Raw genomic sequence first — 72089 nt, forward strand, 5'->3', positions numbered from 1 at the left:
TTGGTGGGGATAGGGGACGAGTGAGCAGCTTGGTAAAGCATGAAGCTGGATCATAGTCCATATGCAGGATGGATAGAATGCTGCCCAAACGGACAGTGCTGCTCACCTGACAGACAAGGAGGATCGGGAGTGGGTCCCGTGATTCGGATCTTGGCTGTTCCCAAGGGTTTCTGTGTTGGTTTGGTCCCAAGGATGACACTGTTGAGAAGCAGTGAAACTTTTTCAGAGTAGGAAATCTTCAGGTCACTGGGAATACACTGTTGAAGAATCCTGTGGGATTCTAATCCTTCCCTCGTTACCTTTTGCTTCTGGTAATCAGCTGAGTGACTTTGAGCTGCCATGTGTCCCTGCCGTAGTGTCCCAGTGCCTTGTTACAGTCCCAAGTGACGGAACCAGCTCAAAATGGTGAGGCAGAACAGTAGATTTTCACCCTTTGCTCCTGTACGTGTGCTCTGCGCATGCGTTGAGGGTGTGCCTGTGTGGAAGCCAGAGGTCCACGTTGAGGATCTTTTTTTGAGACTGAACATAGTGCTTGTTTATTGGCTAGCCTGGCTCAGGGTCCTCTTGTTTCTGCCCCCTAATGTTGGGATTAAACGTGTTGGGGCACAACCAACGTTGATTGTCCCTTTCCAAAAGTTGATTATCTCAAGTATTTGGGTATACTGACGGTAAGCAGTGGAGAATGCAGTGGAGAACAAACCAATCTAGGGACTCAGAAGGAAGGAGGGTGGGAGGGGCTGTGACTCAGGCCCGCCCCTCAGCACAGTGGTTCTTAACCGGTTACTTGAGTCAAATGGCTCAGAACTGAGCAGGACCGGAGGCTGAGCTCAGCAGGTTCAACTAACCTTTAAGGTACTTGAAGATCCCTCTGTCGCTCTCCCTCTGCTTCCTCATCACTACCATAAAACAATCTCAACAGCTTTGAGTCTTCCTGCAAAAGCCTTCAATAATGCTTTCTCTGCATTCTCTCCCATTTTCCCACATCCTCCTAAGATGCAAAGCCCCAGGCTAAACGCAAACCATGCATCTTTCTCAAGTCATACTTGTAATTATATATTTTTTATGCACGCTGCACACACTAAAGATTACTTTAATTCCCATTTGACACTTTATAGTTATTAAATGCTCTCTTTTCCTGAGAAATACAGTAAGATTTAAGACACATGGATGTTTATTTGCCCACTCGGTGGTTCCTTTCAACAGTGTATTTACCGGCCCTGATGTCAGCTCTCAGGAATCTTCCTCAGTTGCTTATCTCAAGGATTTTGTTATACTGTCAGGAAGCTGACTAACTGGTGAGTAACCAACCAATCTGGGGACTCAGAAGAAGGAGGGTGGGTGGGAGTAGAGGTGACTCTTTAGTCCCACCTCTCAGCATAGTGGCTTTTAGCCAATATTTGACTCAATGGCTCAGAATTGGAAAGAACTGCCCAGAGAGATAGTCCAGGGTGGAGAAAACCCAGTCTCCTTAGTTCACAGCTGTCATTGAGGGCTCTTGCCCCAAATATTCTCATTATGTTGGGAATCTATTTTGATCTGCCAAGTACTTAGGTTTTCAGAAACTTTAGCTGGACATTTGTCAGCAATGAGCTCCCCGATACAATGTGTGTGGGTGGCTTCTTTTAATAACGGAAGGGTAGAGGAAGGCGATACTGGAGAGAAAGTCAGAATTGGCCATTTGCTCTGCCATCATCACATGGGAGTCGTCTTAAGCTACTTGAAACTCTAGGAAACGAGCCGAGGAAGGGTGGGTAGGTCTATTGCTTCAAGTAATAACACCGGTAAAGCAAACGCTGCTTGTGGAAACAGGTGACCCTCATATCTCAGTGACTGGATACAACCAACATTTTGTTTTCTTTTCACAGTGCAGGCTGGTGAGGATGGGTGGGATGGAGACAGGGAATTGGGGAAAGTCATGCGTCTCTGTTCCATGTTGTCATTCAGAGACACATGGTTCCCTTGTGTTGGGTTTGTTCCCTCCAAGTCCACAGAATCCTTCCCATTTAACTGGTAGATAAAGAGAAAATGAGGGTCTAGAGTGGGATATTTTTGGATCAGATCTGGAAGAGACTCATAACACCTGGAACACGTTCCATGGGTTAGAAAGACTCCGGGTGATTGTGAGGGAGGATGGCGAATGTGGTCCAGATGGGTGCTTTGGAAGAAGCGGACAGGGATACAGGGATGGGTACTGGTGGTGAGCAGGGTTTGGATGTTTGGGTACCAAAATGCAGTACTAATTACTCATGAGACATAGCAGGCAACCTCATGAAGTAATGAGCTGCTTGTCACTGGAATGTTGGTTGGAGAACAAATTCTTGCCATTTCTGCTCTGCAGTTCTATAATTACAATTTCCCAAAAGTATAGCAGTTATGTTTGCACTTTCCCTGTGGTACAGAACACTTAGTTCATGTTACTGTTACCCCTTCCACAAACGGTCTTTTTCTTCCCTCCTCTGTCCCCCTCTCTATTTCTGTTTCTCTGTTCTCTGTCTCCTTTGTCTCTGTCTCTTTCTGTCCACCTCTCCCTTCTCTCTCAGTGATAGCCAACTGGGGTAGAGATGCTGGTGTCCTTGGTGGTCTTCAGGCAGAGTCTGAGGAAGGACCTCTCTGGAGGGAGTTTTGGCCCATTACTGGTAGATATGACTTTGAGGACAAGAAGCTTTCATGAAGTCATCTGTACTAGTTCAGTAGCAGTAAGAATAACACCATTACTGTCACAGTAATAGTTGAGGATCCTAATCTTGTGACATTTCAGGAGCCGTCAGAGTCCATGGAGGAGACCTTTTATACTCTGCATATGAAGAGAAGCAGGCAAGCCATGCAAAGGCTTTGTCCTTAACACAACCCAGTCTGTACTGGCATCTTATCAGGCAAACCTGGGCCTCCTAGATCCTTGCTCTAGGCTACCCTACCAGACACAAAAGCCAGAATTCCTGTCTTGTTTTGGCTATTCTAATGGCCTCATCCAAATCTATGGATGACACGCACTGTTGGAATCTTTCAGATATGGGGCAGTGTGAGGCAGGAGAGAGAGGATCGCTTTCTGCCCTTGACTTTGTGTGATTTGGGGTCTGTGCATGGGCCTTAGGTTTCTCACATAGAAGCTGAGAAATTTGTATTAGACAAACAGTTTTCTTGGTGTTGAGAGGGAGGCCCAGCACCTTCTGGAGGTCCTCTGGGAACCGTACTGGAGACTAGGAATGTTGCTCAACTTAGCTATGTTATACATGGATTCTTGGAGTATGAGTGAGTGTGTGTGTGTGTGAATGTGTGTGTGTATGAGTATGTATGTGAGTGTGTGTATGTGTGTGTGTGTGTGTGTGTGAATATGTGTGTGTATGAGTATGTATGTGAGTGTGTGTATGTGTGTGTGTGTGTGTGTGTGTGTGTGTATGCATGAGTGTGGGTGTGCACATGTAGAGACAAAGGCTGAAACTGGGTGTCTTTCCTAATTGTTTCTCACCTTATTTTCCCATTGTTTTACTCCTTGACAGTTCCACAGTATATACCTATAATGTATAAAACCAATCTAACTACCTTTGACTCCCAGCACCCTTTCCCACTCTTTCTGCTCTTGCTAAACTCTTCTTCCCAACCATTTCCCTTGCTACCTCTTTTTAATTTTAATTTTGAGACAGGTTCTCTCAGTGAACCTAGAGACTGCTTAGTTGGTAAGACTGGCTGACGAGTCATGGAATCCTCCCTACCCTGACTCCCCAATATTAGAATTTGTTCTACCAATATAGGTCCAGGGGATTGAACTCAAGACATCTTCTTGGTACAGCAAGTACTTTTCAGACTGAGCCATCTCTCCAGCTCCTTTGTTGACTTTTTCTGGAAGGTTCTTTGTCTTAAGATGGCTTTAAACCCACCAAGGGAGATCATCTCCAATCTCTGAGTTTCTTTCTGTGTTTGTGCCCTGTCAACATGTGCTTTATGAACTTCATACTTTGCTTCATCTTGTGCAATGAAGGAAGACATAAAGCTGTGAAAAAAGAAATCACAATCCAAGCCAAGGGTTGCCGTCACCTGGCAGTGGAGTCAAGTGCTGCTAACATTAAGTAGCAATGTAAAAGGAGGGCTGTTTGGTAGGGACTGTGTGAGTCAAGGCTTTGGTTGCTGTAACTAACAACCGAGAGAGCAACTTCAAAGGAGAGAGCTCTGTTTTGGCTCACGGTTTCAGTTTCTGGTGACTCAGAGCATCATGAGGGAAGGGTGTGGCAGAGCACAGTTGCTCGCCTCAGGAGAACCAGGAAACAGAGAAGGTTAGGTTGTGGTAGCAGACATTCTCCTCTGGAACTTCCTCCTTCAGTCAGCTGTCTCTGGAAAAACTCACAAACACAATCAGAGTGGCCTTTACTCACTTCCTCCACGTCTCTCCGTCCCATCAAGTTGACAAGTGAGAGGAAAACCACAGCATGTCAGAGTGTGTCAGTTGGCGACGAAGTCTTTAAGGAGGTAACTAGGTGAACAGAGGCTCGTAGAACGGACCCTGATCCAACGTAACGGATATCCTTACGAGAAGAAGGACGAATGCAGAAGCATATGATGTGTAGACCACAGGAAGATACAGTGAGAGGGTGGCCGTCTACAAGCAAAGGAGAGAGACCCTCAGACGGAACCCACTCCACCCATATCTCCAGAATAACAAGCTAATGAGTCTCCGTTGTTCACACCACCCAGCCTGTTGTATTGTTATCTCCATCTCAGGGAATGCATTGGGCAGGGTGTGTGTGTGTCTCCGTTGTTCACACCACCCAGCCTGTTGTATTGTTATCTCCATCTCAGGGAATGCATTGAGCAGGGTGTGTGTGTCTCCGTTGTTCACACCACCCAGCCTGTTGTATTGTTATCTCCATCTCAGGGAATGCATTGGGCAGGGTGTGTGTGTGTGTGTGTCTGCAGAATCCCCAGGGTTGGTGGAGAAGGAGGCACAGCAGAGTCAGCCCAGCTTGGCTAAGAAGGGGAGACACTCTCCAGTCAGCTGGTTGTTTCTGCATGAGACTGCTGCCTCCGGGTTGCCAGATGTTCTGAATTTTAAAGTGAGGCCAGGTCATTTTGCTTTTATAATGGGAAATCTCTGTCTTTATGATTCAATGTGGACGACTAAATCGGAGGGTGGAGTTTTACTTGCAGACCACAAGTCTGTGACCCCAAGATGAAGGAAACGGTTTAGAAGTAACCTCATAATGCAGGCTAAAACTAGACAGGAAACTTCGAGACAGAAACAAAAGTCAGGAGCCAGTACGCTAGCCAGATTTTTTTTTTTTTGGGGGGGTGGGGGTGGGGGTGGGGCATCCTGTTGCTCGAGTTTGAGCCAAATCTCAATTCCCACCAAGCCAGGGGCTGATTGATGTTTTCCAACGTAGAAGACTAGAGATTTCAAGTTGGAGTACCATCTCCTCTGACACTAGAGGTTATAGCTACTTTCTACCTGGCTATTTCTTGCCACTGGTAACTGTGTGATCTTTTGAAAGTTATAATAAGGAAATGAAATGTAGCTAATTAAGTATAAGGAAGTGGATAGAATATCCCTGTGTCTTAGAAAAGCTGTTCAAACCAAAGAAAAGAAACAGGAGACATATTAAAATTGATATCATCTCTCTTAGTTAGGGTTTTAGTGCTGTGAACAGACACCATGACCAAGGCAACTCTTATAAGGGCACCATTTAATTGGGGCTGGCTTAGAGGTTCCGAGGTTTAGTTCATTATCATCAAGGTGAGAACATGGCAGCATCCAGGCTGAAATGGTGCAGGAGAATTTAAGGGTTCTTCATCTTGTTCTGAAGGCCAACAAGAGAATGGCTCTCACATGGTTAGGAGGGTCCCATTGCCCACCCCCACGGTGGCATACTTCTTCAACCATTACACCACAACTTCTAATAGTGCCACTCCCTGGGCCAAGCATATTTAAACCACCACATTATCCAAAATATTGGCAAGAAAGGGTAGAAACTATCTTTTTTTTTAAATTAGCTGCTCTTCCTATGTGAAAATGTACTGCTTTGCTCTTGTGTATTTTTGGTGCTGTTGGGTTTCTGGGCTCCTTTGTCAGAATGTTCAGGACATTCTGTGGAACGCCATGGTAGACATGGACTATTGCTAATAATTACGGAGTTCTTACCACATACCATGTGCTTTACAACCACAGCCATTTCTGCTGCAACAGAGAATAGCATGCTCCAGAAAATTTCACAGTCTGCAAGACTCAGTGTAAAAAAAACATATAACAGGACTTAACTGGGGAAAAATAGAACCAAGGTAGACTATTCAAAGCCATGCACTTCTGATTAACCGAAACAATCATGGCTACCTGTGGGATTGCTTGGATAAGCTTGGCAGCAGCCAAGTTGCTAAGAATCTGCCATGAGGTTATTAAAATACACAAAGCAACAGAGATGAAAAGCTGGTAATGCCTTGGTCAGGTCTGGCAGGGCCTTGATGGGCAATGGGAGTTGAGCTGTAAGTGCAAGACTGTTGTTAAGGGGGAACAGGGGAAGCTGGCTAGCTCCCCACAGCTGTGAAGCCACAAGGCCAGGAGTGAGCCTATCTGAAGAAGTTGCATTGGCTGTGGGTGTTCAGTTACAATTTCTTGCAGCATGACTATGAACTTCTTGCTGTTGTTTTAGGAAGAAACCCTGAGCCCTTTCCCTGCCATGGAAGTTTGATTCTATTCCCAGGATGTCAGAAAACTTCTCTGAAGATGAGTCAGTAGAGTGTAAACTCCCCTGCCCCAGGTAGGAAAGCCAGGGTGGTTGTGTGTGCATGTCATCCCAGACAAACAGATCCTAAGCTTTTCTTCCTGTTGTTCATTTGTTTTGTTTTCTAAAAGAATTGGCAGTGTCCACTGTCTGATGTTGACCTTTGGTCTAGACACACACACACACACACACAAACACACACAGTAGTAACCAAATTGAGCTATTCAAATTGATCCCATTCATGGTGGCACATTTCTTGCTACCCACTCCAATGTTCTGGGTTCCCAAATGAAACACACACACATAGCCTTTATAGTTGGAGATGCCTTAAAGAGCTTAATGATTGAGCCACTTCCTAACCTCCATAGGGCTGATGTTTCCTTCTCTGACATTCCCAAGTTATCACTTACTAAATCTATATTCTATCTTTGCTGCCTTGGCCCCAAACTGCAACCCCCCCCCCCCAAGCTGTATTCCCTGACACCTACATAATGACTATCTCTTTGTCTTTTGTACCTCTCAGGCCTGGTGGCTGTCTTCTTTCTTTGGCATGGTGGCTACCTCAGTCCCTTGTCAAGGAATCCTAAAATTCTCACCTCTGTCTCTCTCCCCAGCCATTGGCCACTGGCAACTTTATTTAACCAACTGGGGGCAGGGTTCCCTCAGTTTCTTGTGTGGATATGTTCAATTTTTGGGACCAGATTTACATAATACAAACAGCATTAACACACACACACACACACAGAGGGAGAGACAGAGAGATAGAGACAAAGAGACAGAGAGAGAGAGGGAAGGAAAGAGAGGGAATGAGAACCCACCTGCAATGGCCAACAATGAAATGTTATATCTATAGATTGACATCATGCATTGTTTCATTTAACTTTCTCAGGTCTAGGAGGCATAGCAACTTTAGCTTTCATTAAACCATGCATCGAAATTCCCAAGATCTGTTAAAACAGATCCTGAGTTTTTGCCTCAGTAGATTTTGGGTGGAACAGAAGAGATGTACACATTTAAGAAGTTCTCCTATTATTCTCATGTTACAGAGAGGGACACCCTTTGAGGACTTTTGCACAGGAAAGTAAGGACCAGCAGGATTTTGTAGCTTGCTCAGGATTGCTGCAGGAGTGGACTCTAAGCGTCATCCTGTGTTTGATGAGACCTGTGTGTGAGAAACTGGTCTTTGATGATGTATCACAGCCAAGAATGTGCCAGGATTCGTTTTGGTAGTTATTTGTATATAGTTAGCTGATAGGTATGGCAGTTCAGACAGTTAGGGGCTGAGTTAGTAGCAGCTGTACCTTCTCTGGAGGCTGAGAGTCCTGGGAGTATGTATATTTAGTCCATATATTAGTCTATATATTTAGGCAGGCTCTGTGATCTTCTGTATTTGCTGTTTAGGAACTTAAGCTTGTTGTATGTTAGAGTTCTATACCTAACTTAGGATTTGCTCACTACCATGGCTGGCAGACACACCACCTCAACTTTCTAGTACTCTACTTTGACTCTAGCACCCATGGCTTCCTGCACTGTGGTCTGAATGTCTGTGTCCTCTAAAATTCATAAAATTCAGACATTCTAAGCCTAGTCCTGTTAGGTGGGTGGTGGTGGTATACAACTTTAGTCCCAGCACTCAGAGGCAGGTGGATCTCTGAATTCGAGGCCAGCCCGGTCCATAGAGTGAATGGCAGGATAGCCATGGTTACACAGAGGAAAACTTGTCTAGAAATAAACAAAGAAACAAAGAAAAAAAAAAAACCCAACAGCAACAAAAAGAAAAAAAAAGGAAAGAGAGAGAAGAAAAAGAAAAGTGAAAAGGAAACAACAGCTTAGCCTAGTCCCTAAGGTGATGATAAGCACATGATGATTTTGGAGATGTGATTAGGTCATGAGGATAGAGTGTCTCTAAACAGGATTATTACCCTCATAGAATAGGACCAAGGAAGCCTGTTTGCCCTTTACATTATCTGAGGACATAAGCAGGGTCCTTTTCTGAGCTAGGAAGTAGCCCTTAACAGATGCCAAATCTACTGGGACCTGGTCTTGCACTTCATAGCCTGCAGAACATTTGCTGTTTTTAAACCACCCAGTTTAAAAACTGGGTATTTTGCTATGGCAGCTTGAATGGACTCAGATGCCTCTGTAAGTAGCCACATCACCCCCAAAGACAGTGTGAAAAGCATCATGATAGGAGTCCATCTGTGACTTGTTTGTGCCCTGGCTTTATGTGGCTTGCTTCACGAGGACATGGGATGAAGGTATTATAGTTGTAGCTGAAAGAGTGGCAGTCGGAGTCCTGCTCTTGTGTGGATATCAGATACCCCAGTAATCACTTTAGTGTGGAACACTGGAGGTAGGGCACAATAGAAACAAGAACATTGCCCATTTTCATCGTGAAAAAACTACTTGCTAAAGGGCTATTATTGTGGGTCTGTAAACAGAATTAATCATAGAAGTAGCTTAACAATTTTAGCATTTCTAAATAATTCTAATATTTCCCCATCCTGATGGTGAGCTTTGGAACTAGGCTTGGGTGGTGTCCAAGATCTATCACAGACAGTGTGACTCTGGAAAGTTCTTACCGTCTGAACCTCCATTTTGTTTTCCGTAAAGTGTGTTATCCTACTTCCCTGGGCTCTAGGGAGAGTGTGAACATTAGTAATGCAGAAGTGTTTCAGATACTCATGTGTCCCACCATGTAGACTAGCTGTGTGGCGTGTCGCCATGGTCTTGAGAAACTCCTACAGAAAGTGTTGCTCTCAATTTTGCCTTTGCTTCAAAAGATCCAGAAACCAGACAGGAGTCTCCTCTTAGGAAGACAGGAAGGGCAGCCTGCCAGATACGGACTTTCTGGAGCCTAGGTCACTGTAGTGGGAAGCTTGTCATTTCCCTGACTTCTTACTCACATATGCAGATGACATTAGAGAGTAGGAGATAGGACAACTCTGACAAATGACTCCCAAATTCCAGACGTATGAAGGCACTGGCAGCAGTTCTAGGACAGACGGCGACAACTAAGAATGAGCAGAGGAGCTTTTGGCTTACATCATGCCTTTACTTTACCCTCCCCCCTTTTGAGAAAGGGTCTCACTGTGTATGTATGTATGTACATATGTATGTACGTATGCTCTTAAACTTCTTATGTAAACCACGGTGGCCTTGAACTCACAGGATCTAACTGCCTCTGCTCTCGGCTTCCAAGTACTGGGAATCCCCGATTCTGAAAGCCTGTGCCTATGTCAAACAGAACTTCTGAATGTGGTGAGGGAAGAAAGCTGCCTTTCTGTTTCTCTTCTACCATTTGTGCTTCTGCCTAAGTCTCCACTCTGTCTGCTATCTTGTTATTTAAGCCAAGACTCCATCTCTCAGAAAAATGTCCAGAAAGTCATGGGATGTGTCTTAGTCAGGGTTTCTCTTCCTGCACAAAGCATCATGGCCAAGAAGCAAGTTGGGGAGGAAAGGGTTTATTCAGTTTACACTTCCACGTTGCTGTTCATCACCAAAGGAAGTCAGGACTGGAACTCAAGCTAGTCAGGAAGCAGGAGCTGGTGCAGAGGCCATGGAGGGATGTTGCTTACTGGCTTGCTTCCCCTGGCTTGCTCAGCTTGCTTTCTTATAGAACCCAGCCAGAACCCAGGTCTACCAGCCCAGGGATGGCACCACCCACAATGGACTGGGCCCTCCCCCCTTAATCACTAGTTGAGAAAATGCCTTACAGCTGGATCTCATGGAGGCATTTCTTCAACTGAGGCTCCTTTCTCTGTGATAACCCCAGCTTGTGTCAAGGATGCTAGTAATGGTGCCCAACCTGTGGGCATCTTTGAGTTGTTCTCTCGAGGTAGACCATTGAATATGGTGATAGTGACAGCAACTTTATGGTTATATTACCTTACCTAAGACACTATTGCAGGGACTACCATGGGGGATTCTCTGCTGGTCTTGAAGCATACTGTGTTTTGAGTGGCTTTGTCTAAAGAACCCAGGAGTCCCTTGGTTTTGAGGGGGCCTCTTGATAAGAAAGCAAGGATCTCAGTTCTCCAGCTTCAAGGGGCAGAATACGGCCAATACTTGCATGGGAGCCCTGCTGATGTTAACCTGTGGTGTACTGAGCAGAGAGATAAGCTCAGCTGTCCATAGACTTCTGAGCAACTATGAAGAAACAGAAGTGTGTTGCCGGGAGTGGTTACATTGCAGATAATTTTCAAGTCAGTTTAACAAAACAAATATAGTGAGTTTGAGTCTCTGGGATGTGAGGGCTGTGATGGGGATTGAAAGAGAGCCCTGGCAGTTAAACACACTGGGATTTGGTTCTTTGAAAATGGAAACCGAATGGTGGAGTTCAGAGAAAGGCACAGCTCTAAGAAGACAGGTGTGAACTCTATAGGAAGAGAACGGTCTAAGAGCTGGAGATGTGGGAACCCTGAGGTGACTGTAAATCTGCTGAGCGTCAACATCTACATGTGATCAAATGGCATGAAGAAAGAGGGCTACAGCAGGCCAGTGTTTCCCAGGAAATATCTCACCACAAACAACTAACCTATGTCATAACACAGACGGAAAGGAGGCCATCTTGCAGAAAATGCTGAGCAGCTCTGGTCTGTAGTGTGCAAATAATGTAATTCCTTTAGCAGTGTGAGCGTAGGTTTGTCTCGACTTTGACTGCATCTGAGCAGTTAAGAAGAACGGTGTAAGAAAAGCCAGACGATTTTTGAAAAAGAACAGCAATAAAGGGAATTTTGCCTTATCAGCAAATATAACACACTGTCCAAACATAGTACTGAATTCTGATAGTATTACACTGGGAATGGGTGGGCAGACAAGTGAATGCCACAGCAGAAGTCCAGAACACAGCCAAAACTCCAGATATGTGTATCCTTGTGCATTTATTTTGGAATATGAAAAGGATTTTAGTCCGGCTACTGAGAAAAAAAAACAAATAGATTAGTCTATAAGCTTATACTAGACAAAATGATGAACCCACTAGCCTGTCAGGCATACAGTATTTTAACCAATTTAGTATTTAATTTTAAAAGATGAAATATGCGGGTTATACATTTGTGAAGGAGTAATTTTGCTGCCTGTGGGTAAGATTTAACATTTCTTTCTCTCTTTTTTTCCTTGACCAAGCATTTCCTATGTAGACAAGGCTAGCCTCAAACTTACAGAGTCCTGCCTGTCTGTGCTGGGATTAAAGACCTGTGCCATCATGCCCAGCCCTCTAGGGAAAGTATCTCTAATGCAGTAGCCAGCTTCCCATTGGTATGACAAAATGCCTAAAAATCGGCCTTCAGAAGGAAGGACTTATTTTGACTCAGTTTTAGAGACATTAGTTTATGATATCATGGCAGGGAGAGAACATTGAGCTTCCCACTTCATGGTGGCCTCATTTCCCCCAAGTAGGCTCCGTCTCCTAAAGATTGTACTACCTTCTGACAGCAACATAGGTTGATGACCAACCCTACAGCACACTGTCTTTGGGAATCTTTCTGATTCACACTGTTGAAGCAAGTAAGAGACCAAAGCAAGGATCCTTCATGAAGGATGTGGGATTGTTAGCCGGTGACACAAACGATGTGAACTTTGGTGGGTGCAGTAAACAATTACTCAAGCAGTTTGAAAAATGAACTGAGAAAAAGACATGTAATGTGAAACATTAGGCGTTGTTAGTCTGGGGATTTTGCAAATCAATTAGAAAACATGCAATAAACTAAAAAAAAAATGAAGTAATTCAAGAGAAAGGCAGCCACAAAATACACCACCCATGTTTAGTTTCACCCCATGTACTCTTTGTACTTTCTGATTCCAGAAACTGTGATTTCTTGGGCTTCCAGAAACAGTGATGCTGGGGTATTGGATGTTGGGGTGCTGGCCAGCATCAAGTTCTTTTCAGGAGATGTATCTATCACACCAAACATCTTTCTGTCAGCTTTCATTTTCATCCACACCACCCAGGAGTTTCCAGTAAAATGATAAGATCTTTATATTAAACAATATTACTAAATGGCAATTTTATACCTCTCTACACATTTACTCTACAGAATTTGTGGATTGCAGATTATACATGCAGATGGCTGTGGCTTTATCTTTCCTTTGTTCTTTCTCTCTCTCTTTGTCTTTCATTTTCCTTCCTTCCTCCCTCCTTCCCTTTATCCCTCCCTCCCTCTTTCTTTCTTTCTTTCTTTCTTTCTTTCTTTCTTTCTTTCTTTCTTTCTTTCTTTCTTTCTTTCTTCTTTTGGGTCAGGGTGTCTCTGTGTATCCCTGGTTGTCATGGAACTCACTCTGTAGACCAGGATGGCCTGGAACTCAGACATCTGCCTGCCTCTGATGGAATTAAAGGCATGTGCCACTATTGTCAGGTAGTTTTTAATCTTTTTAGGGAGGTAACTGGTATTTCTTATAAAAACATTCACAGTGTTTGGAAAGATATAAAAACTAAATGAAAAAAAAAATCTTCATCTGGCCCTTCAGAGATAACTTCCACTTTTTGTGTGTGAGAAGGGCACACGTTAACCCATGTACACTCGAGTGAGCTCACACATTAACTTATGTTGTTACAAAAGTGAGTTCATACACTTACCCTAATGTAACGATTTCTTGTGGATGTCTTTCCACATTAATAAATGCAGGTCTACGTCATCATTTAAATGGTTACGTATTTTCTCAAAGTGAATAAATGTTATTCATTTAACCAGTCTCCTACGGATCAAAACTTAGAATTTTTATTTTACCATTATAAAGAACTCCGTAATTGAATCCTCATGCTTAGCTTTGGCTATGCATCTGGTTATTTCCTAAGAGTAAGTTCCTAGAACCGAGGTGATTAGTCAGTTGTCCTAAGGGAAGAGAGCCAGACAAGAGGTGACGCAATGGCAACTGTAGTATTTGGAGAAGAGATACCAAGTTATCACGATCACTGTCACCAGGTTTGTCTCCAGCCCAGACCGATGGGTGCATGCAGGAAAGAGAAGGTTTAAGTAGCAGCCATAAGTTTGCAGAGGAGAGATTGCTATTCCTTCACACTCTGAGCCAAACCACGTAGGATGGTGACAATCCAGAACAGTTGTAGCCCTAGTACGTGTAGACTTGTTTGAATATACCTTCAGGAGTCCCATGAGGGAGTCCCAGAAGCAAGGGACAGGGGATTTTCAGGTGGCTGGTGGAGACATGCCAGGGACGCTTGAGTCACTGCTCTTCTGTGATCCTATCTCTAACCAGTGGCAGGTGAGGCTTGGAGAAACTCAGGTGATAATTGCATATGGGGATAAACAGCTCTGTAAGCCCAATGCCTAAAAGGATCGTAATTATACCATGTGCTCTTAAGCAGATACAGCAATCTTGCCCTTCTATGGTTTTTATACTCAAAGGACTATATTGTGGGGCTCCTCTACAGCCTGGGGATGGTGCTTCCTTTCTCTTCTGCTGTACACAGATAAGCCAAGGCAATGCTCTTGAGTTCTCTGCTGCACACGATGCAGATTTAACATCCTTCCACCTCTTATTTACAGTCAGCTATGGAGTTAGCTTTTTCAAATGCTGCGTTGAAGCGACTGATGATATATAGAGGAGTGTGTCTGTTTTATTTATCCCTCTCTCTCACATAGTACATTTCCACAGCTAAAATAAACCAGGGAGTGGACAGGGAAGGAAGATAGAAATCCACGCACAGGACGTGTGCTGTACCCGACTCTACCGCAGTCCCTCTGCTTTGCCAACACAATCTACTAAAAGTTAGGCAGGGGCTTATTGTTCCGTTCCCGGGGCAGAAAGTCAGGTCTACGCCTAGGCAGAGCCAGCCACGAGAATTTTCATAAGCTTACATTCTGTGGGTTGGAAGCTGGCGACCCCGTTCTGGAGAGCAAGATCAACAGGCAGTCTCTTGAGATGAACTTAGATTTCCAAGTAGAAATGACAACTTCTTCTGAGAAATCACATTTCTTCTGTCTTTCTTCCACCCTGAACTGGGGAGAAGGGATCTGAGGACCCAGAAACCATACGTCAATACTAAAATGACCACCTAGCAAAATGAGGCCTTGGGGCAAAGGGTTTAGCTCCACCATCACTGCTAAATAAAGAGGAAGAAAAAGAAAGAATTTGTAGGGTTTTCTTTTAAAGCAATACTCAGTCGATTTTGTTTTTGTTTTGTTTGTTCTTCTGTCACTTCTGACCAGAAGCATCCCCACATGATCGAGCAAGGAGAATCCGAGGAGCCGGGAGCACAGACCCTGGAGACATTTTGCTTGTACTTGTATCTAAACTTTCCCACTCAGTGTTCCTGTAACTCAGAGTCTGCTTCTCCTGCCCCTGTTTCTCTGTCTGTGAAGCGGTAGGTAGTAGGATCCAGTTCCTAGGCTTCTCAAAGCGACATCACAGTCTCCCCGCAGGCTTCGTGTCCGGGGTGACGGAGCTGGGTACTTTTTAATGAGCATATCCAAGAAAGTCTTGAATAAACCACAATTTCCCATTCATATAAAGCAGAAGAGATTTCATCCTTCTCCTCTTGCCTGTATTTCTCTTGGTACTCTCATCTTCCCATCATCAAACAAAATGGCTCATTGTGTTTGTTTGCACCGCTCAAAGGCTTTTTTTAGCCCAAACTTCTAAACTGGGTACCAACACAGACTCTTCTTCCTCAAGTTCCTTTGCTCAGATATTTTGAAGCAGCAAAAAGACAAGAAACAAATGCATCTCTTCTCCCACCCTGGAAGAATTTCATAGGTGATGAAATTTACATTTCTGCCTTTTCCTCTCTCTTCTTGGCGAAGAAAACTGATGGACAATTAATTGGCTAATTCTTCTGAGTGTCAGGAGAAACACATTCCAGTCTTAGCTCTCCTGTTGTTTGTAGTCTTCACATCAGGGCGTGAGGTCACCCAGTGCTTTCTACCTTACCGGGTGGTTTAAGGTATAGGAGGCAACAGATAATTGAGCTGTAATTGAGTCGTAATTGAGCTGGAAACTCAGAGGACTTCTGACATTGCTGCCGGGCAGGTAGTTGGTACTAGAGACAAGGAGGTAAAGGTCCATTTGCTTGTGATTTGTTGGGACCTATGCAATCTGACTTCAAAGATGATGGATGGGTTTATTGTCAAGTAGTGGCTCTCTGGCAGTGGGGGTGTTAAAGAAAGAGGCACACTCAGAATTCTACCGAGGATGGCCTCCCTCTTGACTTAGAGGATCTGGGAGGCAAGAATATGGGATTATGCAGAGGCCAGCTCCTCTAGGCTGCTGAGCACAGCATGGATGTTGTTGGCCTTAGGGAGCTACCAGGATTTATTAAACCCCTCACAGGAAGCATGACACTGGATTAAGTTTAGGCTCCAACTGTGGAATTCAACATTATACTTTCGCTGGAGGTTACAAAACATCCACAGTAGCATCATTCTATTTAAATCCACATCCCCTTTCTGTTTTCTAAGTCCCTGATTACTAGGGAAGAATGATTTTGGCGAGCTAATATTAGACATTTCTATCGTCCAGCGAGATGAATCATAAAAGAATAATTCGAATATAGTGACATACATCAGTTTGAAGTTCAGAAACCCGAAACTAGACAGACATAAGCATGATGTGAGAATCAAGCAAATTCAGTGGTAACTTCAAGGTCAGAAGCCACTTTCCAACTTGAGCATGGGATGGTATCACTAGACGAGCTTGCTTGCCAAAACCTAGACCCCTTTACTTAGAGCGATGATGATTCAGTCTGGGCCTCACCCAGGAGCTAACAACCATTAGATTGAGACCAAGAATTTGCACTGCTAACATGTTCCTAGGTGATGCTGTTGATATTGATACAGGTACCACATCCTGAGATCCACTAACTTAAAGGACTCCAGTCCTTTTATAGGTAAGGAAAATAGGATGCAGAAATGGGCTCATTGTCTAAGGCAACAGTGAAAAATCATAGCGAAAACTGTGATTGAATTTAAACCCAGTATTCTTTGCATTCTAACTATGATTCTGTTATTACTCCTAAAAATTGAATGTGCTCACGTCAATTCATTTACTTGAGAACAAAGAGACACCAACCCCTCCACCTCCCAATCTTTGGCTTCTTACTCAGAAGCTATTAACATTGAGGAATCATGTAACTTCTCTTGTTTCAGCTTCTATAAAATGATGATGATGATGATGATGATGATGATGGTTCTAGAACTCAGTTGAATCCAGTGCTTCCTTAATATTTTCAAACCTTTCTTTATCTTGATGCTGTGGACTGAAGCTATGGACCTGTGCATGCTGGGTAAGTGCTCTTTTGATGAACTCTGTCCAGTCCTTCCAAACATTATCATTCTAATGATCTCTTAGTTTATGTCACTCCCTATCACTAGGGATTTAGTTGAACTATATAGGCTACAGTTCATCCAGACTTTGATATCTTTTTCTGTTTCTTCTGATACCCTTTGATATTCTCATTTCTGCATGGGATAACATAAAAGGACTTAGTTCTCACCAAGTTTCACAGGTACTCAGAGTATATGAATGGACACACACCCTCCCCGCCAGTCTAAAACTTCTTCCCCAAACTATTTCTTGTCGTGAGATGAGTCAAAGCCATTGGAAGCAAATTATGGTTCACTTTGTAAATCGGGCCTCATTTAAAGAATCTAAATTCCAATTTGGACAGCAAAAGGTTAATGGTGCATAGAAAAAAAAATCCCAGCAGCCTACAAATCTAAGCATAATTATGTATGAACATGAGGCTTTTATTGCTGTCAAAATTAATCACTTTTCAACTTCCAGCTGTTAAAACCCTTCTGGCGGCACTCCAAGCATTTCCCCTACAGTCACTTTTCCTTCAATTAAACTCTATACAGTTCACAGGCTCCTGTCACATAAGCAGCAATTTAAATATGGACTTATTGGGTCTTCCATTCTTCTTCCCTCCATCCCTCCCTCCCTCTTTCCCTCTTTCCTTCCCTCCATTCCTCCCTCCCTCTTTCCCTCTTTTCTTCCCTCCATCTTTCCCTCCTTCCCTCCTTCCCTTCTTCCTTCTCTGTCTCTCCTGTCTTTGCTTAACACTATACAATGACAAAACATGAAGTTTTCTCTTTAGCCCTTTAGCCCAGCGCCAAATCGTCTAGTCTAAAACACAGGCTGTGTGAGGTTATCGTATCTGCGTTCCTTCCAAAGCACTGTAGGTGTGCTGTGACTAGCGATCAGTTTTGTTAGCCGTTTCCTTAGGCTGTCCTCTGAGGTGTGTAAATGTTCCATGGCTACTCTCTTTCTCACCCTGTTACTCTTCTCCCCCTCACCCCATAAACTTTACAGGAGATGCAGTTTACAAACCTTCCCTAATGGGCTAGGTCTGGAGTTTCTACATCATTTTGCTCTGGAATGACAGTCACCCCCTTCCCTTTTTAGGACTGGGTCTTATTATGTTGCTAAGGCTGCCCCTGACCTTGTGGACTCAAGGAGATTCTTTCCCCTCAGCTTCACTTCTTTGGCGAGACACACAGTTCGCCACGGTGAAGGTGATATCAGCCATCTAAGGTGTCTGAGGCCTTCCACTTGCTCTGGAAGATCTCGTGGTTTCTTTTTTCCATTTTAAAGAAAAAGAAAAAAATGCTCAAAAATGAGTTGAGACCTGAAGCACAGAGGCCCGCGGGGTGGGGGCGGGGGGCGCGTTGTTCCGAGTATGAATCCTCAATGTTATTTATTTGGGCCTATGAATGGAGATCAGCCCACATCTTTGCTCCTGCCTGGCACAGACTGGGTGCTGGCGTGTGGACCGCATGCTGGGTGTGCTTGTCTTTTTTTTTTTTTTTTTTTTTTTTTGTAGGACCCTGAAAGAACAGTCTTTATATTCTTCCTCAGTGCTCTGTGGAGATGGATGAGGATAACAGCCTTGCTTCACAAGGATGGGAAATTTTTATTATTTATTTAATTAGTTAGTTAATTTTTTTGTTATTTTGAGACAGATTTTTCTCTAGGTAGTTCTGAATGGCTGTCTTGGAACTTGCTTTGTAGACCAGGCTGGCCTCAAACTTGAAGATACCCCTGCTTCTGCCTGTGCTGGGAGTGAAAGAATGGGCCACTGTGCCAGCTTGGGGGATGGGGAATTTTAATCCTTCTCTTCCTCTTCTATGACATCAGGGCACAGGTGCCACCACCCCAAAGCCAGTGGGGGTCAGTTCATCTCCCCGATTTGTCACTCATTCTGAAGGGGGCCTGCCCTCCTGTGTCGGAATGTGAGGCATCTTTCCTGGCCTCTCTGGCAATCTTTGCAGCCTCAGCCTCATCAGCTCTGCTTTATGCTGTTCCCAAAGTGTGGTGCAAGGGCTGTAGGGAACAGATGCTTGTTGTTTGAAGTGGCTGCCATATTTGCCGTCTTCCTCCATGTTCCTGCAAAATTAATGTTCTTCCAGATGCACATTCCTGCCTGAGCCTCTTTACCTGTCGGTGGCATATGACAGAAGATCCCAACCTGGGCGGGGGGGGGGGGTGTAAAAACATCTTTGAGGAAAGGAGAAGGAATATTTTTCTATCTGAAAAAAAAAACTGTAAAGAATTCAACAAACACCTGTGTCCTGTGTTGTTCTAAATATGCGGTTTTGTGCCTCTGTGTTTATTCGGTGGGGAGGAGAGACAGCATCTGGAGGGGAATCTGGAGGGGAATCTACATTCCATTATCACCATCTAGACTCTAACAAGCATATCCCAGAAGCCCCAAGTCAGTGCTAACTCGGGATACTGAATGGGATTCCTTGTGCAATCAGAGGTCTATCTGGCCCAGAGGGCAGGGTGTAAGTTGTATGAGCTGAGTATAGTATGGCCCCTGTGGCTGCTTTCCAGGCTACCTTGCCACCAACAGCCTGCTGACCTGACCACACTCGAGTTCACATTCAGCCTGAAGGAGGGTCCAAGGCCTTCTTCACACAGAGGAGGGGTAGATTCCCAAGTCACCATCGGATTTGGTCTCACTTAGCTCTTGCTCTTCAGTGTAAAGAAGTGTTCCAGCCTCCCTCCCCTCCTTCCTAAACTGGCTGCTTGGTTTCTCGTGACTGAATTGATTTTTCTCGATCAGGGTAATTTGGACAAATCTTCCTGAAGCCTGTAATAGACAGAGTCAAGATGAAAAATGGTTCTAACTTTGACAACCGAAGGCCAAGAACCTTCCACTGGGAAACTGTCTGAGGAACAGGCCCAAGGTCATGTTTGGGTCAAAGACAGGAAGGACTGAGGGTAAAGTATTTTGCCTTTCTATCTGGTACTTAATAAGCCTCCTAATTGCAGGACATTCCTTAGACATCGCCACACATGTAATTTCTGCTAATTGGCTTATGTAACATGTGCGTGAATATTACTTTTCAATGTAAGTAGCTCTGCGTATTTCCTGTGCTTGCTTCCCCAGTTCCACACTCTGTGGGTGGTTTGGCCCCAGTTTGGTGTTCCCTAGACCTTTCGATTCTGATTTTTAACTCTAAACATTGCGCCAAATTCCACGCGGTGTAAATGGAAAACAAATAGATACGCAATCAACAGGTTGGAGAGAATAAGTTTTGTTTGGAGCTAGAATCACTTTGCAGTTAGCAAAATACAGTCATACTGATCCGTATTGCTCACGTTCCATCTGCTTTCTGGTTTAAAATGTCCTGGATTGCCTCAGACTCTGTATATGTAATATTTTCCATTTACAAAAATGTCCTGCGTCCCCACTCCCCTCCCCCCCCCATTTTTAGAGAGAGAGAGCTTTTGAAAACTGACACAGTCTAGTCTGGTGGTTCCAAAGCCCAGCTGCATGTGATATGGTTCTTGGTCTTATTGGTAGAGCCTAACAAGAGCGTCCAGGGAGACACTGAGGACTGAGGGGTCTGTGTTGTGCACTCAGTGCAAATTCTACCCACATACGGGAAACTTAAAAGCAGCTGAGCTTTGCAGCAACGCTCACGGGTTATCCAGAAAATTCCTTCTGAGCCTATGTCTTTCTACCACCGCCCCCTGGTTATGCTTTAATGCAAGCTGCCTACATGCCTTCATGGAACTGCTAATTGCTTTAGAGCCATAGAACCATGGATGTTTATAAACTTTTTTTCCCCCCTCTTCCGTACTCGGTTACAAAAGGAGGGCGTAGGAATGGGCGAAAATTGATGATTACAGGAAAATGTCACGCAAGCTACTGAAGTCCCTCTGGGATTCCTGGAGGTGAGGGGCGGATGTGGAGGGTGGCGGGGTGGAGGTGAGAAGGTGGGGGCTCTCTTGGAGGACTTGGCAGTTCCACTTGTTTTCTTGCCAGCAGCCGGACAGTTTGCTTTTGTTGACAGTATTGGGGAAAGGAAGAGAAGGATGCCACAGAGAGAAAGGGGTGGGGGATCAGCAAGTCCAGCTTCACTGTCTGGCTCTTCACCGGGAAAACAGGACTGTTCGGAAGGCCAATTTGCAGGCCCTTTTCATGGTAATAATTATTGTTTAGAAGACAGCTGAAAGTCCCTCGTCCTAGGACATGAGTAAGAACTTCTGTCTTGCCTCTTAGAGCATAGCACTATTATTTAGTTTACATTGTATCCTGCAAAACTATCTTCTAATGAATGTGATGATGCCTTACATTTGCATTTGCATGCTACTTTCAGCCAAGTTTCATGGGCTCATGAGGTGAGGTTATTTCTCTGCAAACCCCGGTGAGTGAGATCCTGTTGGAGATACTGTCATACTACTGATGCAGGTGTGGAAATTAAGAGAAAAGCAATTTATATGGGAATCATGTCAAGACAGTGAAGGAAGAAGACCTAGAGCCAGAGTATGCTGAGTCTGGGTACAGTATTTAATGACCCTTAATACCTACTGATTAGGTCCTTTGCAAAAAAGAAAGAGAAAGAGAGAGAGAGAGAGAGAGAGAGAGAGAGAGAGAGAGAGAGAGAGATCGAAAGAAAGGAAGAAAGAAAGAAAGAAAGAAAGAAAGAAAGAAAGAAAGAAAGAAAGAAAGAAAGAAAGAGTCATCTATGGTCCAGGTAGAAGACTTGTGGCTATAGATAGCACCTGTCAGTTTAAGATACTTCCAACTGGCCTGGTAGATTTTCTGGACAAACCTCCTAGAAAGGAGCCTGTGTGTGTCTTGTTAGAGAAGTCTCATCTATTGGAAGCAACACTTGCCCCAGAAGCGCTCTGTTGCTTCAAAGCTGAGTGAAGCCATGCCTAAGATGTCTGCAAAGTGCCACGCACACACCCTGGCTGGGCTCTACAGAAAGACCACACAGTCAATACTAGTGCCTCCTTGACAGCTTAGCTATGGAAGGGTTCAAAGATGGACATCACTTCCAAATAGCAGCTTGGCTCTATTTTGGGGGATTTTCAGTATTTCTGTATTACTGGCTGACATTCTGAAAGATTCAGAGCCAGACAGGTTTGATCAGTGGGGTGGGGTGGGGCATAAAGAGCCTCAGGTTTGGTGTCTGTGTAGTGATAGTACTTTCTCTCTGTTGGACTACAGTGTGAGCTCGATGTCCTCTTGTGACTATGACAACCTTATAGGAAGGCACTTCTTCTTTAATGTGTGGAGTCAAAGCTAATTTTACTTGAGGCTGACAGACTCATGACTTTGTTTTCCTCTCCTGGTCAATTGGCAGAGTTTGATAGAATGCCCTGGAACATAAGCTTGGTTCTTTTCAATTGAGATGGTTGGTACTGATTTCCTACGTGTCAAGCTCTCGAATCACTTAGGAGACAAACCTCTGGGAATGTCTCTGAGGGATTTTTTGAGACTGCATCAATTGAGGTGGAAACACCCACTTCAAATGTGGGCAGCACCAACCCTGGGGAAGTGAGTAGAACACTAACATTCACCTCTCTGTTTCCTGACTTCGGATGTGATGTGACTCATGTCTCCAACAGGGTGGAGTAGGCTGGTGCGATATTCTGTGATGCTACTCAAAATGTTACGTATCTTAAAACTTGAGAACTACTTATTTATAGAACCTTTAATTTAAACATCTGAGAGGAGAGTTAGTCACAGGCAATGTAACCCGTTGAAACCAAAATCTCAGACAAGAAGGGGAACTACTCTGGAGTGTCAGGTCCTGAGGACTCTACCCTCATGAATGGAATTAATGTCTATTTGGATCACTGAGATTCCTGTCTTCTGGGATGAAATGCACATTGCTTTGGGGGAAGTTTTAGATTCCTAAGTCTGTCACCCAGAGTCTTTTCAATAGATAGATGAGGGCCAGGCAAGGACCCTTAATGTCATAGTGCATCGTCAACTCAGTGTCTCTAAAAACTTAGCTCTTAACCTCTCCTCTTCCTTTACTAGATGCTGGTCCTGTGATCCTCCAAGGGCAGTAAAGCCACACAGGGCAGCAAGGACGGCCTTTTTTTGTTGTTGCTGGGAATATTCTGTAGACATTGATGAAGCTCACCCTGAATTACTTATACTGAGCTCCAAACACAGTCGAAGCGGCCAGGGCTCCTGCCAACCAGAGGCAGTGTGCAGAAAGACACACAAAAGCTGGAAGCCCCCTACTTCTGTAACACTTCCAGCTGGAAGATGATTCGGAACCACACATCCCAGCTATGCTTGGGTAGCACGAAAACATGCAAGCTGTAATCATCTAGGTATGCTCTCTACAGCTGAAGGCATGCTGTGGATGATGCCACATGCCTCATATGGGCTCCGAGGGAGCATTTTTTCCAAGGACCACTTACTGGAAAATTCAGCTTCTCCTCTTCTCGCTCCCCAACCATTCAGGGAAAAGTTGTTCCATGCCAGGAAGCCTGACAGTTACTGTAAGTCATTTGGGCATTCAAACACAGGTGTTGGAAGAGGTCAGCTCTTGAGCCGTGATTAAATACTTGAGGATTTATGAATATTATCTTTCACGATAGTGCCTAAGTGTCAGAAGGGTCTCTAGAGCAGGGTGAACGTGTTCTCAGTTTGGACCAAAAGTTACATAAGCACTTTGCTTTAAAGGTTATCCAGTTGGTCTTTCTCTTTAGTTCAGGCTTAAGGAACAAGAATAGCTTCCTGTTTTTGTCTCCTTCTGGATGAGTTCACTATTACCAGCTATTAGAAGCTCACTACTTTTCAAGGAATTGCTCAGGACTTCATGGACCTGCATCAGAGTCTTCCTACCCCCAGCTCATTTTTTCCTTCTAGTCCAGTCCACTGTTTCCCTGTCTTTTTTGGCTTATCTATGATCTCCCCCCCCCACCAAGAACACATATATGTTATTTTAACTCTGCAGTTCATAACCTTTAGGTCATGACTCTTTTGGGCAGGGGTCACACATCAGATATCTTGTATATCAGATGTTTACATTATAATTAAAATTGTAGCAATATTAGTTAGGAAGGAGCAATGAAATAATTTTATGGTTGTGGGTTACTAAAACACGAGTAACTGTATTAACGGATCGTGGGCGTTAGGAGGGTTGTGAACAACTGCTTTGATCTTTTCTTTTTTAACATTTGAAACTTCCAGAAGCTTGGTCTGATTTGGGACTGAAGCACCTTAAAGACAAAAGAAAAGACCTTTTCTGAGCTCTCTCACAGACCTCCTAGAGCAGAGCTGGGCTCATGTGTTTGGGAGACTGTGGACAGAAGGTGTTATTACAAGGCCAGCATCCTGTGAGGGGCGTGTCTTCGGATCGTGACTTCATCATTGTAGGTGAATGACACAAAAAACATCTTTACAGGCAGGAGACGAGCATCTCATGAAGAAAAGAGCCTCCCCCACTGGACCATTCTAAGCTTCTGGCAGGAGCCATAGGTCATGAGGACCAGATGTAACGGTGAACAGCATTGGCCTCTTGTGTCAAGGTGCTCTTTAGTATTTTGGCTTTCTGCTGTCGTCTCATAGAGGGACCTCATTTTTAACTTCTGTTGAAGATATAAAATCACCTCATAGCATTTTCTTATTACCTGGGGTTGTAAATCACCACAAAGCTGTCTCTCTCCTTGATCTTCCGCACATGGAAGCATTTCTCTTGAGCACTGTGACCTGTCCCTAGGACATCCCTATGGTTTGTTGTGTCCCAGTCCTTAGATTAGGTCCCCTCTGGATTCTAGGGCCTAAGGCAGTGTGGATTCCAAGTGACTGGTGTTTTGCTCTGCCACCTTAGAAAGACCTTCTACAGTACAGCTTCTTTCTTGTCTCTTATCTGAGCAGACAACGGGGAAGGAACAGGGCCACCGTGTTCTTTGCTGGATGTGACCCTCCTTGCTCTGCTTCTGGGCTCCATGCTGAAGCTGCCTCTAGTCATCTTGGAGTGGAGACTCCTTTTTACATTTTGGCGATTTCAATATTGTTTTTTCATGGATTTTGAGTTTGGGCCATAAATCTGTGTGTGTGACCGAGGGAGCCTCTGCACAAAAGCCTGCTAATTGGCTAGCTCTTCATAATGCTATTGGTGAGATCAACAGTTCACCCTCGACACTGAACTTTGCCTGCATGTGTGTTAGTGCCACCACCAGCATCAGCATCACTGCGCACCAGCATCAGCATCACTGCAGACCAGCATCATCATCACTGCAGACCAGCATCATCATCACTGCACACCAGCATCAGCATCACTGCAGACCAGCATCATCATCACTGCACACCAGCATCAGCATCACTGTGCACCAGCATCAGCATCACTGCACACCAGCATCAGCATCACTGCACACCAGCATCAGCATCACTGCACACCAACATCAGCATCACTGTACATCAGTATCAGCATCACTGCACACCAGCATCAGCATCACTGCACACCAGCATCAGCATCACTGCACACCAACATCAGCATCACTGCACACCAACATCAGCATCACTGCACACCAGCATCAGCATCACTGCACACCAACATCAGCATCACTGTACATCAGTATCAGCATCACTGCACACCAGCATCAGCATCACTGCACACCAACATCAGCATCACTGTACATCAGTATCAGCATCACTGCACACCAGCATCAGCATCACTGCACACCAACATCAGCATCACTGTACATCAGTATCAGCATCACTGCACACCAGCATCAGCATCATTGCACACCAGCATCAGCATCACTGCACACCAGCATCAGCATCACTGCACACCAGCATCAGCATCTCTGCACACCAACATCAGCATCACTGTACATCAGAATCACTGCACATCAGCATCACTGTGCACCAGCATCAGCCTCTCTGCACACCAGCATCAGCATCACTGCACACCAGCATCAGCATCACTGCACACCAGCATCAGCATCACTGCACACCAGCATCAGCATCACTGCACACCAGCATCAGCATCACTGCACACCAACATCAGCATCACTGTACATCAGAATCACTGCACATCAGCATCACTGTGCACCAGCATCAGCATCTCTGCACACCAGCATCAGCATCACTGCACACCAGCATCAGTATCACTGCACACCAGCATCAGCATCACTGCACATCAGCATCAGCATCACTGCACACCAATATCAGCATCACTGCACACCAACATCAGCATCACTGTGCACCAGCATCAGCATCTCTGCACACCAGCATCAGCATCACTGCACACCAACATCAGCATCACTGCACACCAACATCAGCCTCTCTGCACACCAACATCAGCATCACTGCACACCAACATCAGCATCACTGCACACCAACATCAGCATCACTGTGCACCAGCATCAGCATCTCTGCACACTAGCATCAGCATCACTGTGCACCAGCATCAGAATCGCTGTTCACAGCTCAACCTCCATTATCAATCACCAAATCAGTCCAAAATTGTCTTGTGTGTGGGTATTTTTCCCACTCTCCCACTCCACTCTGGCTTTAATCTTCTCTCCTGCTACTGTGTACTGTGAGGTTACTGGCTTTGGGAACTCCTAAACTTTCCCTCTGCTTTTTATGTTTCTGTTGGCCTAACAGTTTTTTTTTTTAAATACTAGTTTATTTTATGTAAATGAGTGTTTTGTCTGTATACCTGGTGCCCGTGAAGGCCAGAAAAGGGTATTGGATCTCCTGGAAGTGGAGTTACAGAGTTGTTTAGCCTCTATGTGGATTCTGGGAATCGAACCCAGGTCTTTTAGAGGCCAGTGATTTTAATGACCAATCTATCTTTCCGGATCCTTAAGGGCTTGAGAGAGGTCCTAGAACCCCTAAATTCCTCAGTGACTCCTCTTTGCTATTCTGAGATGTTTCAGCTTCAGATTGTCATTATGGGAAGCCTGGGACACTATAATTCACCTACCTTCTAGCTATACATAGCTTTACCTCTGAAGCCCATGTTTACAGCACTGCACGATTCTCTACTTCCAAATGGGATCTGTATTTTCTGCCCCCACACCTCTTTACTTAATCATTCATTGTGTTCCTTACTCTGTGCTAAGATATCTCTCTCCATCTCTGTCTCTTGTCTCCTTTCTTTTTGCCTTTCTCTTCTCTCTCCTTTTTTCTGTCAGTTTTACTTACCTTTGAGAACTTTACTGAATGCAACCTATTTATGAGACTTAGAAGCAGTATGTCCTTCCTTTAAGCCTTGAAAGCCTAGTCATCAATTTGGTACATTGTGGCAAATGACAGGATTTCTTCATGTAGACCAGGCTGTCCTGGACTCTCTCTGTAAACCAGGCTGGCCTCGAGCTCATGGACATTCACCTGCCTCTGCCTCCCAGGTGTTAGGCTTGAAAGCATGTGCCACCACCATCCAGCACTTAATTTCTTGATGTAACCAAACAAGTCTCTGCATAAGGTTCACCTAGTCCATTTGCCGTAGGCCTCAATGGATGGCGTACAGATAGCATGGAGTTTGCCTCATGCTCGGGGTTAGACATTTATTGGTGGAATAAATAAGCCAATATGAGGAATATCGTGAGCTCAAGACCTCTTCTTATGCTGAACTTCACTAGGTGTGCAGTTCTCAGTGTAATTGTTGGATTCTAGATAGTCTCTGAGTGTTGCCAGAAAGTTTATGGGTAAAGAGGGAACTGTCAACTGTAATGGCCGTGAGTGGAAACCACAGGCACCGAGCAGCTTTAGTGTGAGAAGGCACTTTTTTTGTAGAATCCTCAACAGAGCATTGATCACAGGATGATGGTAGCTTTGGGAGGAAGCGAACAGATGCTTGCGAAGGAGCCAGAGTGGGAAAGAGAAAGTCTCTTAGAATTTGTTTTCCAAAGCCAGAGCCTGAGTTACAGTCAACACATCTAGCAACAGCAAAGCTGTTCAAGATATTGCTTTGCTTTACTTATTGCAAGACTTATGGAATTGGAGTGTGTACGTGTGTGTGTGTGTGTGTGTGTGTGTGTGTGTGTGTGTAAGGGTATGGGGAGGGGTCAGTATTATGGACTTACCTTCTTTGGACTGGTACAACAATTATATGGTGACCTTGGTGACGGTGCCTGCTATTGCTTTCCACATATAATTCTGTTCTCCCTTTGGGTGTTGTTCGACTGCTTGTGGTTCCCTGATTGTGTCCCTTCTCAGATAACATTTTCTGCTGCAAAATATCCTGCCTGGGTCATGTCTAAATATACCAAAGTGTAATGTGGTCCTTGTGATAGTTCTGACATCCAATACTAGCATCTTAACTTCTGCCTCGGTTTCTGCAGTATCTGGGATCTGAAATGATTCAGCACGACAAATGCTTACTGAAGGCAATGTAGAGCCACCGCTTTGCCATACGAGGTGACAGTCTTTACTTGTCCTTAGGAGAGGAAGCAGGCAGAAATGGACAGAATGCTGGGCAGGTCTCAGGATTCAGTCCCGGTGCCACAGATTAGGAAAGCCCACAGGCTTGAAGCCAGCATATATAGTCATTGCGGGCTTAGCCCCTGTGTCGGAAGAATCGTAGTATCCTTCAGGCTTCAGACTTTTCAATTGTAAAATGTCTTCTGGCTGGAGGGAAATATGTCATAATCATCAGATTTCTGTATCGGCTAGCTTGATTTTGAACTATGAAGCCCTGTTGTGGCTGGGTGTCTAGAACAGTTACTGAGCTTTCCCTCTCTATGCCTCAGTTTCTACCTATAAGATGAACTTGCTTCTAACTGTCCTGCATCAGTTTGGATGAGCTGTGTGGATTTTGAATCACCCACTGAGCAGACATACTGAGAGATTCAGGCTCTTTCTGACAACCCCATCATCTGGAATTCCATCTTCACAACTGCTGTTCATCTTACAAGATAGCAGTGGTCTTGGATGGCTGGCCTCTACCTACTGATACCCAGAAGCATGAGGGGAAGGGGGAGGGGACTTCAGGGTTGGAGGAGGAGGGGCTTCTGTTCCAGGGCAACTTCCTCATTTCCTCTGAAAATAAAAATGCTTTTCCAAGAAATCTCTGATGGCAACCCCTTATACCATTGGCCAGAGTGAGGTCACAGACCTCCTCATCTATGAGGAAGTTAAAATTTTTAAGTGTATGAGGTAAGGTATAAGAAAAGAAGGGGCCAAGGGTGATTTGGGGGTCACTCAGGATGTAACCCCAAGGAAGAGTGGTTGATGAACTAACCACTGAGTCAGAGCCGGACTTAGAGATAGCACTAGATAATTTTTGGCTATTGTCCAATTGGAAGCGATTCTTACACCCGAATCGGCTCCACCAGGTAGCTTTTACCTTTGTGTGTGTATTCAGAGCCTTTAATGACTGGCATCCGAGGGGAGGCTGTCTTTACAGGCTATCAGTAGCACATTGCTGTCCCGTGTGAGTCTTGCTCATTCTAGCTGAAGTGTAGAGTTTAGGAGTGCTTAGACCTTAAACTGTAAGAGAAAACTGGTAATGGGGTATATTATTGGTTGCTTATTTTGCTGCTACATCAAAATATCCAGCAAAGGAGATTTAAAGAAGAAAGGAAAGAAGGAAGGAAGGGAAAATTTCAGTTTATTGTCCCAGGAACACTGTCCATCACATATCCTGGTGAGGAGAGTATTAGGGTAAGAGCAGGAAGTGGCGGGAAGCAGAGAGCAATGGACAGTGATGCATGCCCAACCTTTTTCTCTTTCTCCATCTATGACATCAGCTCATGGAATGGTGCTGATGGCAATTAACCCAATACAGACAACCCACTTCAGTTAACCCAGTCTGGATCACCCAACAGACTCATGGCCAGAGTCTGTTCCCCTAGGTGTTTACAGGTTCTGTCACACTGACGATCAATAGTTACTGTCACATTGAGTAAGAAAAATAGAGATTATCCTGGGCAAGGTGGTCTCCTTCTGATCAAAACTACAGAAGGTTCCTGTTACGTGGGTTCCCCTGCCTTTGAAGTTTCTCCATCTTTCTTTGCACTTTGTACCAGAGTGGTGGTGTAGGTCTCCACAGAGGCTACCATGGGACTTCTGATCTATCAAAGAACAGATCTTAGTGTCACTGTTGGGGTGGCAGATTCTGAAGCTATCCAGAAGCTCAAAGGACTAGAGAGAGGGGGCAAGGAATCAGATACCATGAAGTAAACAGGTAAGTTTATGGGGGAGACAGTAGAACCCGAACATTGGTGGAATTAGTATCCTGGAGCTGCTGCACTTGGGTGGTGGTTATTTTTCTCCTGTGTCTTGAGCATCCTCCACAACCCCCTGGTGGGCCAGCATCTTCCTTCCTCCTCCCAAACCCCATTCTGGGAGGGCATGGAAAACAAATGCTTCTCTCTGGTCCTTGTAACTGTGGGGACCGACTTTATGCATTGCAGTGAGCTCTTCTGTTCCTAATTAGAGAGAGAGGCCAGCAAAGAACAATCCTTGCATCTCTCGCCCACCCTAGCTGCCACCCTCATGGTCAGCTGAAGAAACCTCTCCTTTAGAACAAGATGGAATTCTGTCCTGTGCATAGTGCCCTGGTACTTGGTGCCAGGATTCCCTGCTGGCCGGAAAGCCTTGGGCTTTTCTACCATCAGAGAGTGGCTTCTTTTCCATACTATTCCCTAGGCACTTGTGAGCATAATTGAGTGATTTGGTTGTTTTATCTAAGACACAGGAACAGTGGGTTAGGCTGTACCCTCTGGCCAGTGCTGCTTTGTCCTTTGGGCTTTAAGGATTGTGAAGGTTTGTGTCTTCAGCTACTCTCTCAGCTGTCCCCCAGGTACCCTATTTACCACATGCATTGGTCACTGCCATGTTGGTAGATTGTGATCAGGGGAGGTTGCCCTTCCATGGTCCCCCATGCTGTATTCCTTACACACTTGGTTTGTATGCTTTCCTGTCCCAGCTCTAAGTGGCTGTATTCGTTTGATTGGAACGATCTCTTGGTGTCTGGCAGCTTGAGCAGGAGTCAACACAGTCGAAAATGCCAGTTTCCCTAGCTTCTTGGCACGGCACACTTCCCGGTATGGAACTGTTAAGCCACTTTTCAACGTCATTTCCAGACATGTGTCTTCTTTATTTATTAGCTCGAGGGTTCTGCCATTTCTTATGCCGCCCCCATTCCTCTGTTACTTACTGTTGACAGTTTTTGCCCTTTTCTTTTAGCTTCAAATGAGAACTCCTTCACTTGGGAAGACTCAACTTTTTTTACGCATGACTGACTCCATGGTCCTTGCCACACTGGAGAGGGACTGTGGGCCCTCTGTGGGGATCCCAGAGGGACACTCGGCTGTCTTTGTCTCTCTACTCCCTCTGGCCATAAAAACATTGCAGTTTGTGGGTGGGTGGGACATGGGTTGTGAGGATGGGCGTATGCCCAACATCTGGAGCTAAAACCTAAATACATTTTCTGTAGAAACAATATTATTTGTGAGGGCTGAAAGAGCCTGCATAGAGCAAACACTGCTGTTGAGCTATAGGAGAGACTTTGGACTCTAGCTGTACATGTACCTCGCCGAGTATGCTTTTCAAGCCCTAGTAGGTTCCTTTCTCAAGAAATGTTGGTGACACTAGTCTAAACGGGCACCCAAGCAAATACTTAAAAGCATTTCTCTGGATTATCCTTTGGATACAACAGGACAGCTGTACTTATGTGGTTGTGGTAGCACTCACAGGCCCCGGGTAAGCTCAAGCCAGACTGAAATCCAGCATGGAGAAGAGAGGTAGACATGAGATCCCACCTGTCTTAGGGTTTGACACTGCTGTGAACAGACACCATGACCAAGACAAGTCTTAAAAAGGACAATATTTAATTGGGGCTGACTTACAGGTTCAGAGGTTTAGTCCATTATCATCAAGATGGGAGCATGGCAGCATCCAGGGAGGCATGGCCCAGGAGGAAATGAGAGTTCTACATCTTCATCTGAAGGCAGCTAGTAGAAGACTGACTTCCAAGCAGCTATCGTGAGGGTCTTAAGTCCATTCCCACAGTGACACACCCACTCCAAGAAGGCCAAACCTCTTAATAGGGCCACTCCCTGGGCCCAGCATATACAAACCATCACACCACCCATAGCTGAGGATCTGTTGGCAACTGAAAGCTGCTGGGAGAAGGAGAGCTCCTTTTCTTTAAGAAGATGCTCCTGATAGGTCAGCCATGCTCTAGCAAAAGGTCACACATCCATGAATATGTGGACAGAGCAAATTAAATTTGATGAGTGAAAAAAAGAATAGGACATGAAGTTGGGTGGAAAGGGAGAGAGAGGATAAATCTGGGAAGACATGGGGAAGCGTAAATATGGCCCAAACTCGATGTATGGAATTCTCAAAGGAGTAGTTAAAAAAAGATGAAAGAAAAGGAATGTTGGTGGGGAGCACTGTGAACCTGAGGTTGGCTTGGGACCAGGGAAAGAACCCCAATGTCCAGGAATAAGACTAAGGGTGACATACTCTTTGTTGGCCTGTTTGGGGGCCACAGTGGAACACAGTTGAGGTTCAGGGTGAGTGGGGATGAGCTCTTAGACCAGAATGTGTGGAGGCTGGTTTCTGGGACTTGCAGGGCCCATGTGCACTTTGAGGAACAGGGCTGGCAGGACCCATCTGTGCACATGTTGGGGATTTCCTCCTTTTGTTATCCCATCCCTCTTCTGAGCGCCCAACTTTAAGCTAAGCTTTTTTAATTCTTTCTCTCCTCATCTTCATCTCCTCTGAAGACTCTAGTTTCCTTCCTTTTCATTTTCTCTTACCTCTGGCTGAGGCTTTCAGTCCCTCTCCCCCCATTTCCCTCCCTCCCACCCTATTTCCCTCCCTCCCTCCCTCCCTCTCTCTCTCTCTCTCTCCCTCTCTCTCCTTCCCTCCCTCCCTTCCTTCCTTCCTCAGTTCCTCATTCCCTCCCTCTTCCCCCTCCCTCTCTCTTTCTCCCTCTCCTTCCCTCTCCCTTCCTCCCTCCCTCTCTCCCTTCCTCTCTTACTCAGTCTCCCTCCCTCCCTCTCTCTTTCTCTCTCACTCCCTTTCTCCCTCACGGTGCATGCTCTGCTCACTGCTTTTCTCTGCCCAGTCCTTTTTATCCCTTTCTACCTTTTACCCCCTCCCCGGGATTTGACTCTGTCTCCCCCTCCCCTTGTCCTTCCCTCCAGCACCACCACCCTGTCCTAGTCAGCCTAGAATTTCAGCTAAGGCCAGGTCTCCTTGGCTTTTTCCATTCACTGCAGCACTGAACTGTTGCTCTGCCCCACTAGACACCAGATGGTTTTTCTAGGCAAGGACGGCTGCGGGAGGGAGTCCAGGGCTAAGCTGCAGACTGGGAAGGGCAGCTTTCTATCACCACTCTTCCTCCACCCTCATTGCTGCTTTGGGGACTAAAGATAGATTTGTAAAAGTTTACAGGTCTGGGGTGGTGGTGGCTTTGGGAGGTGAGACCCCCATCTTGTCACCCCATCTTCACCAGGGACGTTTCCTAAGCATTTCCTAACTGATTCTAGTCCCTTGCTTTTCTTTTAATACTAAGTAGTTCAGCCTTACCCTTCAGTCCCCTCCTCAATACTGTTGCTGGAAATGTTTCATCCCCTCTCTCTTTACACACACACACACACACACACACACACATACACACACACACCCTCCCCCTTCACACAACCCTCCCCCTTCACACAACCCTCCCCCTTCACACCCACCCTCCCCCTTCACACACACCCTCCCCCTTCACACACACCCTCCCCCTTCACACACACCCTCTCCCTTTACACACACTCTCCCCCTTCACACAACCCTCCCCTTTCACACACACCCTCCCCCTTCACACACACTCTCCCCCTTCACACACACCCTCCCCTTTCACACACACCCTCCCCTTTCACACACAGTCTCCCCGTTCACACAACCCCTCTCCCTTCAAACAGCCCTCCCCCTTCACACACACCCTCCCCTTTCACACACAGCTTCCCACTTCACACAACCCCTCTCCTTTCACACACACCCTCCCCCTTCACACACACCCTCTCCCTTCACTCACACTCTCCTCCTACACACACACCCTCCCCTTTCACACACACCCTCCCCCTTCACTCACACTCTCCTCCTACACACACACCCTCCCCTTTTACAAAACTCTCCCTTCACACACACCATCCCCCTTCACACACACACTCCCCCTTCACACACACACCTTTCCCCTTCACACTCACTAATGGACCTTCAGAACTGGGCCAGCTTCAAAGATCGGAGTAAGCTGAAAAAAACAAAACAACAAACAAACACCTCACGAATAAGTGGAGCCCCAAAACATCAAGTTTGAACTATTGAAAACGTTTCTTTTGACAAGGATTTGTCCAGACAGGTGAGAAATGCAGCATATTGGGGCATCCGTCTCTGGGGTGTCGTGGCAGAGCCTCCTAGGAAAGGAAAGGGGTAACTATTCCCAGATCTGCTCTCAGATCCACAGCTAGCTGCTGTCATCTACGAGACTCGGCCTGTCCTTACGGCTGTCTTCCTACCTGGATGCCAGGAATATGGGCTCTAGTGGAGAGAATAGGATGGGGTAGAATGTAGTTGTGTTTTCTACTTGATGCATAAAAACATCAGAGGTCAGGTGACTCCCACAGAGAAGAGGTTTATTCTGCTTATGGTTCTGGCCTGTGAGCATGGCAATTGTGTGTGCTCAGCTCATGGTGCTGCGCAATGTCACCGTGAGTACCTGAAGAAGACATCGTAGAGAGAGGAAGAGAGATCGATGAGCAAAGGAAAAAGAGAGATAGAAAGAATCAGACTAGAAAAATCAATCTAACTACCTCAATGTTCCCACCACCTCCCAACCCTTACATATTGGGACCATGCATCCTATGTGAACCTTTGAAGGACAAACCAGACTCAAGGCCACGGTACAAGGCCTGATGTAGGTCATTTTTGAGGGAACACAGCTTGTGTGTGTGTGTGTGTGTGTGTGTGTGTGTGTGTGTGTAAGACTGGCTTCAAGTCCCACATCTTAGAGCTTCCTGAAGTGTTAGATTGGCATCACAGGCATCTGGATGGAGGGTGAAATTACCCAGTAATTACCCACAGCAGCAAGGACTGAGGAAGTAGAGACAGATGGCACTCCCTGAGCCAGGCTCCTCAGGTAGGATGAAGAGGGAAAAATGGAGTGACCCGCTGGGCTTACAGGGAAGTGAGTAATAAGGAGTGGACATATTTGGGCTGAAGGTTGCAGAGTCCCTGTGAATAAAGGCCATGTTAACAACAAAAACAAACAATATCAACAGCAGCATATCTTGTTGTGTGGTACAGACCTTCACCCCATTTTCATATACTCTAGCTTATTCCAGCCTGAGGATAAAGACTGAAAGGTACTCAGCCTCATAGGACAGAAATTCAGTGGCTAATTACCTTGTCTGGAGTTTATGCTTTTGGCAAATTGCAGAGCTCAGCTCTTGGAGCACCGTGCTGAACTCCAGCCATAGTTCCAGGCCTGCTGTAGATGTTGACTTGGCTGCTGGGTGGTGAGATCCACACAGGGTCCTTTAACTGCTCATGCAGATGGTGAAATTAACAGCTCCATGCTGACTCAGAAGGGATAAGAGAGCCTAGACCACTGTTCAGGGCTGGGGTATCACTGGAGGTGACAGCCATGAGGCCTGAATCCTTTTGGGAGCAGCCATTGGTGCAGAGTGTTTATTCCAGTGGGATCTAGAATTCAGTCCTGGGCTCAAATGAACAATGGAGGATCCCTGCAGGGCAAGGGTAGGTATGACAAGACCCTTTCTGTGGTATTTGTCAGGTGTGGATTAGCCCATGGTGTGTCTTTGTGATCGATATGGCAATTGTTAGGAGTACCATCCAGGGGTGATTACCCACCATGGGCTAGGGGAGGAGATCTGGAGTTTCAAATATATCTGGAGTAAGGAACTGGGGGAGGGGCGAAATGGAAATCAAGACCCTCTCAAAAGACAGAGTCAGCTCGGCCCTTGCCAGGCAGATCCGATGATCATGGAGCCATAGGGGTGATTCTGTATCATTTACTGGTGGTCCCTCCTCTTCTGGAGACACCACCCACTGTATTTCTCAAAGGTGGCTGCAGTGTTCTCCCCACCAGCAGGGGCTTTCCCCCTACTCTGTCTCTGCAATAGTCAGTCCTGGAAATATGGTTGACATGCACCTCTGTATCCTGGCAGCTTATAACTACCAAAACCCAATATGATGTAACTCCCAAGACTGGACCAGGTGCTGCAATTCTGGCCTGTCCCCTGGAACATTAGTGCTGAGCTCCTGGTCATCACACAAGCCTGCCCCGAAAGCACCAACAGAAGAAAGCCCATCGTAGCCCATGGAATTACCACAGAGAGGCCACAGTATGCCTAAAGGGATGCATGTCTCCAGCTCAGTGAGTTTCCTCACCTAATGGCTCTAACTGTACTAAAGGCCATGTTGTTGTTTGTACTGGACTATATTCCACAGGCCCAGTGGGTTAAAAAGCCTGGCCCTGGTTCGGAGGTACCGGAAGATGGAAATTTTCATAAGTGGGGCCTTACAACTTTAGGGGTATTTCCTCAAAGGGGATTGTGGGGTCCCAGTCTTTTTCTCTATCTTTTTCATGTCTTGTTTGTGAAGAGAATGTCTTTACTCTGCCCTCATCTCAACCATGAGAGTCTGCCCAGGGCCAAAGCAAAGGGTCCGATTGGTCATGGGCTGGAACATCTGAAATCAGGAGCCAAAATAAACCCTTTCACTTGATAAGTTGCTTATCTTGGGTATTTGGTTACAGTGATATAAAGCTAATGTAATCTGTAAGCCAGAAGCACTGTGTTGAGTCCTCCCCAAATTCCTGGTATAGACAAAGCATGAAAAATGATTAGATGGTTGTTGTGGCTTAAAGGCTCTACCAGCCATCCTGGCTTGCTATGGAAACAGAACGGGAGCCATAGGGGACCTGTTTCTCTTGGATCAGAATGTACTTAGATCACAGGGAGCAACTGTGAGCAGCTGTGCTGAATCTGGACAAATGACCAGGCCTCAGATCCTGGGCTTATGCTTAGAGAAAGCCCCATCCAGTTTGCACACTGTGGTATCTTACAGATGAGTCAAGACACGTAATTCTCAAGGCATAGTTAGCTGACATTCAGAAAGTTCCACTTTGGAGAGTAGGTAAGCCAAGCAAAATTAGACTATATTCAAATAGAATATATAAATGCAAACTCAGTCTGTCCATGGAGGAGGCTGGTACACAGGAACAGACCCTGAGAGTCATAGAGGTTCTTAGGAGACATGGGCAGCATTGCAGGAGGAGTGCCTGACTCCTTGGCATAGTTCCTGGTGTATGGGACCTGCCCATCAGATATCAGGTAGCCATTGACAAAGTGTTATAGACTTCTTCCTTAAGAGGTTATTGGCATTATTATTATTTGGCCATACAGTGATGGTTCTGGAAGACTTGAGATCAAAACATAATCAAAGGCTCTGTTGCTCAGCATCTGGCCTTTGGACAGCAACAGCTCAAAGCTGAGCATTTCAACAGATGCTCCTTGGCCAATTAAAGCAGACGAGTAGGTATTCTTAATATTCCCAGCTTTCAAATGAAACTCAGTGTGCTAGTCAGGGCTCCCCAGAGGAGTAGAACCACTCAAATAAACATATACATGTATTTGGTTTACATATGAAGAATGGTTGTCTAACATTGACCATCTCAAGAGCTGTTTAAACTCATGAAGCTGGATGTTTTAGACTGGTTCTGAAGGCCTAGATGATTCCCCTGGAGTCCCTGGTCCATGTTGGAAGGCTGAAGAAATTGAGTTCTAACATCAGCAGAGACAACAGGAGATATGTGCATTTACTAGCAAGGAGCAAAGGTAAGCAGGCAAGACCTGTGTCCTCTGAGAAGTCTTTACATCTGAGGCAGGACAGGAGCAAGGGCCACCCACTCTGGGGGAGGGGCTCCTAGTCTCAGCTGGCCATTCCCGAAAAGGCACTGAGAGTCCCATGTAGGGGTGTGTCTATTAGCTTCCTTCAGATCCAATAAAATTGACAATTAAGACTGATCCTCACACAACTAAAAGGGTCCAGTTCTAATAGCCCACACTAGTCCTGTTTTCTTTATGAACTCATCTCCTCTAAGATGATAGGCAGGAGAACTTCAGCACCTCCCCTTGCACCCTTGCCAGGGCGAGAGCAAAATTGAATCTGAGAATGATGTCAGGCCAGGTGTCCGGGAAGTGCTGAGCAGGGAGTGTCACAGAGACCAGGGAACTGGTAGGTGACACTCCCTACAGAACTACATTCCTCTGTGGTGGGACCGGTCACCACTGCTAAGCTAGAAGCAGTGCTGGCTAGGATTCCCTCCCAGGGGTCTCAGGACACCACCTTACTCTTGGATATGAAGTAAATGATCATGCTCATAACATCAGAACAGTTTTTGAGCATGAATGTGGGGACAAGCATGTTTTCTCAGAGACCCCCTTCTCTCCATGGTAGGGTTTTGGTTGTGTGGTAGAGCCTGGTTTGAAAGCAGCCCATATATGAAGCACACTATTTCTCTTTCCCTGATAACAGCACTAAACTATGAGCAGTAAAACATGGTTGCTGAACTGAAATCCCTTGTCCTGCTAGGACTAAGTGTCTACACTACAGACATGGCAGAGCTGGGTGTCTCTGGATATCAATTGAAGTCCTAAAGATGAAAGCGGTGGACAGCAAATGTTTTTATGTGCTAACGCGTGGATTCCCATCTGGGGGAGGCTAAGCAGACCCGCTGTCTTTTCCATCCCATGAAGATTCCTTGAAAGAGGAAGTCACAGAATGAGGAGCCAGGGGCTGTAGGAAGCAGCACTGTGGCAATTGCCCTACCCTTCCCACGGCATTCAGTTGATTCAGGAGAAGGATGGTTGAGAATATATATGCTCATCAGAACTGACCTCAAGTAGTGCCCCTGCTGTGGAAATTACCTCTGCAGAATTTCTTTAGCATGCTCTTCTCCACAGAGCAAGGAACCTATAGATAGAATTAGGGCTCTGTTGTGGATTAGGTCTAATGCTATTTATGTTAGTTAGGTCTCCCAAATTACATGGAAATCTGCATGCAAGACACTGAGGGTCCCTGCTCCCAGTTGATTTTGGCTGGTAAATAAAGTTGCTGGTGACCAGTGGCTGGGTAGGAAGGCAGAGGCAGGACTTGAGATTTTCCAGGTGAGGGAGCTGAGGGAGAAAGAAGGAGTTAGACCTGCCATACTGGGAAAGGAGTAAGGACCAGACCCGAGAGGTAGAGAAGAGAGAGCATAGCAGCATGTAAGATCCAGGGAAGAGTGGCCCCAGGGGTCCCCCACTGGGTCTAGGGCAACAAAGATAGAATATAGATATCATTAAGTAATAACTCAGGAGTATCAGGAAGGGGGTGTTAGCCATGTGTAGGTTTGGGAGAAGCCCAGCTGTTGAGTTGTTTAAGGCATATATAAGGTTTCATGTGTGTGTGTGTGTGTGTGTGTGTGTGTGTGTGTGTGTGTGTGTTTCATTCAGGAACCCAGAACATTGGGGTAGGTAGTGAGGAACGTGCTGCCACTGGGCTGATTTGAGTTGAGGTTAATTGGCAACAGCAGCACATGTCTTCCTGGGCCTTTGCTTCTTTCCCCCTATATTGTTACAAGTGTTCAGGCATCTCAGAATGCCCAGGTTTCCCCCAGAGCCTGCTCAGACCTGTTCTGAAGTCCATATACAAAGAGTAAACTGTATTTAGCTCAGCACTTGAGTGTGGTCACCAGGGCAGCTGTCTGGAGCAGATGAAACATGTAGATCTCGGATGTGCCCCCACACCGAACCATCTTGCTAGCCCTTGAATAATACTTTTCAATACCAGGAATCCAGCTGACTTCCAAAATGAAATGTACACTTACCATAGCATCCTGGAGAGCCATGAAGTGAAGAGAGGCTACCAGGGATATTCTCCCACAGCTTGTGGCAAGAACACAAACTGATTCCCTTTGTTTCCTTCTTCTTTCTGGCCACTCCTGCCTCTTTGGCTGTATCTCCAGTGAAACTTTTTGTTAACATTTGTCTATTAGAAAGGGTTTAGGCTTCTGGCTCAGCCTGTTCCTTCCATTCTTATGTCCAGATATGATGACCTCACCATGTTTGGTCAATTAGCATGCTGTTTCCAAATCAGTATATATGGATGATTCATTAGTTGGTGAGACTGTCAAGTACTATGTTCAAATATAAGCCAGGTCCAAATTAACTATCCAATTCCTTAGCTTTAAATCAGCCCAGAACACCCCTTGCAAAGAAACATTGAGTTGATTTGATGACTGGTCCTTGGGTATGAGTTGCAATGTTCTTTGTAAGAGGAGTTGGGATGGTTGTAGACAAGGAAGAAGCAAATTCAAAGGTGCTCATCAAACATCTTCCTCCCTTTCTTTCTCAGGCAGTGAATCCATTAAAAATGATCCCAGAGGAGACACGTGGAAACTATTTTGCACCTGAGTAAAGCCTTTGTGCTATGGTCCCATTGCTGGTGGTTTTTATACTGTGCTTACAGCTCTCCTTGCTAATGGTGAGTCCTGCCTCTGGTCATATCTCCGGTGAAACGTTCTGCTCACCTTTGTCTATTGGAAAGAGCCAAGGTTTCTGGCTTAGTCTGTTCCTCTTTATGTCCAGGGATGATGACCTCACCATGTTTGGTCAATTAGCACACTGTTTCTAAATCAGCATATATGGATGATAGATGTATTGTTTGTTCTAGCATGATGATTGTGTGGCCAAAGATCACCTCTGGCACCAACTTTTCTTTTGTTCTGAACACATTATTTCTCATAGCAAGTTTGAGAACAATTGGCTAATTGATCAATGTAAGAATCAAGGGTGGACTTTGTCAGACTAAGGCTGGCTGAAAGCTGTTGGATCTCCTTTCTGGAGTTGCATCTTTGGGCCTGAGCATGGTGATGAGGGAATGTGCCTCTAAGTTCTTTGCTATTTGTTGCTCTGCTTTGAAAATACTGTTCTTAGCTCCGATGAAGAAACATCACTTGGCAAATCAACCAGTTCGAGCACACCAGGTTGGATTACCCATGGCTTCTTTGGTTATTTGTTGCATGGAGTTTCTGCTACCCTGCTTTAAACTCTGGGTGGACCATGCTACCATCCCCTGTCCAGATTTTCTTAGATCCACGGATAAGCAACAATAACAACACCAACACACACACACACACACACACACACACACACACACACCCCAGTTAATCTTAAAATGTCTTGGATAACTTAATGACTGGGCACTCCTAAACCTCCCCTGCCGTCCTAGACATAATCAGATAAAGTGGTCATTGGCCACTTCACCAGAAAACTCACATGGCTGGTTGGCTTTATTTCCTGCTGATACTGCCTCCTCGTTCTCCCTCCTTCTCTCCTCTTGACGTCATCCCTCAAAACTCTAAGTGTCTTGCCCCAGTCATTGATTGCTGGTATCTTTATTGATCAATCAAGAACCAATTGGAGAATAGGACCTTAGCATCAGGACCACCCCCTACAATTCTTTCTCCCTGTGTAGACTACCCAACCCTAATTCCTAGGTAAGTCAGCATCCCACTTAGGTGAGAAACCAAAATGAGGGGGCATTCAGGGAAGTCACCTTCATAAGGAAGCAAGTGACACAGGAAGACTATCACATTGGTATGATCTGAGACCCCAAATGAAAGACTGAGGTGTGAGGACAGTTGAAATATGGCTACTTTATTTGAGGTCTTTTGAGGACCCAATAATACAACCCTTCTCTGACTTCTTGTTTAAACATAGAGCCTCCACTTGCAGCTCAGGTAGACCTCAAACTCACAGCTTTTCTGCCTCAGCCTTCCAAACACTGTGATTATATAAGTGTCCTGCCATACCACTCACATATGGCCAAATAGTTGAGTCTTACTTATTATGTGTGTATATATGTGCACATGTGTGCACTTGTGCCTATAGAAATGCATAGCCAGACTTTCATGTTAAAGATCTTCTTCTATTACCTTATTTATTTATTTATTTATTTATTTATTAATTTATTGGAAACAGGGCTTCTCACTGAACTTGACAATTCAGCTTAATTGGCTGACCAACAAGTCCCTGGGATCCTCCTAGCTCTGCATCTGTCCAGCTAGTTTTCTTAAAACACAGGTCCCTGGGATTGAACTTGGGTCCTCAGGCTTGTGCAGCAAGCCCTTTACTGGCTGAGCCATCCCCTTACCCCAGTTGGTTCAGTATTTCCTTGAATTTGTTCTGTGATATGAGAGCCACCATCAATGTTTGATGTACCTCCTCAGCAGGCCCTACCTAAGGGAAATGATACATCAAGTACTCATTTTGGTGACAAGAGGACAGTAAAATGTTGGTACGTGACATGCATGCGTGTGTGTGTGTGTGTGTGTGTGTGTGTATGTGATTGGATGCAGGAAATCTACTTTGTATTTAATCTGCTCTCTTTCTCTAAGTATATGTTGACTTTGGCTCATCTCCGAGTTCTCTGGGAACCCAAAGACACAGTTCTCTGGGAACCCTGACTGATGGCATTGTTGGACCTGGGTGCCTCTGAGGAAGATCTGTCTGAGAGTCAAGAAGAGATAAAGCTGAGATCTTGAATGTTTCCAACAAAAGCTATTAGGGCAGAATTTCCTGACTCAGCACTTCCTGGCATTGTTGAGGTTTTTTTTTTTTTTTTTTTTTTTTTTTTGTGATTGTGGTTTTCTTCCTTTAGTTTTTTCCCCCCTAAGCTCATGGGGCTTCATTGATGAGATGATTGTGCAGTTCTGAGGCCCAGGCATTGCCAGGAAAAGCTGGTAAGTTGATGGTGGTTACTTAGCTTCAGTGCCAGGGGAGACCTAAGCATGGCTCCTGACTCTTAGTGGCAGGCAATGCTGCTGTCACTTGTTGATTCCTGAGCTGGACTCCAGGCAGCTACAGCTCTTGGGTTCTGTCCCTTGCTGCCACTGTGGAGCTCTAGTTTGTTGACTTATAAGTCAGATGGTCCTTGGCTTGTGTGGTGGGTGGAGCTGTATCTTCCCACAGTGGTATGCTGAAGTCCCCATAGCCAGTAGAGCAGGATGCTGACCAGATTATTGTGAGACATTGTTCCTGTTCTGCCTTTCCTGGGAGTTAATAATCTAATCGGAGGCAGAAAGCCTTCATAGGAAACAGTTCCCAAGGCTAGGCATTACAGAATTTCAGGACTATGCCCTGGTGCAGCCAAGCATTCCTTACTTTAGCATCTCCTGAGACCTTACTAGGTTCCCAGAAAGCCACTGTCTGGGCTTTCTCCCTAGACTAATTCTAACAGAATTTCCGACACCTTGAGTTAGCTGGCAAGTTCCTCTGTACCTGGGCTTTCTTCTTTGCAGAGTCAGGTTTACTTGCATGGATGCCACGCTTGGTAAGAGAATGAGCAAGCAGAGGAAGGTAAACTGTAGCATCATGAGGACAGGGTGTCTCCCCGTTGTTACTCAGGGAAGGTGTGGATGGCTTATGGAAGAAGAATCCCATGGGCAGACAAATACTTGAAGCTTACCAACAGGACTCGACACCCCCCAGAGAGGGGTTAGAAAGGACTGCATGTGGCCTCTGACATAAGAAGGCTTATTTGTCTAGAGGACCTCATCTGCCAAAGCGGGCTGGGAGAGGCCACCTGAGACCAGGTGTTAAAGAAGCACTAGCTCCTGATCCTTGGGGCTCCCCTGCTTCTGGCACTCCCCTGCTTTCAGCACCCACCCCTTGTTTCCAGCACCCCCTGCTTCTGAGAGTTCCTTTTCTCTCCTTTCATTTTTCGTAAGGTCAAAGACAAAGACCTGGCTTCAGGGTCCCACCACAGACAAGCTTTGAAACCGTTCGTGAGATTTCAAGCATGCTTGTACTCACCTTTTCTGCATAAACTAGAAAGATAAAACCTGCTTTTAAATGCTTCTGGCCTTCCGTTCTGGTCTAAGTGGAAGCCATGTCTGTCATACCAGAGAGTGGTCAGCCAACGCCAGCCATGTTCATGTAGGTGATTGGACTCTGGTTTGGGCAACTCAGGCCAGTGGTGGCTCTTGGTAGCTGGTCTTGAAATTCACTTCAGGATAGGTACTCTCCACTTTGTTGAGGAATTGGGTAGCACTGAGCTCTGAGAAGGTGGACCTGAAGAAGAGTCTAGCCAAGGGACTTAGCAGGCCCTGAACACTCATGCTGTGGTAAGGTGCACCAGTGGGTGGGGCCCACTTTACTTTCTGTCTTCCGCCACTGGCCAGAGCCAATACAATCAACCACTCCACTGTCCCACCTGGTAGTCTGGAAACTTCTGAGGTTCTATGATAACCATTTGTCAATTCTGAGGAGAAAATGAACAAAAAGCCATTTGAGATAGACAAGAAGGGTCAGGCAAGTCTCCAAAATTTGGCAGAAAGAATTGGGACTGAAAAACCAATGTAACTAGAAAAAGAATCTGTTCTTCCTTCTGTCCCCCCTGTTATCTCTGGACTACTGTTTCCAAGATCCTTAATTTTGAAAATATTAACAAGAAGGTGTATTAATCTCCAAGGGTTCTCATTAATCACAATGCCTGGCCCAGTGGTGTGTGTGTGTGTGTGTGTGTGTGTGTGTGTGAGAGAGAGAGAGAGAGAGAGAGAGAGAGAGAGAGAGAGAGAGAGAACTCACTTCTACAGTTGATTTCTTGATAATGAAGGGTCAAGGCCTACCCTTACGTTGCCCCTTTGTAATGGAGAAAGCTCTCACTTAGAAAACACCCATTCTGAAGCAATTTTTCAGCAGAAGATTGCAGACAGTAACAGCCTCCGACAAGAAGAGATTTCTCTTAGGGAAAAAAAGGTGAGTGGCTTGGCAGAATCATTAGAAACACAGTTCCTGCCTCAGAGAGGGGTGGAGTTCAATGGCACGGTTGAATAAAGCATGTACTTCAGTGTGTGGCATATTAAATACATCTGCAATAAATAATGAACCTTTACTACATCCCTTCTTGGTGCCAGGCACTTTGCTGAGGACCTTTTCTATGTCATTGTTTGATCTATATACATTATGTGATAGGTGACATCATGTCCCCTGGTTTACCAATATGAATTCTGACATGCATGCTAAGTGACTTGTTATGTAAATGACTTTTCTCATTGCTGTAATGAAATACCCAACAAAAAGGCAGACATGCATTATTTTGGCTTACTGTTTGAGGGGCTACAGTCTCCACAGTGCAGGGTGCATGAGCCAGCTGGTCATATTACATTTAGTGAGGAAGAAGAGAGAAATGCACTTGCTTTCTACTTTTTCTTCAATCTGGGATCCCAGCCCACGGGATGTGGCTGCTCTCATACAGGGGAATCCTCTTCAGATAAATCTCTATGGAACAGCCTCACATACCCAGAGGTGCATCTTCTAGGTACATCTCTAAATCTAGCCATGCTGACAGTGAAGAGCGACTGTCACAGTTGCCTGAGGCCTCACAGCTAGTAAGAGCAGAAACTAGGCTTGTGTCCATAGGCTTGGTGCTGAAGCTGAACACACTTCCACTCACCTGAAGTAGGCAGAGTAGCTCACCTCTCTGGGATACAGGCCAGGGGGTGCTGAAGCTGAACACACTTCCACTCACCTGAAGTACCCAGAGTAGCTCACCTCTCTGGGATACAGGCCAGGGGATGCTCTCTGTTATGGGCAGTGGTCTACTTTTCATTTGCAATGGCTGTTGGGGGAGCTGGGAAGGAAATTAGTATGTCGTCCCACTACATGTCTCTGAAAGCTCTTTTGTATTTATTTATTTATTTATTTATTTATTTATTTATTTATATTTTTAGAGGTTTGGGTGCTGCAGTACCAGTGAGTGAGAGGATGGGTTGTTTATTCATGGTGCCAGGCAGTCTTCAGGAGGCTAAGGGTTTTTAAAAATGATTGCTTTTGGTCCTGGTTAAGTTCATCAGCACTGGATAAGCTGCTTTGGTAACCAACAGGTGGTCTGTGCCAGCTTCACTGCCAGGGCTGAGTAACGGCAGAGCTGTGGAGGGTTTGCATGGGTTCTACAGAGGGTCTGTCCCAGATGTGTGTTTGACAGAGGTCTGTCCCAGATGTGGGTTCTACAGAGGTCTGTCCCAGATGTGGGTTCTATAGAGGGTCTGTCCCAGATGTGGGTTCTACAGAGGTCTGTCCCAGATGTGGGTTCTACAGAGGTCTGTCCCAGATGTGGGTTCTACAGAGGGTCTGTTCCAGATGTTATGGGGCTTGGCGGTGTCTTTTCCAGAGCCTAGGGTGGAGGTGATGCTGGGGGTCTCCCTTTAACTGTGAGAACACTTGGAACGGTTAACAAGGAAGTTTACTTTCATATGGTTGAAGGGACACTTGCCTTACAGGAAGGATTGTGGGGATGTAAGTCCAGCATTTTTTTATAAAATGTCTACATCCCCAATGGACGGAACCGGGACTGGGGGTATCAATGGGTTTGAAGCATCCAGTTTGGTGACTCCCAAGCCAGGCTTTTGGTCCCCCTCCTAACACTCCCGACTTCCCCCGTTGCATGCTGGGGGAGGCTGAAGCAGACAGCATGTTCAGGAACACCTTAATGATGTCAAGCTACTTTTCATTGCTCATTTATCAGTTAGCGGCTCAGATTTGTAGTGTGCTCCCCGTGTTCGTTCTCTCTTTCACACGGACAATGCATTCTTTCAACAGTGTGCAGCTCCGTGGGAAGGGCCGTGCTGAAAGCAAAAACAGTGGTGCGTGCAGCCTGCTCCTTTGGGGGGAAGGGGAGGGGGCAGGTGGGGACCAGATGCCTGGCCACAGCTGAGGGAGGGGGATGAGCCACTTCTGCTTCCACTTACTCATTTCTCTGCGCTGAAAGGTGTCATATAAATGCTAAATAGAACAGCGAGAAATGGAGCCGATCTTTCTGCATTTCGGCTAATGTGAGCAGATGGAAATAACAAAGCCGCTTAGCCAAGGAGGTTCACCTGCCCTGCTGGGGCCTAAGGTCCATCTTCAGTTCACTTCAGTGCTGCCGAGTCCCTTCTGCTCCAGCACTGCAGCAGACAAAGTACTCGGTACAAAAGAGGGTTCCTGCTTTCTGTCCTCGGTGGGTTGACAAAAAACTTGTTGACTAGACAAGTTTAACCACAGGAACCATCTGAGAACAATACGACCCAGCTTGTGATTAAGTGGTAAGTCCTGGGGAGCAGATGAAGTGCTAGAGGAGGCTGTAGAAGAAAGAAGCCATGATGTTCGGAAGCGAGGCTTTGTGGGGAGAAGGGCTGGACCATATGTCCTGCTGACCAGGCAGCTTCTTCTCTTCTGATGCTCATAAGATTCTCCTTATCCTTTAGGTCTTTGTTTAAATGCTATTCGTCCGCAGGGCCTTATTAGTTATCCTAAGTGGTGGCCTCTATCCACTTAACTCCATGTGTAATAGATATTAACATGGTTCTCTCATTCCCTTTGCTTTGTAACCACCCCATAGGTGGCAGTCCATACATCTGTTTCATTCACTATTGAATTTGCAGACAAGCACAAAGCCTGGAGCCCAAGAGGTGCTCTGCAAAGACTTGCTGAACGAATGAGTGACATTTGAGGAAAGCCTCATTTAGCTAATGTTTCTGTTGGCCAATTGAATCCAAGATTTTTGTTTTATATTCTAGGAAGGAAATCTACATAGTCCATAGTTCTGGCATGGAGATGAATGTCTTCTAAGGCAAAGAGTTTGTGCTTAAGACATAAAACCACAACAAAATAGAAGGAGAAACTGGTCATTGACATGAGCATGCCAGTCAAGCCTGCATGCTAAAAAAAGAGAGAAGAAAAGGAAGAGGGGGAGGAGAAAGAGGAGGAAAAGGAGGAGGGAGAGGAAGAGGAGGAGGAAAGAAAGAGAAGAGGAGGAGGAAGGGGAGGATGAAGAGGAGAAAAAGGAGGAGGAAGAGGAAGAGAAGAAGAGAAAGAATCAAAAGTTTATGCATAAGTGAACTGGGACCTTGAATAAACAACCCATTACTATGCAGAATATAATGCAGACATTTTAATCTTGGATCCTGCCCAAGGTGATCCATTATTAGACAGAATGGTAGAGTCTTCTGCAGAGACAGTTTCACCTAAAATGAGATCCCTGGTCAAGGACTCAGGATTACAGGAAAGCTCCAGTGTGATTTTAAGGGTAGAAGGCTCTTGTTTCATCCTTTGTTGGATTTGAGTAACGAGTCGCCTGGGAGAGTAGATTATTTGAAAAATAATTGTTTTGTTTGGCTAACACCCACAGAGGCACTCAGCTCAGAAACAGGACAGAGATGTATGCAGTTGCTTGTCTTACTCTTTGAATTCAATATTTAATTTTAGTTGTGGAAGGTAAGGCCAAGCAACCAGAAATATCCTCAAATTTCTTTGCATATTTAAAAGGTCACACTCTTAATTTATTTGCAGTTTAATTCAGGAAGTGTAACAAGGAAGAGAGTATAGACGATGTTCGGGCAGGATGTCCCTTTGGTGACCACACGCAGTAGGTAGATGGGTAAAATCTTAGTTTGTGAATCTTCATGGTCAGAAGCAGAATGTCAGCACATCTTAGAAATTCTTTCCCACAAAGAAAGTTCCACTGTAGGAAAAAAAAAAAAAGATTCCAGTACTGAAAGTAATTTTTTGATTGCACTGGATACATTCTTGAAGCTGCTGGAATCTTCTGTAGAAAATTTAAAATTCTACACATAGGAAACCTGGATTTGTAAGCTATGAAAAGTGAAGTTGGTTGTTTGAACTGAAGAGCATTGACTTTGGCTGGTCTATGAGCTGCTCTGTGACTTGCCTAAAAAATGGTTTTTTGTTTTGTTTTGTTTTGTTTTTTTTTTTTTTTTTTGCATTATTTGATGATTGTATTGGGTTGGTCACAGGCTGAGTTCACTGGGGTCAGCAGTTTCTGGGCTCCTTCCCCTTTACATCACTGTCTTCTAAGCTGAGACAGATTCTCATCGCAGAGGAGAGAAAAAACTGTCACATCCAACTCAGGCTTGCTGGGAGCTGCTTCATTCTATCCCAATTTACTTCAAAGTGTTGTGTGCAAGATCTAGGACCGATGTTACACTGCTGGGAACAGAACGAGTTGTGTTAAGAACTTTGCTGAGGACCCGACTCTAAGCTGTAAATAATGTGCAAACCATAGATTCATGCTATAGGTTGGATCTAGTTGTAGGCTTGGCCGCCAGTCTGTGAACTACTTAGTGGGCTCTTGTAAAGGAACTCAATGATTGGGAATCAGTTGTTGGAGGGGCTGTTTAGTCCCTGGATTCTTGTCTTCCTCTGTCTGCTTCTCAGCAGTGGAAAGGCAAGCAGCTCGTGTTCTTTCATGTGCTCCCATCATCGTCTTCCGCTTTGCCATAGGTCTTAAAACAGTGAAGTCGGAAGATCGTGGAGGAAAAAAAAAATCTCTGAAGCTATGATCAAAAGAAACTCTTTTTCATCTTCTAAGATGTTTATCTCAGATGTCTTGGCACAGCAGAGAAAAGCCAGCAAACACAACCCTGCAAAAGCACCATACGTAATAGATCGTTATAGAATGTGGATAACAGGCATTTACCACACTATGACCTCAAACTTTTGTTTTGTCTCCTCAGCTCTGCAGCCGACTTTTCCCCCAACTCATCTTTATGTCCTTGTATTATCAAAACATGGGATATTTGGTCATCAATCATCTTAGGTGATGATTATGAATAATGTGTAGTCATTGATGATATCAGAAATGGATACCAGTGGTGGTGGGGTGTCTGAGAGTGCATACACAGTTCAATATTTATTCCGTCTTGCTCCCTGTCTCTGGGATTTTTCTATTGCAGAAGAATGAATGCATTAGAGTCAAACAGCTAGATCTCTTTCAAACAAGAGTCTCTGGCTTGGGAGCCAAAGAGACCATATGCTTTTTAGCCTACTTTCCTGAAGAATTGTCAGACACTTATCACATTTTAGGTTCATGTTTAGAATCAGGACAACATGAATGATATGAATAGATAGAAGACACTGGTCTCAGACAAGTATTATTCCGAATGTTAAAAAAAAAGAAAAAAGAAAAAAACTTCAAGAAGGCTTGGGAGATGGTTTACTGATTAAGAGTGTAAACTGTTCTTGCAGACACAGTTCCAGGGGATTTGGTGGCCTCTGGCCTCTGGGACACTTGCATGCACAAGCACAAACTCACACGTTGACACACATGTATACACATAATTAAAGAAATGAAGAGAAATCTCAAGAAAAACCATTGAGAGTATCAAAATAAATCAATGAGATAGCATTCAAGACAGAAAAATATATCAACACATATCTATACTATACAAATAAATTGTTAAAAAAGTCAGTGGGTAGCTAGGTGGTGCTGGTACATGCTTTTAAGCCCAGCACTAGTGGGGCAGAGGCAAGTGGATCTCTGTGAGTTCAAGACTAGTCTGGTCTACAGAGTGAGTTCTAGGATAGTCAGGTCTACACAGAGAAACCCCATCTTGAAAAAAAAAAAAATCAGCGGAGAGTTGGCGCCATAGCTCAGTCAGTACAGTGCTTGCTGCGTACACAAAAGGGACCAGAACTCCAAGTCCAGAACCCAGTTAATAAAAGCCAGGCCTGGTGGTGTGTGTTTCTAATTCCACTCCTGGGAAGGCAGTAGTAAGCTGATCCCAAGGGCTCTCTAGTCAGTCAGTCTAGCTTACTTGGAAAGTTCCAGGTCAATGAGAGACTGTATCTCAAAAGTACAAGGTACCTGGGGAGCAAAAGCTACCATGGTCTCTGGTCTCTACATGAATCTCAGTGTACTTCCCATATGTTCATCAGAGTAGAAAAGATAAATTATAAAACGTATAGTGCTGGAGCAGTTTTCAACTGGAAAACGTTTCCTTACATAATATACAAAGATAAACACAAGAAATAAAATCCAAAACAATGAGAGCAAAAATGTCGATTTTTCTACAACATTATTTAGACTTTATTCTACCTCTGGAATGAGAAGGCTTTCTTTGAAGTAACAAAAAGTGTATGCTGAAAAAACAAAAGAGAGAGAGAGAGAGAGAGAGAGACTTGGACATTTGACTATATTAAGTAAACCACCTCCACATGACCACATGCACAAAGGAAAAAAATAGATACTAGATAATCCAGACAACTTAAAAATGAGAAGAGAGCAGAAAAAGGCAACTCAAACAAGAAATTCTAAGTGGGAAATCAACATAGTTTTAAACTGTCTACCTGGTATTTAATGTGTCATCTCGGGCCACAGGGCGAACTTAAAGATACAAACCATGTGCTGGACAGTCAAAAGAAAGATGGGATTCTTCTGGTTTCTTGGTGACTGATTGCCATGACAACCTTAATACATCTTTTGAATGGGAAAAAAAAAGTTTGTATGTCTTGAGGTCCATTGATTGAGCTAATACTTTATGGAACTGAACTTAATCCTCACATTTTTTCTCTGTTTCTGTAAAGATACTTACTTTCTCTCCCTGTGTGTTTTAAATAGGTCAGCTATTAAAGACGAGGGGATGCTGATGACATCCACCCCTGGCCCCCTGCTCTGGGATGAGCAGAAGCTTCCTGTTACTCCTGTGCTGTCTTAATCCTGTGAATTCCAGGGAAGCACCTCCAAGCTTTGCTTTACAGTGGCCCACGCACAGCCCTGGGCTATCTTTGCCTCCCAAGATGATTTTTATGTCCTTTTGGTGAGCGTTGGGAAGCCACCCCCCCCCCCCCCCCGCAGACTTCAATAAGGCTAGCACTGTGCTCAGCCCAAAGGCCAGACTACAAAAAGAGACACAGTAAATGGCTTTTTCTGTCACTGGAGGGAGAAGAGGCTGATGACAGATCTGCTTTCTCTGCAAGATTTTCCAATTATACAACCCAGAGCTTTCTGTGGTCCTGATGCTGGAGAGTGTAATGTGCACTCTGCAGGGAAACCATTAAACCAGGTAGAAATGAGTAACTGATCAATACTAACCAGTAAGCACAACCTCACTCAAACTCTGGCCATACTGAGGGATACATTATCATTTTTTAATGCTGCGGGGAGGGGGCAGAGAAGCAGGAGATGTTCCCCGGCTTGTAGTAAAAAGAGGACATAAAGGGACTCGTGAGCCCTTTAGTGGTGCGCGTTGTATGCAAGATCTCAAATGAGAAATTAGCAGGAACTTAATGTGATAGCTCCAACAGTCTCCCAGAGATACTTTGTTAAAGAAGTAGGTTAAAAAGGAAGTAACAGAGGCTGGAGAGATGCCTCGGTGGTTAACAGCACTGGCTGCTCTTCTAGAGGACCTGAGTTCAATTCCCAGCACCCACATGGTGGTTCACAACCATCTGTCACTCCAGTTTCAGGGAAATTGATGCCCTCTTCTGAACCCCACAGGTATACACCTGGCACACAGACACACAGGCAGATAAAAACATCCACAGACATAAAACAAGCAAATGGATGAAGAGATAAATGAACAAGACAGAAAAAGTGGAGAAGAAACAGAATATGAAGGATAAAAGTGAGAATAAGGAAGGGGTGATCCAGAAATCCTCCAGTGGAACTTGTTTTAGCTCCTGGGTCCTATGACAGCCCTCTGTTGGGGCTGAGTTGGTTTCTAAGGTGTGTCTGGAACACTGGAAGGGTTCCTGGGGGTGTATCTGTTCAACAGAAAGCAGTGGGGTCCTCAGCATGAAGCCTGCTCCCATGCCTGCCTCAGGCTGCACCCCCTTTAGGCCATAGTTCAGACCTCGTTCAAAGGTGTATTAAACAGTGAATAAACAAATAGAAGTATATTTATCAAAAAGGATCTGTTAATATGACTCACAACTGTTTAAATTGGGCAGTCCATAGTCTGCACGCTGGAGAGGCTGGGGTATCAAGAGTAGCCAGCCCCATGAAGCTGGATGTTTTAGCATTCCCAACCTGGCACTGAAGGCTGGGGAGATGAGGGAGAGCGAATGGTCTTCAGTCCCTGCTGGAAGATGAAAAAGCAGGCTGGACCCCGGTGCCTGCGAAGGATGGCGCAGGCGGCTGCGGAAACAACAACGGTATCAGATCCGCACCTCTGGGTTTTAATCTAGATCCTGCCACTGGACAAATCAGCGGGTCGAGTCACTTCAGTTTTGAAATCTATTTTTTTCTCATTTACAAATACAAGCTTTATAAAACACCCCCCCTAAAGACTTGGGAACATATAGAAGTGATTTCCGGCCAGGTCCTATTGCCCTCCTCAGCCAGTTTAGGTGGCCAGAGGCTGCCTAGGCTGCTCCTGCTGAGATTACCATGATTCTGGGTTTACCGGACTCACAGCAAGGGCAGACTAGCCCGAGACGGCTGCCCAACACAGCACAAGGAACAAGTCTATCAAATGTTAAAACGACGACAAAAATCATGCGACGTGGGATCTGCTTACTACCAACTCTAAATAGTGTAATAAGGAAATGTTCTTTGGGACAGGAGAGATGGCTCAGTGGTGAAGAACACGCGCTGCTCTTTCACAGAGGACTTGTATCTGGTTCCCAGCGCTCACGTGGTTGCTCATAACCATACTTAGCTTGACTTTCAGGGGATCTGACATGCTCTTTTGGCCTTTCGGCCATTAGGCATGCTTGTGGAGCACATAAATACATGCAAGCGAAACACTCATACACACAAAAAAAAATTTTTTTTTACAAAGGAAGAAAATATTAATGCCTTGGGGGAAAATTAGCAATTTAGCCATCACACAATAGCTGCAATTACTGTTAAGTTTGAATGATGCATAGATGGCTATATATAAATGCACCGAATCAGCCCTTTTTTGCTGTAAATCCTTTGAAAAATATTATGTTTTTAATGGACATTAATCCAAACGGTGCCTGCTTGTGTAGAAATAAGCTTTCGTTTGGAAAGTCTGTTCACGATGGTTTGGAAGCGTTCGAGCTCACACTGACCATTGTCTGGGTATGCCTGTTTTATGGCAGTAGCTTTGAAACAAGATCCCGAAGGATAAAGAAGCAAAATTGAGTTTGCCTCTTTTTTTTTTTTTTTTTTTTTTTTTTTTTTTTTTTTTTTTTTTTTTTATTGTCCTATGTGAGCCCTTGGTTTGAGTTAAAAACTGAAAACAACTTTCAGGTTGTTAATTATATTCTTGCTGGGTACATGTTTTTGCTAAGTATGATCTATCTATGGGTTAATTATGTGGTGTATTTATGGGGTATGACACATTTGTTAAGTGTGAGCTAATTAATCCACATAGGAAGAGCTTCACGAAATTTGCAATACGATCTTTAAAATTAAATGTGTTCTTGCATTGCAATTGTAGTTGTTTAAAAACTAAAGAATAAATCCAGTAAATATAATATTACCACAGGTGCCTAAGTTAATAATAGCCTGATTTATAATTTTATGGGCATTTTTGTTTTATTTCTGCCCATAAAAGACTGTATTGTAATGAAGAAGATCAAAGCTAAGGTGAAAAATCTAGTAGAAACTGTTGTTCACTTTTCTTTAAAATTTTGTTAAATCACAAATGTCTTCTTCTTTGGCAATATTAAACACATCCAATAAAAATAAGGGAAAATTTCCGATGCCCTTTCTAGCTCCACAGTTTTTAAGAATTTGATTGCGGAGTTACTGAGGCAAATGCTTTAGCTGAGAAGAGGAAGGGCACTGAGGATGGCCGTTCTGTCTGTCTGAGGCATAGCTAATGTACAACCGCGAATCTCTGTTCTAAATGCACTCGTGCAAGAAGGCAGCCCACAAAGGACAGGGTCTCCCAGGCCTCCAGCTCTGTCATCTTCCACCTTAAGGAAAATAGCAGCAGTAGTCAAAACAAATAGGTTCTCCAGGCACAGGGCAGATATTTCCATCCCTTTCCCTCCCAAATGGCCCAGACTCAGACTTCCTTCAGTTGACTTCAGACATCCAACAGTCTCCCTGTAAAATCTACCCAGCCTTGCAAGCCGTGCTGGAGAGAGCAGCTGCTCACCCGCCTCCCTCCTTCAAGTGCATTGATTTCCTCTATTGTCTTGTGTAGCTAATCGTTTGAGTACCCTCCTGACAAAGATTTAGACTTTAGTTCCTGCTGAAGAGGAGACTCAGTTCTGGACAGTCTGGGAGTTAATTACACTGTAACACCTTTGCGGCCTGGAGCCTAGAGATCCCCTTCTGTTTGTCCCTTCCTTTTAAAGCTGTCTTTCCCTATGGAAGTTGCTCACAGAGGGCTAGAAAGAGTCTCCAGGGCTGTAGCTGCTTACCACACGGAAACTGGAGCTCTTTCATAAATGCTTTGTTTCCTTGGCAGTGTGTTTTTGGATCATAAAAGCCTAGATTTGCATATAGCCATGACGCTGTCCTCTACCATGCTGGAGGAGGCCAGACCAGGTCAGTGCTAAAATGCTCAGTGCAGCAAGTCCCGGGCAGACAGGCAGCTAATCTGTTTCCCTGGCATGTCATTAACACAGGTGAACACAAATCCACAGCAAGCCCCGGTTATATTTTAAGGGCCATATTTACAGCCCATTAGCACTTAGGACCAGTGAGAACAAGGCCACTGGTGGTTCATATGCAATCCATCACAGTAATTAAAGGTGTTTAAGAACAGTATCAGTCCGGAGGGGGTGAAGACAACCTCATCTAGAAATAGATGAACAATGGGAGGGAGTGCTTCTGCCTTCCTGGCTTCTCTTCCGCTTTAATACCAGCACATTTCTTTTCCTCCGCATTCTGCCTGCCTGCCTGCCTGCCTGTCTATCTGTCTGTTGATTGTCGATCCATTCATCTATCTACCTCCTTTTCTCTGCTTTTCAAGCAGATTGTCTTCTCTCTTTCCCTCATGCAGAAACGTTAACAAATAAAACAGCTCTTCACTTCATTACCCTTATTTCTAGCGTCTCTCCCTCTCCCCTCGCCTTTCTCTTTCGCATAATACAGTTAGGCTGTGCAATTAGATTTTCCATCAGATTTCTGAGCAGTCCCGGCACTGCTCAGCAAGCTACTCTGCTACTTGCTTTGCTTCAGGTTCCTCAGTTTACCCGGTTGGGTGGTAGCAGTGGGATAACAGATTACTGAGCTGATGACATATACCCCTGGGCTTTCTTGTCAGATGCTGTTCTTAGGTGTTTAGGAAAAATCAACACGAAGTAAATATTCAACTCTGAAGAAATAATTTTCCCGTCACCAGACCATACCATAGACTCAGAGCTGAGGTGTTGGGGTGGGCAGGCTACGGGACTCATTTCACACAGCCTCCAAGGATGCTGCTTGTGGAGGGCCCCGGCAGCTGCTGCATGCACAGAGCAGAGAGGCATGCTGGCTTGGGATGGGAGAAAAGAGTCTGCATCCAGTTTGCAGCCACGAGTGGTACCAAAATAGGAAGGATGTGACTCTCCCTGATGCATTTCTGTGCCTCCCAACTTCAAGGAAGTTTACAATTCTTCACTTAAAAAAATAGGAAATTAGGGTCATAGTGCCAGTCCGTGCTGTCTTCCGGGATCAGCTCTGTAAGACACTCGGCTGGAGACTTGTCACAAGGCAGACACTAGGCAGACGCAACAAAGCAAGAGGTAAAGCTCATCCAAAACCATTCAACCTTATGTTCCATAAGTGTATGTTTTACTCTAGAGTAGCTGTGGTCTACCAGATAGCCCCTTTCTTTACTCTTTGCACAGCTTTAGGCTTTGCATTGAAGGAGAGCTTGCACCTGATAAATAAATGTAGAAAGAACCCTGTGGGTCACTGAAATTTTGATGCTATTTGTTTTAAGATTTAGCTTTTACTTTTATTCATGTGTATGCATGTGTCTTCTATGTGTAAGCACATGCTATATGCCAGTGGAGCTGGAAGAAGGTGTCAGATCCCCTAGAGCTGGAATTAGAGGCAGTTGTGAACTACCCCTGTATGGGTGCTGGAAACAGAACCCTGTGAAACAGCAGCGAGTGTTCTTAACTTCTGAGCCATGTTTCCAGCTGCTGCAGTGGATTTTTTTTTTTTTTTTGAGAGACACTGTTTTTCAATCACGTGTCCTGCCCATGCAGTTCCACTTAGACGGTTTTTCTTCTCCATCTTTCTTATTCCTCTCTAAAAGTTCTCAAATATGGTATTCATACAGACAAAGCACAGTAGAATAAAATGAACATCATCAAGTTTACACTGATCCCTTTGAACAGTGGCTCTCAACCTGTGAGTCATGACCTCTTTTGGTGGGGGGGGGGTCACACATCAGATAATTCCTAATATCAGATGTTTCATTATGATTTACAACAGTAGCAAGATTACAGTTCCTAAGTAGCAAAAAATAACTTTGTGGTTGGGAGGGTGTCACTACAACAGGAGGAACTCTATTAAAGGGTTGCAGCAATAGGAAGGTTGAAAGCCACTGCCTTTGAAGGACTGGAATATCCCAGGCACCCAGAAACCCTTACCTTACCCAACAAGCCCTCCTCCCAGAGAAGCCCATTGTGCTCCATCATATGGTGGGGACAGCGTTCCTTTGTAAGAGAATCTGAGCACCTGCACACCCCAACACTCTGAGTGCCTTTTCCAGCGGGGGAGTTATAGAGAAGGAGAATCCTAACGTAGCTATAGAGATGGAAATCTTTTCCATCTTTGTCTTGTTCAAGCCTTTTAGTTTATGAGTTTCATTAACGCTCAGTGCATCCCCTGCTTGCTCGCTTTGATTCCCATTCATGTTCCAGGATATGAATGGACCACAATTTGTTTGCTAACCCCCACTGAGTGTTTATTTACCCTCTGCTATAAACATTTGGGCATGCTTCCGCCCGTACATATTTCTCTACAGCGTTTACATTTTAAGAAATTATATTAATGTGTTTATTTTATGAGTGCACACACACACACACACACACACACAAACACACTCATGCCCGGGCATACACATTTCATAGTTTACACGTGCAGGTCAGGGGACAACTTATAAAAGTCAGTTCTCTCCTTTAACTGTTAGGGTCCCTGTAATTTAGGTAGACTTGGCAGCAAGCACCTTCGACCCCCTGAGCCATTTTTTTGGCTCTGTGATTTTTGACCTGGAAATCGAATGGCTGCATCGGAAAGATGCACACCCTCAACACCAGTATGGTTCTGTATTCTGTTGGATTTACATACGAGGCTTTGCTCTATGACCAGTCCTGTCCCCTGCATTTTTGACACTGTCAGGTTCTTGGTGATTCAACCTTTCCAGAGCTGCTACTTCTTCGAGATTGCAAAGGCTAGTCTGGGAGCAGGCTTTCCACTTTTTGCACAAATGAACCCCTCTAGAGCCCATGCCCTCTGGCACTCCTTATCCAGAAGCAATATTCTCCACATCCTAAATCATCCCTGAGCTGGGTTCCAGCACACTCCCTGCCAGCCTCCTACTGAGCTTCCACCCTGGCAGATCGTAGGCTGCTGGTCCCTTCCCCAGGATCCCCCAGGACCCCTCAGGAGCCTCAGGACAGACTGTCCTTCCCCTCACATTCATCCTGCAGCTCTCTGCCTTTGTGATGGTTTCTCATGTGATAGGGAAATAATACCATCTTTCTTCAGTACTACCTGCTCCCCGTTGAGCCTTCCTAAATCATATATTAAGTATATTTCTGAGACAACCAGTTAATGTTAAACTGCCTTTCAAACGGATGGTGTCGATTTCTAGTCCCAGTACTGGTGTGTCTGTGGCCATCTAGGCCAGTAGTTCTCAACCATCCTAACGATGTTTTATTCTTTTGATACAGTTCCTCATGTTGTAGTGACCCCCCAGCCATAATGAATTTTCATCGCTATTTTGTAACCGTAATATTGTTACAGTAATGAATTATAATGCAAGTGCCTGATGTGTAGGACATCTGATATACAACCTCCCATAAAGGTTGTTTGATCCCCAAAAGGGTCATGACTCAGAGGTTGGGAACTCCTGTTCTAGAAGTTGTTCTTAAGTAGCAGGGTATTCACCGCACTAATATCAGATTTTGAGTGAATCTGGGTAGATTTCCCGTTGGAGAGACTTGGACTAAATGTATAGTGGCACTGTCGCTGTTGTATGGGCATGGCCCTTTCCCTGGCGGTGGGTCAGACAGCCTCCAGACTGAAAGTTCATCAGGCTTCGGAGGGAACTAAGAAAGAGCCCAGTAAGTGATGTTATTTGATTCTCCCCTTCTGCTGTGATACTTCGAGTTTCGAACACTGAGACGTTTTCAAATTGGCGATGCCTCGGTTGTCTGCCAAATAGCTCATCTTTCTTTCTTCTTTACCCGTGGAAGTCTGGCGTTGTGAAACCCGCTCTGAGTCCTACTGATGGCTAATGTTCAGCTTAAACCAACCATGACAATTTGTTCTGGCTTTCCCACCCCTTGTCATCTGCATGACCGGGTCATATTACTGACTGTGGGGTTACTTTTAGTTACAGAGATATTAGCAGAAGTCTAGGAGACAGAGAGAGAGAGATAGATAGAGAGAGAGAGAGAGAGAGAGAGAGAGAGAGAGAGAGGAAGAGAGAGATGGCTAGAACCTATCTTCCCTATCTCAGAAACTAGATCTAACATCAGAGCATTTATCTTGGCTCATGGTTTCAGAACACTCAAGTCAACATGATAGCAAAGGCACAGAGGTTTAGGAACTGTTTTGGGGGTAATAATTGAACACAGTATTCAAGCCTTGGTAATAATGGATCTTCAATCATCAATATCAATACCGCTTTCCCCATATTTCTCCTGTCAGGAAATAAATCACCACGTGGTTAAGGAGGTTGGTCAGATATTTGTTATTGTAGCCAAATGCTAACTAATGCCTTAAAGGTGACCCAAAGTGACCTGTACAGAATGTATCATTTAAAGGGGAATAGGGCTAGAAATGCTGTTATTGAATGACTTAAACATGGGGATCACATTTGCCTTTTATTCTGTATCCACCTCCTATAAATAATTGTCATTCTCTATATATTTAACATCTGTCTGAGTTTTGCTAAATGAGTGCTAGGATAAATTAGACAGTTGTCCTGCTTTAAAGGGGCTCATGGTTTATCGAGAGACAGCAGCAAGAGTAGTTATGGGAATCTGATAAATGAACAAAGAGGAATTGGATAAGTGTTTTGTTTGCGAAGAAAGGACCAGCCCACTATGCTGCTGAGTATCGCCAACCTGACAGGCTCTAGTCTAGACTCACGTAGGGGTCAAATCTCTGAGCACATCTCTGAGGACGGTTCTAGATTAGACTCAGAGGCATAGGAGACATGCAGTACTGTTGCACAGGCTGGGATCCTGGGCTGAACGAAAAGGAGTATGGGATACATAGTACTTTGCTTCCGGATTGAGGATGCCACGTGACCAGCTCTGCTTTCTGATTGAGGATTCCACGTGACCAGCCCTGCTTCCTGATTGAGGGTGCCACGTGACCAGCCCTGCTTCCTGGTTGAGGATGCCATGTGACCAGTCCTGTTTCCTGATTGAGGGTGCCACATGACCAGCTGCCTCATTCATTGTCCCCGCTGCCTTGAGTTCTCAACTGTGGTGGGCAATATCGAGCTGTAAGGTAAAATAATCTCTAACATCCTAATCCACCTCTGTCAGTTGCATAACCATAGCAACCAGAAAAGTCACTATCACGGCCTGGGGATGGCAAGGTTGGGAGTGAGTCACAGATAACATGGGAAAAGAGCGCCACGGGGATATTGACTATTGAAGTCTTCAAATATTGGAGAGACATGTTAACCACCTTCATAAGAAGAAACACTACAGGTAGAGAGACAGACTGCAGAGGTCTAGAGCAGGTACTGGGGGAACCTCAGTCCGGCACCCTGGAACTGGCACTGAAATTATTTAAACCAGTGTTCTCAATAGGATGAAGGAGCAAGAGTCAGGTGCACCCTGATGATACAGAATTTTGGATTGTTAATCTTTCTGGCCAAGGTAACTAGCTTTTTGAATCACCCAGGGGATTGGTGAGGCCTATCTCAGAGAAGATTAACTAAGACCTACCTTGATTGGAGGTGGAAGTATCCTATGGCCCAGGGGAACTCACTGGAATAAAATAGGAAACAGGAAAGAATCCAGGATTTTCTTTTGTTTTGTTTCCTGGCTTGCCGTAATGTGAACTGCTCGTCCATACTTTGACCATCATGTTGAACTAAACCCTTGAACACTGTGAACTGAAATAAATGGGGTCCAGTTGTCATAGACCATATTGTGAGACCAGTCACCATGGAACAACGATCAACCTTATCTATGAAGAAATCTTCCGAGTCAGCATCTCTCAACCATTGGAAAACACAAATATTTACATTACAGTTCACAACAGCAGTAAAATCACAGTTATGAAGTAGCAACACAAATAATTTTATGATTGGTGGTCTCTGCAACATGAGAAACCGTTGAGGGGTTGAATAAAGGGTTGAAGTATTAGGAAGATTGAGAACCACTGTTCTGAGTGATAAGTGGCAAATAATTTTTGTCTTGTGTTCAGACCTGATTAGTATGCAGAAACATCTGTTTGGAAGAATATGAGTCAAAGCTTTTATTAGCTGGGACTATTCCGTTTACAGCATGGTGTCCAGGGGCTGGAGAGAGACTCACCTTCTTTCAAAGACCTCTCTCTGCAGTTGCTCAGACACCATAATGGACCCCCACCTCTGATTTCAACATATCTCTGTTTCTCCTATTGTTTACCCCCTTCTTGGGCAACAGTGCTCTAGAACCAGAGTTATCATTAGAGACTGCCCCAGCCATCTGTGTGCCTGGGAGGAACAGCTACCAGGTGAAATAACATTTAAACTCCTTCGGTTTTGAAATGACCGGGAGATAAGGTGGCGAATGTTAGGTTCCTGTCCTAGAAGTAACAAAACAACCAGTTTCCTGTGCTGTCATTAAAGCAAGCATATTCATTACAGGAAAAAGGAAAAGAACAATTTATATTTTGAGTTTCTTTTTTTCCTCTCTCAACCCAAAATGATCTCAACATTCTGTCCTACAAGCTGAAGAGTATAATGTATTTATAGCAGGCTTGTTAGCTCTGCAACTTTGGAACTATCAACTTCGTGGTAATAAAAGAGAACAACGTGAACCAAGTCTCTGATAACCTCAGCTGTCTAATGGTGGGACACTTACACACCTGCATATCAATCACACTGCAGAGCAGGCCATAGGACAAAGGGGGTTGGATGAAGCTGGGTGCGTAGGGAGGCGGAGGAGGGTATCTGAAAGGTGTTGGGGGGTGGGAATAAATCTAATCAAAACCACTATGAAATTATCAAAGAATTAATGCAAGCATTATTTTTATAAACCCCATACTAAGCAAGAGTTTCCTTTAGGTTGTGGGTCCTGGGACATATTTTTGTCAAGTTGAATGGCCAGGGAGGAGTAGGTTTGTGTGTTTTAGATAGCAAACAAACACCGAAACCCCCACAATTCATGTAGATAGCAGTGGTCAAGGTTTTCCTGACTCTACACTGATAAAATAGTCAAAATCTGTCTTAGATACCAGTTCTGCCCTGTGTGCCCTGGGAAGTTAGTTTCTACTCTTCACAGTTCGCATGAGCAATCTCTGTTGCTTAGCAACTAGGGTATTGACTTTGCAGTGCTATCTGACTTAGCTTTGGCAATTGTACTGCTTGGTGTCCTCTCCCTTCCCCTAAGGGCTATGTGTAAGGAGTTGGATTCCCAATGATGCAACATTATGCTCTGCTGGTCCTTCAGAAGGTGGAGGCTACTGAAGGTGCTATCTTGGGAGAGGATAAGGTAATTCTCTTGAGACCTCAGTCCTTGCAAAAAAAGCTGTCACATAGTGCAGGACCCTGACAAGAGTGGTGGCACGTCCCTCTAATCTCAGCAGTTAGGAAGCAGAGGCAGCAGGAACTGGAGGTTAATGCAAGCCTGGACAACCTAGGGAGACCCTGGCTTGAAAACAACAAACCAAAGCCAAACAAAAGGGCAAAAGTCAGTCTTGTTTTCTCTCAGGTCCTGTCAGCTTTCCTTCTCACACTTGCTTCTCACTCTCACCGGATGAAAGTGAATAAGTAAATAAATAGAAAGGAGGACATGATGCTCCCTGATATGATAGAGAAGAAGGTCTAGTGTAGATTTGAGGGAGAGCACAGGCAAAGGCATCTGGAAGGGTTCAGGACGACCATGATCAGCCAACTGAACAGGGCTGTGAAGAGAGGAGAGAGGGAGGGGAGCCAGAACAGTGGTCAAGAAGACAAAGGGCCAAGAAGGCCTGGCAGTGTCACACGGCTGCATTTAGGGAAGGGCTGTACAGAGAAGGGCAGCTCGGCTTAATGCCCGGGCTGGAGAAGTCTGAGTAAGGGGCAGTGTATGAGAAACAGGAGGACGCAGTTACAGGCAGACTGAGGGATGCTGGGACAACCTTGTGGCCAGTGTCTGCTTTGATATGTTAATAGGCACCTGAGATTGGTGTGTGTGTGTGTGTATGTGTGTGTGTGTGTGTGTGTGTGTGTGTGTGTGTGTATGTGTGTGTGTGTGTGCTGAAATCTAACGTGATTCCATCTTCTGTATTACACAACTACTCAGACCCTCACCAAAATGCAGCATATTTGCATATTTGGGTGCCATGATTTTTTAGAAAACCCTTTGAGAATTTCACACAACGTATTTTGATGGTATCCTCCGTCCATCCTCTTCTTCAGACTCCTTGAAGAAAGACCTGACCGTACCTCCCTACTTTCCCCACCAGCTTTGTGTCTTTTTCTCCTTTGTTGTTTGTCTTTGATACTGTAATTTGATTACCTTTAATTTTATTTACCCCCTCCCTTCCTCCCCTTCAAACTCTCCTATACACCCCTCCCCGCTCTCCTTCAAATCTGTGGCCTCTTTCTTAAAACTCATGTTGTGTGCAGATATGTATATACAAATACATATACATTCCCGAAAATATCCTGTTGAGTCTATTTAGTGTTAGTGTATGCACATTTTCAGGGATGACGGTGAGACACTGGACAACCGGTCGCTGTGTCCTACCCTGCATTTACTGTTGTACATCGTAAATCATTATTGACATTCACAGGGTATACAGCCGGGGCAGAATGCTGATGGTCTCTACCTTACCCACAATCCCCAGCAGCCTATAGCTGACCCTCAAGCACTATGAAGGCTAGTCAGAAGGCAAGAAACTTCCTGGTCAGTATGGTTCATGATCTTGAACCTTCAAAACTGTGAACTAGGCCTGGAAAGCTGGCTCAGTGGTTAGAACACTGACTGTTCTTCCAGAGGTCCTGAGTTCAATTCCCAGCAACCACATGGTGGCCCACAACCATCTGTAATGGGATCTAATGTCCTCTTCTGGTGTGTCTGAACACAGCTACAGTGTGCTCATATAAATAAAATTAAATAAAAATCTTAAAAAAAAGCAAACACAAAACAACTGTGAACTAAATAAATCTTTTTTTTTTTTTTTTTTTTTTTACTTTTTATGTATTTATATGTTACTGAACCTCTGCTGGCCCGTTGCAGAAACAGAAAATGAACAAATGCATATGAAGCATGTAGTCACCCCAATGTTTATACTTCTAAAGTGCGTCCTGGTAAGAACCGGTTCTAGGACAGCACTAGCGATAAAGTTAATATTTGGCCTGAATTTCTGACTTCGACTGTGGTGACTTTTTGCCACACTGGAGCACCCCAGCCAGACCCCGGTATTTGGGGGGGTGTGCTGTACAATCCTCGGGTGCCTTAGCGTTTCCTGCCTTTCCCTTCTTCCCCAGGAGAACCAGGAGACAGGGAGCCCAGTGCTTGCCTGAGTGTCACCCTGTCTTCCCCAGGACTCAGAACCACTAGCCCCGGTCCCTCCTCAGTGTCCCTATCCTGTCACCCTCAGTCCCTCCTCAGTGTCCCTCTCCTGTCACCCCCTGTCCCTCCTCAGTGTCTCTCTTCTGTCACCCTGTCCCTCCTCAGTGTCCCTCTCCTGTCACCCCCTGTCCCTCCTCAGTGTCCTTCTCCTGTCACCCCCTGTCCCTCCTCAGTGTCCCTCTCCTGTCATTCCAGGTCCCTACTCAGTGTTCCTCTTCTGGCCATCTTGGGAATCTCCTTCATGCACAGCACCATTCTGTCCTGACAGGAAGGGACTCTGGGCTCCTGAAGGGGTTGAGTTGAGACCTAGGATATGTTTGTACCCATGTCTGTGGTTTGGGCTCTTTGACCCCTCTGGAGCAGGCCAGCACTTCTTGTCTTGGACCCCAGGCTCCTTGTCCGGGCAAACCACTGCTTAACCAAGTTTCACTTTCCTCTAGTTAAGGTGGCTCATGTTTGAGCGATCGATCATTACGATTTCTTGACTGCCCGGCTTAAAACTGAGCCAGGTTTTATTTAAAATGATGGTCAAGAAGGCCGTGGCCAGTGCAAGGCCACACTGTTGACCATCGTTCTGAAAGTGTCCTGTTCACCGACTTACTGAGAATGGCTCTGCTGGAACTTGTGGTTGCTGACTCCTGATTTCTTTTGTGTTGAGAAATGCAGTGGCAGAGAGAGGGAGAGAGAGAGAGAGAGAGAGAGAGAGAGAGAGAGAGAGAGAGAGAGAGAGAGAGAGAGAGAAAGGTAGAGAGAGAGGTGAGTGTGGGGAGACAGACAGACATAGAGACAAAGAGAGACACACACACAGAGAGAACACATTCTCAGGATACCTCTAGTATCTAATTGGATGGAAGTGGGGACCAAGGAGAGGTAAATGTAACTGAGTGAAAGCTAAGATTTTAAATAAACCAGTCAGAGTTGTTGGAAAAGGACCTTCGTACAAGTTGGTAGTCTGGGCAGTGAACACTCTGGGACTCATGCATAGGAGACTCAAGAAGAGAGTGCTGTAGGGGGAGGTATATGTTTGCACAGAATGTACCCAAATGAATGCATGGTTGTGCGATCACACCCACACAAACTGTCTCCCACTGCGCTGGCTTCTTTCTTCCCATTTCTGAATTCGCTGATGTGCTTGTCTGGGCCAATAGAGAGTTAAGACTTTTCTCATTATCTTTACACAGAGAAATGATGAGATGGGAGCAGGGGGGAAGCTTGCTGACTGAACAGACAGCACCATGCACACTTCTGGCTGTGCAGAATTTATAGTAAAGTCATCACCATCATCATCATCATCGTCATCATCACCACCACCACCATCATCATCATCACCATCATCATCATCACCATCACCACATCCTCCCTGAGCAAAGCAAAAGGCTTCTTTCCATTGTTAGCCTTGGCACTCCCTTGTTGCTATCTCAGCCTCCTTTTATGTAGGTTTGTTTTTCTGTTTGTCGTTTTTATTATCATTGCTATGTGTCAGGGTTCTAACTGAGGGTCTTGGATATTCTAGTCAACCAATTAACCACTCTCCCAACACCTCCTCCCTCCCCCGCCTTTTTTTTTTTTTTTTTTTTTTTTGGAGATTCTGTGAGTCGTTTTTCAAACTTTAATAGAATTTGAAATATGTAGACTTTTCAAGTTTTGGATATCCCGAGGAAGGTGTGAACCTGTCAAAGAAAGAGTTGGCCTTGTCACGTGGCTGAGAGGTTTCCTGAGTCACTCAGCAGAACCTGAGAATGGACAGACTGTGGACAACCTCATTTACTCACTTTCTGGTGATCTTGATCAAACCATGGCAACACAGGATGACTAAAAATGGAGGGCCACGTTTGTTACAATTGAGGCTCCGTAGAGGTAAACTAGGCCATAACTCATGTGTCCTATGCTTTTTTAATTTTTCTTCACAGCTTCAAGGAGTGGGGGGAGGGGCACTATCCTAGACAACAGATGTGAGAACCCTTTTTTTCTTTTTCTCCCTGTCCTGTGGATATGCCCGGGGCTCTAGCCTGGTGACTCACTCTTGTGGTATCATATACCTCAAGATTAAGTGAGCGCCGTAGAAAGTGTGGGACAGGATTTATCAGTACGAGTTCCTCCTTTGAAGTATCAGGGAAGGCTACTTGGTTGATGGTTTCTGGAACTTGGCCAAGTCCCAGTATGCTGTGAAAATAGCAGTCTTAGGCTCTCTTGGTACGTGAGCACATTTGCACTTGATTCTCAGGCCTCTGTAGCTTTCTGATGTTTTCAAGGCAGTGTTCTCGGGACTGAGGGCCTGGGGCCAAGTTGTAATCCTGCCTGTTTGTTCTCCTTCAAATGTTTGATCCCAACAGGGTTTCGATGGCTCGAGATACCGGCTATAACACCAGCCTGTGTTCTCAGATGCTGGCGGGCGGGCTGTGAGCGGCTGTTGAGCACTTTTGTGTAGATTTCTCGGTCGTCAACATTTCCTGTTGTCCTATTCCCAGACACAGAATGTTGACCAGGCAGGCTTTCCTCAAACAATGTCTCTGTGTACACGGTGCTACACCCTCACTTTTCCGGCTTCCAATTAAAGCATTGTACACGTGGAGGAAAGTAACCGGCCAACCAAAGAGTAGAGACTCACACAAATAAAACCCATCCATTTCTAGTAAAAATCCCAGCACCTGTGGGCCTGTGCCTTTCTCCTTCTGCATCTACCCGTCGTCATATGGCTATTAATTTTGAGTTATATTAATTACAACTACTATTAAGCATAGAGGGTTAATTATGTCGGATTCCCAGACACCCTTCCCGAGACAGGTTGGGCTATCAGCCACATTCCTCATCAAGCAACTATGTGTAATAAATAGCTTCCCCATAAATGCAGATTTCCCAATGGGCTCTCCACCTTGTGTCTCCCCCCCACCCCCCAGCCTGGGAACCCGAGTTTTCCCTGACTTAAATCTTGTCAACTGGTGTTGGGGAACTCATAAGGAAGCCTTTCTGAGAATGCTTCCCTGACTCCGTGCTTGCCATCTTGACGGAAGTGAGTCTCAGGGAAGACTCTGTGAGGTCTGAAAGCACCATTGATGTGGTTGCAGGGTGGCTTCTGTTAAGGGCTACACTGTGTCTTCTGCTTTGCCTCCAAGTTCATCTATTGGTGTTCTTGTGCTTGGTACCCCAGATGGTCTGGGGACAGGTTGTTTACAAAGATAACCAGACTTCAGTGAGGTCATTAAGGTGAGCTCTAATCTAACACAGCTGGCATCTTTTTAAAAGGAGGGAATTTGAGGGGAGGTGAGACGGCTCAGCAGGTAATGCTGAGCTGGGAAATCTGAGTTTTGTTCCTGAGTTCTATCCCTGAGTTCTATCCCAGGGGCCCACATGATGGAAGGAGAGAAGAGACTTCTGCAGTTTATCCTGTACTTTCTACAAGCTTACAGTGGCTTGTGTATTAGTGGTGTGTGTGTGTGTGTGTGTGTGTGTGTGTGTGTGTACATACTTAAACAAGTAAATGAATGAAAAATTTAAAATGTAAAAAGGGTATTTAGAAACAGACCTTCCATGCAGGGAGAAAGAATGAGAACCTGAAGGCAGATATCTTCAGGTGAAGCAGAAAGCCAAAGGCAGATCTTTCCTCACCTCTGAGTCCTTCAGAAGGGGGTGGCCCCTGACTATACCTTGATTTAGGTTTCCAACCTTTAGAAGTCTTAGCAGACACATTTCTGTTGTGTAAGCCATTAACTATGCTACTTTCTTTGAGGCAAACTTATCAAATGACTATAAGACTGCCTTAGTCTGTGTTTCTACAGCAAAATACCCAAGTTTTGGTAATTTATAAAGAATACACACCCCTCTCCCCTATACAATTCCGGAGGCCAGCTAGGAGTCCAAAGTTAAGGGCCAGGGGGATTTGGAGGTTTGGATATCTAGTGAGATCCGAGCTCTGCTTTCTGAGGTGACAAGCATTGCCACGTTTCACATGGGTTAAGCAGATTCTGTTTCTTCATGATGGAAGGTAACAGCGAGGCTCAGTCCAAGTCTCAACGCCTAAAGCTGTCAGAAGAGCGTGGACCTGGGACTCAGGTGTTGATTGGTGTGAGTCAGGGAGCCCAGAACAGAGAACCTTCAGGTCTGACAGCCCCAGGCAGGAAGAGACTATTTCTGATAAAAAAAAAAAAAAAATCGAGTGAGTTTTCTCTTCTTTTTGTCCCATACAGGACAGGACAGACCGGGTGTTCATCTAAAAGGCAGCTTTTCTTTTTCTTTTTCCTCTTCAGTGTGCTTTATGCCCCACCCCCACTCTAGAGAGACCCATCTGCATGGTCATCAAATACCAGGTCGGCCATGTTTCCCTTCCAGCAAACGTGTGGGTAATAAATCAAGTGTTGCCAGCTTTCTTGGTATTCTGGAGTCAAATAGGATCAACCATCACTACGCCCTTTGTGCATCCGACTGTGAGGAAGAGGGTGGTTTTTAGGTGTGTGAGGGCATCGTGGGATGGACTCTCACGAGGAGGTGGGACCCTGGATCAGGGTGAAGCTGAGCTGAGCTGGGGACCCAACAAATCCCCTCATGAGTAAGATGCAGATTTGAGCTTTCATACTCTTCTGCCAACCACTTCCTAGGCGGTGAACTGCTTTTAGAAAAAGATGTGACTCCTGGAGGGGCAATTTGTATCAGATTCTGAAGACAGGCAATAGTGGGGGGGGGGCTCCTTGGGGGAAATCTCAGAAACCAGGGAGAGATGGCTGTTGAGAGCACACGGTGACACCGGTCACGAGTACATGCCGTCATAACCCCGTTCTTGTTGCTTTTCCACTTTAAGTGTGGCTTGTCACATTCAGTTTGAGTTGAATTTGACTGCGTGTGGCGCTCAGTTCATTTCTCTGTACCATTGCTCTTGACAGAGCAGGCTGCGGCTCCCGTTGCTTTCTGAGTCTTCCCTAGAGAGAGGTGGAGACTTGGGGATCTCTAGAGTGGACACAGAAACTACTGTGGGTATGGCTAAAGCAGAAGGAATTCATAAGAGAAGGTAACAGGAGTGTGGGACAGGCTGGAGAGGAGCAGGAAGTAGCAGGTGTTCCCATAGACTGGAAGCTGCATATGGGCTGGGTTGGAACCTACACCGAGCCCATCTTTCTGCCAAGCTGCTGAAGGCTGCTACCTCCACCACTATTCCTGTGGCTGGATCTATGAGACCCCCTCTCCCTTGAAGCAGGGTTCAGGATATCATGTGGAGAACTGGCGAGAACAGGACTGTCACTACCTCAGCTCAGAGACTGCTAATGTGCCATCTCTACAAGCATTCGTCCTAAGATTCAGGTTCACATCTCTCATTATTCTGGATGCCATCAGATTATAAACTGTGTTTGTTCCGATGTTGCTTTGAAGCGTTGTCATTTATGCTTATGAGACTGAGTGTGCCTGCTTTTTTTTTTTTCCACCTCACTGAGTTGTGTAGATGTAAAGTAAGCAAGGCATTGTGCTCCTTCTGTCTAAGCATGTGGTTGCTATAATTTTTTTCACAGACAGCTGAAGGTGACAGATTGTGCGTGGTAGTTCCACACAAGTGGGGACAAAATGCTAAGCAATAAAGGTCATTAAAAAGGACACCTAGGACTTGACTAGGCTCTGCTGCCTCAGCCAGGCAGTCAGCTATGGCGACTGAATCTTCCTGATCAGTTTCTTTGCATCCAGGGATGTGACTCACCCATTACATACTGTGTTTCTTCCGAAGTCCAAACTTGCTGAGGGTTTTTATCGAATCATTGCTGTACTTACTGATGTTTACCACCTAGAGTATCACCCTAGCCATCTCCTGGTTTTCTTCAAATACGCTGAGCTGAAGATATTTTCCCAAATCACACTTCCAATCTTAGATAGCAGGCTAAAACCTATGGAGAAGTCACTGTGCTTCTGAGCCCTGTCGTTGCCATGGTTTCTTAAGAGACAAAGACGTTGGAAAAGGGAGAGTGGGGATACAATGAAACATGAACAGGAAAGGGTTCTTCCTATTCCTTGAGCTCAGAGTGCCAGCAACATTTCCTATACACGTTAGGGACGGTCGTCTGCCTCGGGAAAGGGTGTTGACAGAGAATAAAAGCTTTGTTTATCTCACTTAGAATTTGTAAAGTATATTCTGGGCAGGAGGTAGTTTACCATCTCAACTCCCAGGAAAAAACAGTTGATTTTCCTTCATGTCTCTGGAATGTTCCCCCACAAGCAAAAAAGAAAAGGCGGTCTTGTGGTGCCGCAGTTGTGTATGGGCTTAATTTGAAATGATTGGTTTCATTGGCCCTGATATTCTAATTCTATCTCTTCATTTTCCCATGCAACACTTTACCGCTCAAACAAGTTAGCTCAGAAAATAATTGTCATGCTCATGCATAAAGAATATACAAAACAAAGGGTCATTGTGCCAGGGCTGAAAGAAGTGTGTTTTTCAACTGTTTCTCATTCCTCTCTGTGTTTTCAACAGAAGTCGATCTAGAAAGTTCGGTAAGGCCTGTGAGCAACTGGGAGCCATCATCCAGCAGAGCCTTATCAGGGTGTGAGCCTAGCTGGATGAGCTTTTGAATAGTCAGTCATTTGCTTGTGTCAGGTTGTAGGGACAGCACTAAGGTTGGTCCGGTTCAGGAGAGAACCCATGTCTAGTTCTTTTCTGGGTAATGCATAATGTTCAAAATTAACCTGTAAGCCTCACCTGCCCAGGAACCAGGTAACTTCTTAGAATGCTGGGAATTGTAGTTCTTGGGAAATATCAAAGCCTTATGGGAAAGTATGGTGGCCTGTAGGATTGTCCTTATAAGCTGCTGCAAAATGTGGCTTGAGGCCATTTCAGATGGGAAATTCAGGGAGTGGTCCTGACCAAAGTCCATCTCTTGGTCAGTATTTAATATTTAATAAAACTTGGTTCAAATTTTGCCCAAAGTGGTGGAGTTGGTTTTTCTGACAAATCTCAGGATTAGCACATGATGCTTATGGAGTTTGGAACTTTGTAGCAGCTTTGTAAGATATTGTGTGCATGAAGTGATGTGACTCAGGATAATGGGACTTTGGATTTGTTACAGGACAATGAATCGATACTGAGATCTCAGTTGCTTCGGAACCTCAATTTAGTCTACTCTGGAATAAGAAAATATAACAAGAAAATGAAACGAGTATCCTTTTAAATTCTCCCACTAATGCTTCAATACTGAGAGTTCCAGAATGATTGTAACCTCACGTCTGCCATTTCTTAAGGCAGGAGAGAGAAATTTTGGAAAGAAATATGTGGTATGGGAGGAAAATAGAGGTGGTTCCTTGGGGTGAGCCATTTCTCCCCGGAGATTCCTGTGTGCCCTTAGCATCACATTATTTTTGAAACTGCAGAGTCCTGACTCCGAGTAGAGAATTTATGGTGCTTCTTGAGTGTTTGCGTCTGTGCTTTATACACAGAGATGTGGCAAAGGCAGAGTATATAGGCAGTCTGGTTCCTATGCCTTCAGATTTTCAGTCTGCTTGGATAGCTGCAGTGAGTGCCTT

This window comes from Micromys minutus (genome assembly GCF_963924665.1).
Source record: "Micromys minutus genome assembly, chromosome: 11".
NCBI classification, from domain to species: domain Eukaryota; kingdom Metazoa; phylum Chordata; class Mammalia; order Rodentia; family Muridae; genus Micromys; species Micromys minutus.